Here is a 72,089-nt window from a genome sequence, read left to right on the forward strand (position 1 = left end):
TTTTAGAGATACATTAAAAAATATTAAATCACTATTGCCTCTCAGAGTGAGGGTCGCGAGAATTAAAGTATTTTAGAATTTAGATAAGAAGTTCCCCAAGAAGAACGACTCGGCTAAATTAAACACACGAGGGCATTAGAAAGCCTAGGTGTCAACTACGCATAAAATATATCGTCATACACTAATGCTCCACGATCCATTTACAAATAGACGACCTAGCAAAGTCCAACAGTTCACAATCTCGACCAAGTAAGTAATTTAAATATTGCTACTTAAATACAAATTAGGATGGATACTAGAGGCCCCAGTTATTACGGGAAACCGACCTCGAGATCCCCATCGATAACAAAAACACAAGGCTCAAAACACAAATGTTTAAATATTGTTCAAACTTCAAAGAACCTGCAAACACAAACTCAAACTCAAACCATCGCAACTCCACTTTCGACAGATCTTTTTGGCGTTGTACTTACGATCCAAGCTCCATAAAATCATCTATCGAACGTACTCATCCCCATTCTCCAAAGAAATCAACCCGTCGTTGTACTTTCGGCTGACCTTTTTAGCAACGGCTGCCTTTTCTCGAACTTCACCAGCCCGGAAGTCTCTGCTTTGAAGCATCTAGAGCAGGTCGCCAACAAGGCCACATCCCCAGCCGGATCATGCACCCGAGCCTCCATTGACAACCTCAGCCCTCTCCAACTTTTGCGGAGCCACCCGCCTTGTCATAGGCCTCTTTGGCGGCATCCAAACTCCTTTTAATGGTGGTCGGAGATGGTTGCCATATCCCTCAACTTCCCGTACATGGCCACATTTGAATGGGCAATGGCCTCATAGTCCGACATGACCTCATTTGAATGGGCAATGGCTTGACCAAGGTCTTCATCTCGGTGTCCTTCGGTGAAGCTCCATTTGGACTGGTCAAGTTTTGCTTGCGGGGGTAGTGAACTGGCGCCGGTTCCAAGAACTTCACTTTCCAAGTGCCCGATCGCGGCCTCCTATGTGGGCTTTCTCGAGAGAGCTCGAAGGTTGGAGATAGTATCTTTCATTTTCTTGAAGCCCGATTATCAGATTTCTTCTTTTTAGCCGAGCTGGTCAACCCGGATCTGCAGCTCCGCAGACTCTCTTCTCGGCCAGTTTCTTTTGCCCGCAAAAGCACCGGTAGCCATGGATGTATCGGTGGATGTATGGCGGTGGCCGCAAAGATGGGATCTTTCATGGCCAAAAGTTATTCACTAACCGAAAAAATATAGGATGTGTAAGTAACCAATAAGAGAAAACCGAACATTGAGCGAGAAAGAAAAGTCTTACCTTGGCAAGGTGAACGGCCGATTGACAATAGGGCGGTCCAAGGTCCCAAATTTATGTTGGCTTCAACTTTGTCAATCGTGGGAAGACGCTGCAGACTTCCGTAACTCCAAGCGATATCAACATCTTTAACAGAGTGCTTGTTGGTAACAGGTAGTTTATCAGTTCATCTCCAACGCCGCATCTCCACAATCATCTCCCTCCCAGGGGAATCTGGAGATCTTGGCGAAAAGGGAATGTCGTCACTCACCCCCCTCCTATCACTGGATCGAGGAGGAGGGAGAGCAACGATTCTGCAGTGGTCACAAAGAATACCCCCCCTTGCGATTATCGGGGAGGAATGGTCAACGATTCTGAGGGGACATTCTCACCAGTTTGACCGAGAACGTAGTAGGATCCCGAATCGAAGCGGGTACGACTATGTTCTTACAAGACTTAACGGTGGGGAATAGTAGCGGGAACCTTAAAAGGTGTTTCTTCATACCGCGATAAGAGGAGGAAATCTCATTTTCTTACCGGATGGGGCAATATCGAAGTAGAATCGACTCTCTTCGACTTTATGACGATTGGATGCACGCACCTCCATTTTAAAATTACTAGAAGCCGGCCAGTTCCACGAGGCGGTTCGGGGCCTCTCCCACCGGTGATTACACTATCATCACCGACGGCCGGGCTCCCTGAATTGGGGGCCGCGATGATATCACGAGGCGACCCGCGAAACTCTTCTCCTTGCGGTTTCCTCCTCTTCTAGTAACTAAGGAGGAATCATCCCGAACCGGAGGAGGAAGAAATCCAAAGACCGATCCACGATCCGAGGGGGAAGTATTGTTACGCCCAGAATGCACGCATATTACATCCCAAAAGGGGAAAAGCCAGGAACAAGTTGCAGCAATTCTTCAGTAGACATGTTGAAGTATTCAGAAAGACGGGTGGGATCAGGAACTATCACCCAAGGCATCCGTTGTTCCCTGGGGATCTTCTTGATAAACTTCACCGTAGCATCGTCAGTTGCTTTTAATTGTTTCTAGGAAGAGTCATCTAAGGAATAATAGCAAAGAAGTTCAGGCAAAAGACTCTTCTATCAAGTTATATAGTACCTGAGTAAGAAAACTTACTGGTTGGAGCATGGGTGTGTTTTCTGGGAACAAGAATTCCCACAGGCTCACCATCATCATCAGAAGGACGAACGTCCCACGCATTACCCAACACACGGAGTAGGTGGTCAGTCCAGCCTTTGTCATACTGCTTTCCATCAAAAAAGACGATCGGAGAGTTCTTGTCTCTTGTCTTGAGGTAGTAGAAGGATCGACCTCGAATCTCGCCCGGACCTCATAAAATAACCAAACACCCAACGGTTCGTGGCGAATCCAGTCTCTTGGCAAGAAGGGCGAGAATACATAACAGCTCGGTAAAACAGGGGTGCCTTTGCGACCAAGAGCAAGTGATTAAAGTGAATCGGACACTCGTAGCAATGGATGGGGAAGAGTGAGTCCGACCCTAAGTTGACCAATGGTGATGAGCCACTTCCTTTGTAGGCCAACTCATCGATATAACCTCCCCACTCCGGACCAACATCTTCGTGGATGTGAAATTTTGAGCGGATCAAGTCCGGGGAGGAAAGATCTCCGGAAGTTTACAAGTGACCCGAGAAGGGTTCATGGTCAAGAAAGATGAAAAGTTTCAAGCTTTGGCCAAACCCTAACGGGAGATCAAAAGGTTCAAGATGCAGAAAAAGTAGCGTAGAGATAATGCAAGTTCTCTCACCGGATCTCTTATGTACGGGAGATAAGATTGAATTGCCATCATTACCTTTTTGGGAAATGGCGGATCGCTCGAGCCGCCTTCTCGAGCCTTAATTAGTTGGATACGTCAGCAGTTCCCAACAACAGTTTTGGAAAAACGAGAACATAATCAATCTTTCTAGTTCTTACTATTGATGCTTGTTCTTTAAATAAACAATGTAGTTTGGTTATACGCCAATGTAGTATGGTTATACTGCAGTTAAAAGAGAACATAATCAATTTTTTTATTTGTAGCAGTCCTAATCAAATAGCAGTCATAATGAAATAGCCTAATCAATTGTAGAGGTTTGGTGTTTAGGGGACAACGACCTGATGACTTGGTACGAACTGGTGGAACACGACCTGATGTGTGGACACGTGTACTGAGTGTAGAACGGAGGGTACTTACACAGCCCCCTTTTATCCGTTCTTTGGACAGCTGTTGTGGAAAAAAGGAAGGGTAAAATAAAGTTTTAGAACACTTGTTGGACAACTGGTTTGTTTAATTAGGTTTTGAAAAATGTGCGGCGGTTTGTGGGCGAGTTATCATTGCTGTCATGGGAATGTGAAAGGTTTTGTCAGTTTTCGAGGTTTGTGCAGGTAATGGTTTTTGCAACATTCACTGTTCATAGTCCAACAAGAGTATGAATATTCACTGTTCATAATTCAATTGTATGAACACTGAATGTTCATAGTCAAACAAGAGTATTTACATTCATTTTTCGTAGTCCAATAAGATTATTGATGTAGAGAAGAACTTATAAGTTGCAGATTTTCACAACCTACACTAAAGCCTGTTGATTTCTTGTAAAATACCAGGGATTAATGGCTTCAAGGTTTGTGGATTCACACACAAGGAATACCAAACAATGGAAACAAGAGAAGTAACTCTTAATATTATTAACTCTAACCAAAACGGAAAACCCTAATACGGACTACCAGCTTTTGTATAGGCGGAATACCCTAATTACCACAAAACTCGAAATTTTCCAAAAAAGCACCAGCCAACATGGGAGTACCCCTACATTGTTGACAAAGTCGTTCGAAATGGTGCATATTGGATCAAAACCCCGCTCGGTGATAGGCTTCCCCGACCTTGGAATACAGCTCTCCTCAAACGCTTTTATCAATAAGTTTTTCTCCGAGTACATAAGTCGATATGAATGAAATCTCATCAACATTTTATGTGCAGCTATCATTTCTTTTTTTCTTTACATGAGCACCTTGCATTTCACACTACGCAGCCCGGCTTAAGACATCACAATGTCAGGTCGGATACCAGAGATGGAGTTCAGAAACGACTAAACAACAACAGCCACGCAGTGGTTAAGCTCAATCAATTCAAATCAAGGTCCCCCAAAAGGACCCTAAACCAAACGACATGGCCACACCGTCTGGACTAAATCTGAAACGATGTGTCCAGGTCGTTTGGACTAAGTCCCAAAACGACTTTTCCACACCGTTTGGGACATAGTCCAAACGACCCAGCCACACCGGTTAAGAGCCCAAAAAACATAACTTTATATTTTTTTCAAAGTTCAAATCCCAAACGACATGGCCACACCGTCTGGACTAAATCTCAAACGATGTGGCCATGTGGTTTGGGATTTAGACTTAGTCCAAACGGTGTGGCCATTTTTTTCAAAGTCCAAATCCCAAACGACATGGCCACACTGTCTGGACTGAGTCCAAAACAATGTGGCCATGTCGTTTGGGATTTGGACTTTGAAAAAATATAAAGTTCTGTTTTTTGGGCTCGTTACCGGTGTGGCCGGGTCGTTTGGACTAAGTCCCAAACGGTGTGGCCAAGTCGTTTGGGACTTAGTCCAAACGACCTAGACGGGTCGTTTAAGTTTGGAGCCTTAAGTTTGGGGTTTCGAATTCATTTTTTGGGGACCAATGGCATACTTGTAATAATTGTTTTTTTTAGATTTTTTGGGACCAATGGCACACTTGTAATAATAGTTTTTTTGTGGGAGTCCGCCCAACACAAATTGGGGTCCACAAGAACAAATACCTATATTCTCTCAAGATGTTCTCTCAATGCCTAGAAGTTTTCTGCATTTATTAATTAATATATTTGAGCATGTCTTCTAACTCAACCATTAGTCCAAACGACTTGACGGGTCGTTTGGATAAATCTTTATTCCAAACCGTTTGGGACTTATTCCAAACGACCTGAATTCGTTTAAGTTTGGGTTTTTGAATTCAACTTTTTTTTTACTAATGGCATACTTGTAATAATTGTTTTTTTTAGATTTTTGAGACCAATGGCATACTTGTAATAATAGTTTTTTTCTTTGGGAGTCCGCCCAACACAAATTGGGGTCCACAAGAACAAATACCTTTTATAAACGTAAAAGTATATCATACTTTATGCCAAATATATGCAACTAGAAATGGCATTGTGGAAGCATGCGACATATGCGATGAGATGTCAACGATTGGAGTTTTACCTTGCGAAAAGTATGTCACTTAAAGTAAGTGACATACCGACCCGCCATTTTGTAAGAAGTGACATAACATATAAGTATGACAGTTATAGTGTCATATCTACTCATGAGCTTATATACGACATTATATGGACGACAATCAATAAGCTATGCACAACACTATATAACAAAGAAAGTTTATATACGACAATGTATAAGCTCATCCAACAAGAGTATGAACATTCGTTGTTCATAGTCCGACAAGAGTATGAACATTCATTGTTCATAGTCCAACAAGAGTATGAACATTCACTGTTCATAATTCAATGGTATGAACACTGAATGTTCATAGTCCAAAAGTATGAACATTCAGGTGTTCATAGTCCACTAGAGTATGAACACCTAATGTTCATGGGTCAATTTGAGATACCCCCTGTTTGAGCCACTAGGAGTATGAACACTTAAAGTCCACTATGTAGTATGGAGGACAATAGAGTAGCATTGAAGATAAGATAAGAGAGTGAAGATAAGATAAGGGTATAAAATATATTTCGACCAGTTATAAAATTTTGGCAGACAACAACAAATTCTAAGAACATTCAACTAGTATACTGCATGGCAGTGGGGAGTGAGCGGAGCTGCGGGGAGAGAGAGAGTTGGGTGAAAGAGAAAGGGTATTGGGGGCGAAGAAAAAATGAGAGAGAAGTTGAGGACAGAGACGAAACCAACCAACTTGGTTTTGTCCGCATACCCCTACGCCAAGATCATTAAGCTCCGGCTTCACTCGACAAGCATGAAAAATGTCATAACTAAATCAAAATGAAAGAGAGATGAACCTACTCTAAGCCTACGATGGTTGGCAATGAAATTTCTAGTGGAGGAGTTGTCAACAATGGGAATTGGTGGCACTTCGTTACATTTTCTTTTTCGGGTTTGGGTGCTTAATCCTCCTCGTGTTCGTGGAGGCATGTTTAAAATGACGGTTTAGAACATTGATAGTTAGGGTTTAATGATAATTGTAATCTCCATGAAGTCATTGCTACATATGATGTCCCAAACTTGATAAAAAAATGTTATAAGAGAATGTTTGAAAAACAAAAGTTTGTGCAAAACGTGATTAAGAAACATTTGTCAGAGATTAAGATGTGTATTGGACTCTGGGTTGCTCGTTCCATTGCCAATTCACTAAATTAATGCAAGTTCAAACAAGTGCCAAAATTAGCTACAAAAACAGGATTCAGCTGAGTACACTGCAGAGCATCATAAACATACTCTGACTTGTGTTTACAAGAGAAAAAAAAAATCTCTTTGCATTTACTGTATGACAGGAATATCCTTGCTAGTTCGTCAGTCCTGAATTCTTATCACGAATTAAGATAGCTTGTTCTAGAACCCATCAGTCCCTCGTTCACTTTGTGCTGTAAAGGCAGCTGGTGTTCTTTTGTCACAACACAAGTGATAAAGCTCACCGGCCTGAAGCTCGATACGCCTTTGGTTCCTACCTTAAACCGACAAAGCACTTACCATATTCTTGCATTTTAATGCTATTTACAGAGCACTTAACAAAAACTAGTTAATACCATTTCTGACATATTCTAATACATTCTGCAATTTATGACAGTATATACACATACACAAAATAGATATTAAAGCCAAACGAAAGGTCTAAATCCATAACATTTTTTGGAACCCTTTTATACCACTTCACGATCCTTGGTTCCATTATAGTTGCCCAATCCCAAGCTTCTGTCCATGCAAATGACTCCCACCCTGGAGCAAGTGGCGGAATAGGACTATCATCTTCAAGCACGAGTTTCACAAAATGTGCCTCCTCCAATGTGGCCTATTGCCGCTTATCCGACACGAAGTGGATCAAGAGCAGTCCACAAAGGAAAGTATGACATACATTCTTTCTCTCCAATGACGACAAGGACACACCGAAAAGTATTAGCGGCTAAAAATCCCATTGAAGGAAGTTCAAACCATTCTTTGGGGTTCATCGATATGGAACTGTACATCGTAGATTTGTCTTGATCGCTTTTTTCGTTCTTCTCCACCCATCATTGAAGTATAATCTGCCTCATGGGAAATCAACTCTGTCAACATAAGAGCCCTCCACAAGAATCCATGCATCACTTCCATTAGACCCTAAGCATCGTGCAATCGCGCTAAATCCACAATGTCCATTCGGTTCAACATCTTGCCAATCCACAATGAAGTCTCGTATCAATGGATTTAAGTCACGTAGCCCATCATCCCATTTAGACCCGATTTGAGGTAAATCTACAAACACTTGAATATGAGTTCTTCTTGGTTTTCTTTTGCATGGTACCAACTTCTTGGCTTTACTATTCTTGCTTTCTTGAGTTACAATTTGTTCCTCAACTGTTTGTGCATACTCGAAAGTCAGGCTCTCTCTTTTGTGTCCCTTTTATCTTTACAAGTCTTCACACCAATTTTTATTCCGTGGGGCCTACCCTCACATTGGTGTTGACCGAGGCTCTCCTGAAAGTTGCCTTTGGATCACCTAGTTCTACACACTTTTTCAGCATCAAAACCTTTTGTTCATCCGAGAGCGGTAAAAACTTCTTCCGAATCAGGCAAGCTCGGGCTGAATATCAAAGGACCCATTAGGAAGATCAATCGGAGTGCTACTAAGCTTTGTCTCCACCTAGGGTGTGTCAAAGATAAGGGGATGCTTCCCCTACCAATTAGAACAATTTCACATAACTCATGCGCCGCAAGGAAGCCCATACATACTCTTGTAAACACAACGACAACGAATTTCATCTGTCCCAACTCTAACAGACCTTATTAGCTCTTTTGCTATCAAATCCAATGCATCTCTAGAAATGTACCCTCTAAGTTGCACATATGTGTTTTGTTTGTAACGATGATCCCAGAGATTCAAGCTCCTATTAAAAGAACTTTCAATTTCTGTCACTTGGTTTGTCAGGAGATTATTAATCAAATTAAAGTTTCGGCAGAAGTTACCATTATTGCTAGAACGCAAATGCCTCTTCAAAGAGGAATGCATACTTTCAATTCGGTTACTGCTCGAAGTACCAAAATGCATATGGGGATCTATCCAAGCCGAGACAAACCTTTATTTGTACTTTGAAAGCCACTGGTCTTCTATGTATTCCACAACACCATAATAATCTCCGTACTCAAGTTTAAAACAACGTAGGTGTTCCAAGTACTCAACTTCAAGACGAGTTTGTTATCACTTGTTTGAACATAAACATAAATTGTTCATACTCAAAAAATTTCTCAAATGTTTTTGGCCTTTGTCTCGATGTTCCTCCCGATGTCTTTGCCACCTATATAAGATGCTTCCCAATAGTATGATTATGAGTTCCACACATAACACTTTCGAGATCCATCCACCTTCGTTGTTTCAGTAATTCCCTTTCAACACAAATGGACAGCCACATTTTTTTTGGAATAAACTTGCCGTGTAGAGAGACAATCGGGTGTGACGAAGTATTACTCATAAGTTAATATTTCATAGAGTCACAGAGTACGCGTGACCTACCGGTATTGTATTGTAAAAAACATGGATATATGTTATAAAAAATGTCATATAGGCTATATATATCATACTCAAATGTTATGTCACTATTTATTATATATGCTAATAAGAGTTTTATACTTTTGGTAGTATTATTAGCGCTAGAATCGCTGATAGATATGACACTATATATGTCATACTCGAATGTTATGTCAGTTTTTATAATATATTCGTTTGGTAGTATATCATAAGAATCACAAATAAATATAACACTATATTGGTCATACTAGAATGTTCTGTTAACATATGACATATTCCTCTGCAAGCGCTCCAACCTTCTGTTATGTCCATAGTCCAATTGTGGTATGAACAAAGAATGTTCATAGCTCATGACTATGAACAATCATTGTTCATAGATTGTTAATAGTCAGTTGTGGTATGAACACTCATTGTTCATAGCTCAACACTCATTGTTCATAGCATTGAGTGTTCATAGCTACAGAACTATGAACAATCATTGTTCATAGTCGAATTGTGGTATGAACAAAGAATATTCATAGCTCATGACTATATGAACATTGATTGTTCGTAGTACGTACAGTATGGACTATGAATGTCTTCATCGTGGATGTGAACCCAACAACTTCAAACAATGGCATCTTGAAGACATTCGTCTTGTACGTGCAATCCATGACAATGACCTCGGGAAAACACTTTGCCAAATGAATTGATTGGGGATGTGCAAACAACAAATCTCTACATTCACCTGTTACTGGATTATCCCTATGAAACTCTGTGTACCCAAATTCTTCTAAATTTCTTAGAAATTCTTGCATTTGGTTTCTTCCACTCAACCGAACCAACTGATTCTTGTGACGATAATTGTATAAAGTGCTTTTGTTTGACAAATTATTGTCATCTCTCTGTTTCAAGAGGGGTAAAATTTCACGCGGTTTAACACCACTCAAAGACAAATCCTGAACAATCAATTTTTCTTCAGCTTTTAACCTTCCGACGAATGCACGACCTATAAGATGCTCCCCAATAGTATGATTATGAGTTCCACACATAACACTCAGTATCCATCCACCTTCGTTTCGTAATTCCCCTTTCAACACAAATGGACAACCACATTTCTTCGAACTGGATTCCTATATTCTTTGGTTTTTTTGTTCAATATTTTCGGCTTTACGGATGGTCTAAATTTTCCACTCCTTTCGCAACTCAAGAAAACTCTAGGTCTTCGCCCAAGTCCCGAATTATTAGACCTTGATATCACAACCACAACTCCAACAGTCATACCAACTGTCGAACACCAATGGATCAACGAGTGACGATCTTCGAAGACTTGCGTAAACCCTTGATCTTAGATACTATTGACGAAAATTGTTTTTTGCTAAGTTATTGATAAAATAAATAAAAAATACAAGCTTTCAAATTACATTATTACCTCAATTGTTGTAAATGATTCGATCATATCGGGATAGCTAATTTCAACATTGTTGTAAAGTTCATCATCGGAATAATAATTTGATTGCAGTAGTGTTAAAGCTGACTCCATGTCACTTTTAACACTAATCAAAGTTATCATTTTGATTTTGGCGGGAGAATTTATCTTGAACGTTGCTTCCAGCACATGAGTCCATTCTTAAAGTGAAAATTTGGTGGGAATAACAACAATTTTGTGGGTGACTCAAGACTAACCTAAGAGAACAACAGAGGGAGGGGGAGAAATTTCAGAGAGCATGAGTGGTAGGAGTGTTCGTGGAGTAGTAAGTACGGTGAAGAGCTCGTTTGAATTACAATGGGGTGTGGAGAGAGTTATTTAAGGTTATAATGGTCATATTAACAAAAAAATGGGGTGTGGAGAGAGTTGAGAGTTATTTAAGGTTATAATGGTCATATTAACAAAAAATGGGGTGTGGAGAGAGCAGCACCAGTTTTTTTTGGAATAAATTTGCCGTGTGTAGAGAGACAATCGGGGTGTGACGAGTATTACTTATAAGTTAATATTTCATAGAGTACAGAGTACGTGACCTACTACCCGGTATTGCATTGTAAAAAGCATGGATATATGTTATAAAAAATGTCATATAGGATGTAGTATATCATACTTTATGGTATATCGTACTCATGTTCTATAAACAGAAAGTATATCATACTTTATGGATAGTACAATAAAACAATTGTTTAAGAGGATAGTATGTCAATAAGAGTTTTATACGTTTGGTAGTAGTATGTCAATAAGAGTTTTATACAATCACTGATATATATGACTATATGTCATACTCAAATGTTATGTTACTTTTAATAAGCTGTGTCAATAAGAGTTTTATACGTTGGGTCTCATAAGCGTAGCAATCACAATTAGATATATGTCATACTCGAATATTATGTTACTTTTTATAATATATGCTAGTATGAGTTTTTATAATATATGCTAGTTCTAATATTATGTTACTTTTTATAATATATGCTAGTTCTATAATCACTGATATATATGATACTATATGTCATACTCAAATGTTATGTGAATCGCTGATAGATATGACACTATATATGTCATACTCGAATGTTATGTCAGTTTTATAATATATTAGCTTTGGTAGTATATCATAAGAATCACGAGATAGATATAACACTATATTTGTCATACTAGAATGTTATGTTAACATATAACATATTCCTCTGCAAGCGCTCCAACCTTCTGTTATGTTCATAGTCCAATTGTGGTATGAACAAAGAATGTTCATAGCTCATGACTATGAACAATCATTGTTCATAGTCAATTGTGGTATGAACACTCATTGTTCATAGCTCAACACTCATTGTTCATAGCATTGAGTGTTCATAGCTACCGAACTATGAACAATCACTGTTCATAGCTACCGAACTATGAACAATCATTGTTCATAGTCGAATTGTGGTATGAACAAAGAATATTCATAGCTCATGACTATGAACATTGATTGTTCGTAGTACGTACAGTATACAGAAACATACCGGAAAGTAGAATTGTTCATAGTTCGGTAGCTATGAATAATGAGATGTTCATAGTCCCTTTCTCCCCACGCATTACAATCAAGAATTGGTTTCTTAATCTCATTACTGTAATTAGTACTAATCAGGCAAGTCCTCATCATACGAGGAGGAACCAGCATGTATATTCACAATAATTTTAGATCTTCCGACCTCCTAGGAGTTCTGTCATATAATTTTAGATACTCACTGATAGATATGACACTATATATGTCATACTCGAATGTTATGTCACTTTTTATAGTATATATTACGTTTGGTAGTATACTACAATCACAGATAGATATGACACTATATTTGTCATACCAGAATGTTATGTTACTGTTTATGGCATATTCCTCTGTTCGGCGCTGTAAGAACGAACAGATCCATTTATGAACTGACATATGTCTGCTGATGGTCTTGTCTCATGGTGAGGGACAACCCCAACATCCCAACAATAAGAAACAACATAATATACAAACAATGCTTGTCAATATAGCATATAGAATATTGCTCTATTTCATTGATTAAACCAAAGAAAATAAGAAAATAACACCATAGATACCGCTACAAAATAATTTAGAAGCCAATCTTGAAATCTTCACCATTGTGCGATATTACAAAAATCTTGTTAGAAGATTAGCAACAACTGCTCTAAAGCTTAGCAGCATTGTACTCCTCTTTCCTAACGTCAACCATCCGTAATACGGAAAAAGACTCTCCTGTCGTCACTATAAAACTTTCCAACATTGAATTTCCCTGAAACCTTCCTCCCAACCTCATCCACGGGAAACGCTATAAGTTCAACAGGAGAAAAATAGTCACTCTAATGGTACAATCTAAGTTTTGTTTACTCCCTACTAGAAAAATTACGTCGGTAAAAATTGTGTCATACCTTCCAAATCAGGACACCTACACTTTGTGTGCTCCGTAGATCGACACTTGCTACAATGTTTGGTCTTTCGAGATCCTCCTGCTTCATTACCAACTTCCACTACGCCCACCAAACAAGCAACATTACTTTGAACCCCATGAAAATAACAAACAAGAAACATTTTCTTGCGTTTATAAAAAGAAGATAACGCGCAAAATTATCACTTACATCCAGTATCTCTATTTAACCCGTCATCATCCTCATTCACATCGGCAACTCCTGCAGCACGCTCGACATAGTTGCGCTTAGCACTTGGACCTATAAAACAGTGCACCACAAGAAAGATATTGACGAATACAAATCAGAATCAACAAACTTTTGTAACTATTTAATGTTAACAGACAAGTGAAATATGGCAACGGTATAAGAAACTTACCCCCATCGTTTGGATGCAAAAGTGGACATGTGGGCCTTGTGTGCCCGACGATACCACAAATGGCCACACTTCTTTTTTTGTCTCATTCGACCTTTCAATCTACTACGTTTATGCGGCCTACCCTTCGATTTTATGTGTGGTGGATCATTAACAAATGGACGATGGGCGGTTTTAGGTGGGGTGAAAGGCATCTCTACCTCGGCGGTTTTTAGAAGACGGAATGTCATCCATTGTACCACTTTTCGGTGGAATATAAGGCATTTCAAAGGGAACTTGTGGACTGCCTTGAAGCTCTAGAAAAAGATGATAACATGGATTTAAAAACTTCAATTTTTTTTTTGTCGTTTTGAGAGGCCCACAAACATATCTTCTTGCATTTCCCTATAAGCTCAACCGTGGACGAATAATGGAAGCGACTGCGAAGAAAAACTTGGATCGTTATTTGGAATGACAGATTTAGCAACTTCGTGTCCATCTCCTTAAAAACATCTGGGGTATTTCACGAAGGTCCTCGTGTTTGTAAACTGAAATGATATGTCTACATGGAAATCCAAACGACGGCGAAATAGCCCACATGAACATCTAGCATCCCGCTCTAAAAGGTTGTATTCCACACTCGTCTTTTTGCCTATTCAGATGATGGCGGGCTGATGGTGTATACACGAATATTGTCACCCACATCACGCTTTATCTTCTACGTTGTACATCGATTCCTCCCCAGAATCGCTTCATAAAAGCAAGAAAAGCAGCTTCGAGTATAGATGGATTCTGCGCCGCTTTGCATATTCAATCAAGTGGCTACCAATGAAAGGCTTCGTCGTTGCGATCCTTACCTCTTCTTCGTGCTCGGTGACGGATATTTGCAACTACCAATTCCATTTTCCCAAATAGCTCAAACAGCCGCGATCCCGGGCTTAACATGATGTCTTATAACGAGTTAATAGACTTCATGAACGTTGGTTGCTTCTGCAACCGCCAAAGAACTCACCATGAAGATACGATTCTGCCCGCCACCTCGCCCGTTTTCTTACGTACCTTCATCACCCATTTGTTATGACTAACCCACTTATTTTTCCACTAGCTGTCTCCACCTTTCTTGAACTCTCCCCGAGAACATTTCATAAACATAATAGAAATGAACTCAAGGCAAATCCGTGGATTTTGACATTGGTGATGCAATTTTTCAATACGTGCCAAGAGCACCGGTGGTGTTTTGAATCTGAAGAATAGATTTCAAAGCTTTACGAATCGGCCGCATCACCATCGGTAATGACTGATTTTAGAGTGTTCACCACACATTCGTCAATAAATGATTTCAATACCCACTTATAAGTGTCGCCGCACTCACTTATGATCGAGCAAAACCAAAACTATAGTCCGTAGGTGGTTGTTGATTCCAAAGAAACACAACGATCGGCATCCGGTAATCGATTGCTCTGTGACGTTGAATCAAACAACAACACATCACCAAAGCTACAGAAATCCAGCGGAGGTGGAATCCGCCCAAAACAGTCCGATAACTGCCCACTCGCATTTAACTCATAGTTGTAATGAAATAAAGGATCTAACTTCACCTTGTCCTCTAACTTGGCAAGCGAGTGTGTGTTGGCGTCGCCATCAATCTGATGACTTCTCCTCTCTTTTCCCATTTTGTTATACAAGTCTTTTTGTAAAACCAACATTAAGGAAACCTCCAAATATATGTGCATAGTGACCCATCACTTGGCATTTCACGAACACCGACATCATTTAGGCATCGTAGCAAATTCCAACGCTTCTCGACTCACATTTCTATGTGACCGAAGAAACATTGAACTTCGGATACCGTGCAAAGTGGATGTGTGTGTTCCCCAATAAACTCTTTCACATCAAAACTTTGCTTGAATCAAAACAACAACAATGCAGGCTTTACAATTGAACCTAGTGGCCATGCGGGTGTTCTTTTGGGTGTCATCGATTGGAGTTTATCTCGCATGTTGTTGACCTTGGGATGAACACACAAATCTCCGCTTAATAGCAACTCCATTTGGATGAATTCTATAAACATCCTTACGAACACCGGCTAACCAACCGATTTGGCATACTCATTATAAATAGTGTAGGCCTCGTCCGAGGTCTTGAACTGCATAGATAAAAAAATGTTGCTTTGTCTTCTATATAAGCCCTATATGTATCGGACTCTTCAAAGATCGCTATCACTATCTTGTAAAATATTTTCATTCTCCATCGGGGAAACAGTTGATTCCACATCCGAGAAATCACTTTCATCATACCCAAAACTTTCAAAACATAGACTTCTAAGAAACTCTTCGTCATCATCGAGCCTTATTCGATTTGTCATAGGAGCCTACCTAAATAAAGAAAACTTTTTTTTAGTACAAACGACCTAAATATGAAAAATTCTAATGTACCTTAAAGAGAAGAGGAAAGATTAAATCGACTTCAGTGATTGGATGATAAACTAACCTCAATGTTCGAACGTATTCAAGCCGTGTAGTGTTGTTGGTTGTTGTCACTCTTTTTTGCTCTACTTTCTTGCTGTAAACTTTAGAGAGTGAAAGAAGTAAATGATTGACCATGAATTTAAGAAGAGGTGAAAGGGGTAAAGATTTGGGCGCGCAATCTAATCTAATTGAGAAGAATAGAAAATACGATAAATTGGGGATGAATGAAAATATGTGAAATGCCAACGCTACCCTTAGGTGGGCACTTCGGCTACCGGTTACGGGTTGGAAAATATGTGGTCAGGAATTGTGCGTAGCCATACATCACGCGCACTGAAGACATGCTCTTGTTTTTTTGCCTCTTATAAAAATCATTCTAGTAGAAATGTGTGAGAAGAGACTCCAATTTTATAAGTATCATTGGATATGCTTCAATTCTATAAGTCTTATAACTTATAAAATTACTCAAACACTCCCAAACACTCCGGCCTATATACCCTTTAGCCTCATTTTTCTTTTCTTCCCTTTTCACTATCTTTTTCTCCAAATAACTCCATTGCCCTAGCCGCTGCTACCATCATCACCACCACCACCGTACTATTAAGACCGCCACCACCACCATCATGCTATTAAGACCAATTCTATCACCTCCACTATCATCACCATCACCACCACCGTGTTATTAAGACCACTATCACCACCACCACCACCTTTTCTAAAATTGATATTTTAATTTGACAAAATTGATTTGAAACCAAAAATCAAATTATACGTATGTTTCGAATTAATCTATTCAAATTAAATGGGATGAGATTATCGGAAAAAAATAAAATAAAATAAAATGGGATGTAAAGGGCAGGATTATATTTGTTAAATAACCATCTATAAGATGTTGTATATTTGTTTTTTCTATTTTTACAAGTGCTTACAAGAAGAATTTAAAATGAAAAATAAACTACTTTATAAGACATCTTAGAGCATTCCCAATGCAGGTGAAAAAGAGGGGAATGTGAAAATTTTCACCACCTTTTGGTTCAAAACCAGTGCCCAATGTAGAAGTGAAAAAGATGGTGACTATTTTCCGAAGTCATTCCCAGGGCGAAATTTTCAACCGAGATAGTGGCTGACTTGTGAACTTCAGACGGGATGTTGGATTACGTCTCGTGTGTTTTTTTTTTCCGGACGGAATGAAACATTCCGTCTCGAATGATTTTTCAACTTTTTTTCAGTTTTTTTTTTTAATTATAGACGGGATGTTTAATTTCGTCTGGAGTGTTTTTTCGATTTTTACGTCTAGACGGAATCTAACATCTCGTCTGAGATTAATATTCACCTTTGTATTGGGCAGTTTCACCTTGCTTTTCACCAAAACAGTAATAAGAGGGGGGGAAACTGCCTACGTGGATTTGATAAGAGGGGGGAAAATTGACTTGCATTGGGAATGCTATTATAAGACTCTCTTATAACTTAACCCAAATAAACAAATAGCCCCTTACCCACCCTAGTAAATTTTGTACTATCAGCTCCATATTCCTGCCCGATGTTATGTAACCCAAACTCTTATAAGGCATCTATGAGGCATGAAAAATGACAACTTAGCTGGGATCTAGTCCGTAAACCCTTCTTTGTTTTTTTAAGATAACCTAGTCTGTAAACCCTTCAAACAAGGTGGACTAGCAAAGAGAAAAGTGGACTACGTGCTAGTCTCTGATAACACCTCGACAAATTGATGTCAAGTATTGAACTGCATGGATGATATCTCCAATTTTAAACATATTTTGATTTGATGATCTAATTTGAGACAACATAATTTGGAGTAGTCTAGCAGATTAGCCTCGATAAATTGTTTGAATTATATTTATCTGTTTTTTGATAAAGATCACCGACAAATTGAAATATAGCTCGCTAGCATTACTCTTTCTCCAATCCGTTACGAGGGCACATTACTCATTCTCCAATCCGTTACGAGGGCACTGGAATAGTTGAATCACTCAGCTCAATTTGCCCATTTATTTATGTGCCTAATCTTTAAAGATGTGCCATTCGTAGTGAACAAAACACTTCCGTACCCATAACTAACATAAATTTTTGTCATACCCCAATAACTGTCTAAATTCAATAATATATTCCAAATAAATTTGGAGTATTTTCAATAGGAACATAGGATAAAAAAAAATGAAAACAAAAAATAACACATGCATGTTTTGGTACCCGTTTTTCCATTTTTGTTAGGGAAAGTTTCTTTATGCCTATCTTCTTCCCCCCGGTCTATCTTCTCAGGTGAAAAAAAAAAATAAAAATATATATATATATATATATATATATATATATATATATATATATATATATATATATATATATATATATATATATATATATATATATATATATATTTGGCCTTGCAAACACAGTGGCTATAGCAACAAACTATGCCTTTATGTCGGAAGAACTTCAGTGGCTATAACTCGGAATGAATTGGCTTTGGAGAAAGGTATTCCTGAATCATAAATTACTAGGACTAAATCATATATGTTTATTCACAAACCAAAGGAAATGACTCCGCACAGCCAAGAATGAGTGGTTAGTTTGTTATACTGTTTTAAATTTCTATTGTACATAGTTAATTCAAAGCAAATGAATCAATATCTCCTCTTCTTTATTTCTTCCTGCTGCCCATGGTTTCAACACTTGGATTCGATTTATTCAAATCTTTTCTGCCGTTTGTTCATATGAATTAATCATTGCTCAATTTCAGGTTATCTTTAAGTTTTGCGATATCAGACAAAGCTTTTTAGGTGTTATTGAGGATACTTGTTTAGATGAAAAATGTGCACATCTTTTGCAAGATGGTCCAGAAAGGTAGAGTTTTAACAATGACATGGAAAATCCAAGTACAGAGTACATTGTAAGTTGTGACGAGCCTGCTTTCATGGCGTAGGTTTTTAGGATATACCCTCTTGCAACTTGAATATGTATTTTCTTATATAGACCGCGTTGGAAAAAGAGCTGGTGACATTGAGAAACTCTATTGATAGACATCAAAGCAAGATACCGGTGGTATGAATTGATTCTTGAACAATCTCTGTTTTCAGTTTTATTTACTATGAGAAATCAACACTGTTGACTTGCTACTAATAAAAAGAGTGAGGGACTTTGTATGTGAATCATTGTATCACCTCACTGATCGACTCCTCATTTTCAAGCTAGATCAACTTGAGGTTAAATGGATCAAGTTGTAGCACCACTAACTAGATTGTAAATTTTCTTGTCAGGGAACATCGTTTGTATATTATGGTAGAAAATGAATTCATAGGCTTGATGTCTTCTTCAGTCTTCAGTATGATTATGGATTTTCTTGTCGAAAAGCAGCCATAGCATCATGCGTATAAATTGGTCATTTGGTCCCTCACTCAACATCATGCATGATGAGGTTTATATATCATAACGATCTTTTACATCTCCTATAGTCTTGGCTTAATTGTCTTTTGCCTGCCTTGCCCTCGCAGTTAGGTAGTATTAATAGCGCTTAAAAATATCATGTCGCCTGTATATACTAGAAATCCTTCTGGAGGGGATGTTTGAGTTACTTTTGTTTTTCAGGTGCATAAGTGCATTATAGACCTGACAAATTGAGCAAGTCGTCAGGTGTTGGAGAACTCAGTGAGGCATTACAGTCTTTAGGGAAGCAGTCTCTAGGCATTGCAGTGCCATCTTTACACTGCCCCACCTCTCAACCAAAGGGGACGTTCATGAAAGGCCATAGATCATACACAAACATTCATACAATGATAAAAGTTGTCCTCCCATAATCGACTATATAATAATATCATAGAGCCCAGAGCAAGCAAAACCCAGCGAGACATCTTAGTTTCTTTTGCAGTTTTTATTTATTCTTTCCATTTTGATGGTCTCTCTGGGTTCAAAACATTTATACTCTCCAGCCATTCTCCTTCAGTTTTGTTTATCTTGTCCATAGATTGGGCTCATTATTGTATACCACCTTTCTCATTGAGAAGATGTACAATTATAATGGCTGCAGTTGTGTGTCTGTATTTACGAGAGATAGAGGATAGATGGCTGGTAGAAGAGATTGTAAATATAAGATATATACACCAAATATTGAAGTCGTGAGGTGGTTGGTATGGGGGTACCGCATTGGTTGGGTTAGTCAGGGGAGGATGACCATATTAATATTGTTGCTTCATCTTTACAGTTCCATTAATAAAATTCTCAGTTTTTCCCACTTGGTAATGTGCTCCCTTGTGCATTTATTTAAAGTTCAATATGTTGAGTTTTCATCTGCCTTAAAAAGCTCTGGGATTTCCAGTTTTTGTTGTAATAAGGAGTTTGCAGTGGTGTCAAAATGTTGGAGGTTTTTAGGCAAGTGATGTATAAGTTTGTGGAGATGATATTCTGATATCTTACTAAGTGTTTGGAAGTATTTGATTGTTTTTAGGGTATCGCTTTTGCCAAGTATTGTTGGTTGAAGCACTGATTGCCACCTTTAAAAATAGACAATTGGACATGGAGGCCTATGGAAAGATCGATTTTTTTTTTTTATGGTTACCGACTTTAGGTCTTAAAGTGAAAGAACATTTAGGGAGTTTCCGAGGAACGAAAGCTCCGCACGGCCACAAGCTGACGAGCCACAACACAAGTAAGAAATTTAAGCAGCACTTATACTGTACTTAATTTCTGATTAGAGTTTAGAGTATCAGAAAAGGGTGTAGCCGTGTAGGCATGCGTTTTCCCGTAGTGAGGAGACAGAGAGTCTTAATGAGGCACTAAATTACAAAAGGCAGTCACATGCAAGTATTTAAGTGATCAAGATCCATGAAAGTTGCTGATAAAAATTTAAAAGAGATCTTTGAAACTCTAAAATTCAATGACCCTTATTTCAAACAAACAGTAATAAGGCCTATCCAGTTAGCTCAGGCTCTCAAGTCTGAAGTCTCAACTACGTACATATGTGTGACTGGTGTGAGCCGTCGAGTTGTTCATTCAGTAATCTGCGTCGATCTTCAATCTTCAGCATCGTTCATTAAGAATTTGGGCATGAATGTCGCAGTCTGAAGCTAAAGCCCAACTAAATTCTCTGCCAATTTTTTTTTATGTAAGCCTACTTCTTAAATCCTTGACATGGATTTGAATCATTTGATGACGAAGATGATTGTAGAAGATGAAGAACAATATTTAGCACTATACTGTTCTTATGTTTTCCTTTTGCTTTCATATATTTGGTTTGGTGTAATATTATGTTTTTACTCGTCAATATATAGTGGTAAATTGTTTGGTCAATAAGTATTTTGGGTACGCCCAATGAAAAAGAAGGGTAATTTAGGAAGCTAAATGTGTCTAAAGTCATTTTATTTATTTATTTTAAATTTGGGGTACGGGAGTGTTTTGTTGGGTATGTCCAAGATCACCCAAAAAATAAGCTTTTATAGTTCGGCCAACCTTTATTTGAACCATGTCCTTAATAGCTTCTCCGTGTATTTTAAAAAAGTAAGGCATATTGCAAAATATATATCTAATGCATTTGTCCAACAAGGTGAACTATGCATCTGAACATCCAGGCAGCGAAATGAGTGCAGGTCTTTGAAGGGTTGTTTATGCATAGCTCTGTTATGATTTAGTCTATTTTTATTAGAAGGTCTACATCACAAAGTGCATTTTGTAATTTACTTTAAGCAATATACTTCGAGACGAAACACTCATTTTTTGTAAACTCTTGATTTGAAACCTGGGATGGTGCAGTGGAGTTCCGAAAGCAATGCATTCTGTGACTACTTTGTCTTAAGCAACAGAGCCACCCAAAGAAGATAATAAATTGCTAATTCAATTCCAACTAATCAGAAGATTTCAGTATATAAAATCCAAAAGTAACACAGCATGGAGCTAAAAGGCAAAAAAGATGAAACATGGAAAAGGAAACATATAAACAGAGAAAAGAAAAGTCCTAGCTAGACAACAATTGCAGGTGTTTGAATCTAATTTTTCTTGCTCCTTCTTGATGCTATTTCTAAAGCCCAAGCTTTGCCCACATCAGTCTGGAATTTCCCTGCAGTCATAACACAATAGCAGATCAGCGCAACTCCTGCTTCAAAAACTGCTAAATTTTCATCAAACACTTAATTTTACAAATCTGGGACTGTGAGCTGAAAGGAAAAAGAATGGTTCTTCCTATCATATAATAACTTAAGAAATCTGAAGTATATCTGCCAACTATGTTTCAAACGAACATTGACACGTTATAAATAGAAATGTGGAAGGTGTGTGCATGTCTACTCTGCTTTTGATCCGATTACATGGTGTATCGGTAAGCATGTTTGGAATGATTACATCCACCACAAGACCGCAGCCAACGCCTGGAAGTTATGCAATAACAATGCTACAACTGACTCAAGTGCTCAAACCAAAGAAGTGAGGTTGGGATCAAGAAGGAGACTTGGTGTCAAGTGTCAACAACAACAACAACACTTAGTGTCAAGTGTCAACACCAACTACTATGCAGAATGTTGTTGTATGTATGCACAACAACAACAACCACAACAACCACAACAACAAGTGTCAAGTGTCAATACCAACTACTATGCAGAATGTTGTTGTATGTATGCACAACAACAACCACAACAACAACCACAACAACAACAACAACAACCACAACAACAACAACAACAACATAATAATAATAATAATAATAATAATAAAGTTCAGTCCAAATCCTCTGTCTTATTCATTGTCTCTCTGCCTTCCAGGTCTAGGTACAGATCCACATGTCCATAAGGCAATCGGAAACAATAAGATAACGAGGTTCTTAAAGAATTATTATTATTAATAACAGGGTAAATTATAAGTTATAAATTATTAAAATTATTATTGTACTAGTAGTATTAATTATTATTATTATTATTATGGTTGTTATTATTATGCCCTATAAAGAACCATAGTAGCATATAACGAACTGTGAAAGAAAGGTAGACGTTAGGAGGGTGTTTCTAAACTTTTCCACTTGAAGGAACGTTCGAACAGAAAACCCGATTAAGAATGTAATATCCATGGAAAGAAAATAGTGTAAACAGTAGAGTAATACTACTGTAGCTTTCGTCCCCTTTTACGGTTATAAATATTCAAGGAAACACATGTCTTTCCTTTTATGGTGCTTGGTAAATACTAAATAGAGATAAATTGAAATAACAAATGTAGGTTGAAGTAAATGCAAGGAAATAAGAAAAGCATTACAATTGTAACACAGTCAACCAAGCATACACAATAACAAAATGTCAAAACCCAAAGTGCTCTCATCTACCCACACAATAACAAAATGCAATTTTTCTTGGCATTAGTCTAGCAAATTGAGTTATCTGCTTGTCAACTCAGTTTTCGCATATGCCGATATAACAAGTTCTTTCTTTCGCATGTCTAATGCACAACTTGATTGGTGTTCTTCTGTTTTATATATCCCAGAGCACAGCAAAGTATTAAAGTAACTAGCTACAGATACAATCTGTACGAACATCAGAATGTGTGAATTCTTTACAATCAGAAACGGGGCTTGTCAAACTAGAATTGAAAGAAATGAAAAAGTCTTTCGGACCGATGCTTTGTGAACTAGTGTTATGTCGAAAGGCTGATTAGGTTATTTGGTAAACTGGAGATAGACACAATAAGAAAGTTGGAGGAGGATGGCATAGAGATAATTGATATGTCCACCTACAAGAAAAATGTCTTCAAGACACCTCCTTCTTTTAAAAGAGGCAAATTGTCCCCTTCACCGAACACCCGTATGAAATAAACAATAAGAAGATAGCAATGGAAGAGGTCAAAAAGGGTAACTTCAATTAGCATATAACAACTTACTCTTCTTATAAGAATGACTTGAGATTATAATTTTCTTTTCTTGTAAGAACACCTCAGGATTACAGACTTATAGTTTCTTTGCTTTGTAGGTTCTGCCTGAGTGTGAGATTGAAGAAAATCCTTTAAGGATATAAAGGAAGAATGGCTACAACCACACCCATTGTTGACGCGTGAAGAAGTCGTTCCAATATTTTTACCTCTTGGAAAAGTGGGTAAACGGTCTTGTCTTTGTCTTTTGTTTTTTTTTTTTGGAGTTACCTCAGCCACTAATTCAGATTTGTGTTTGACAGGTATTACTAGATCAAATACAACTCCTGACTTTTCATCACAACTCTACAAAATGTGGGAAATCCCCATTGCACTCATGATATTAAACTATTCTACAGAAGTCCCTCCACTTTTTATTTTTTGTTATATTTATTTTTTCAGGGAAACTATCACCTTTTCACTTTTTGTCATATTTCCTTTTTCAGGGAAACTATGCATCTTTAATGCATCTCTTAGTATTTGAATACCTATTTGCTTCTTTAAAGGAATATGCATGCCAACTTGATGAAAATACTCGTCTTTAGGTGTATCAATAAATATTTCACCAAGTATACCAAAGAGAGAGTCACACAAGTACACAACAGTCACCATTTATTTTAGCTACAATACACTTCTGACAATATGGAGTAACCATAATAGCAATAGCAGTGAAGACGAAAGAATGCATACCAGCAGTTGACTGGAAAAATTCGTCCAAATCCTTTCCTTGCTCTGCACAAAGAAAGAAAGAAAAAATGCAACGCTCATAGAGATCCCCATTCAAAAATAATAATAGAATGAATAAAACCTTCAAGACTTTGATATGATTCTTGCCATAGACGCCATAAATATTTTTCTTTTTCCATTTGTCAGTATAAATGGCATATTAGAAAGAGACGTTGAAGACAACAACAACAACCTCGGAAATAGGAAGTTGAGACTTGAGACCAAAGGGAATTCAAAGAGGTTAGTGACTAATTGTGCTGATGCAACTTAGTGACTACTTAAATGATGGGACTTTTTGGTCATTTCACAATTTTCTCTCTCACATAGTAATTAAATCTACCAAGGAATGCAAAAATTGGGATTCTCTATAACCCTAGCCTACAAATGATTGAGGACCAACAAAGAAGACAGCTCTAGAATGAGAAAAAGTATACCGTCCTTATAATATTAAATAGAATAATGAAATCCAACTTATTCCCTGACCCTTTCTCTTAGTTGCTGCTAAAGCGCCATTGGAAGAGCAAGAAGGATACACTTTCAATGGAATAAAGGCTAATTATAACCTTGAGCAACTGGTTAAATAAGAATTTATTCAATATAATTGTGACCTCAAATCATTAGTCATTAAAGTTGCAGTCAAACTTTCCACCATTAAGATATCAGAAATTGAACACACATTATATGAATGTTTACATAATTACATCCAAACTTTAATCTCCTTCGTCTCCATTATAAGTAGTATTCTATATGAGTTGCTTACCACGGTCATGAGTACTTCGAAGATAGGGCCGGCCCTGAATTTCAAAAGGCCCAATGCAAACTCCCCAATTGGACCTTTTTTGTTTCTTTTATCTGTTTAATTATATGGGCTTTTGTACTGGATCTGTTTAATATAGTGGGTTTTTTAAGGCTGAATGGGGGCCTTGATCTTGATTTTTCTTTGGAAGGCCAATGCAAGGGCTTAGACTGCATAGGCCTAAGGCCGGTCCTGTTTGAAGAGTGACCTTAAAAACTGATGCAAAGCATGAAGACGTTGAAGTTGTTGCAGCCAAGACATGGGCGTGCGCCCTTGTTTTCTTCTAATATTATGGGCTTGCGCCCAGTTTGAGTCCAAGCCCAATGGGTCGAGAGTTCACTAGTTTAATTGTTTGAAGTTATTATTTGTGACACATGTCGTGTTACTATTGGTTTATTGTTTTTAGGGTTAGTATAAATAAGGGCTTATGGTTAGGGTTTGAGAGAGTTGTGTTTTTAGAGTGTTGATGTTTATGAGTTGTGAGATTCAATAAAAGAGTTGTCTTTTGTTTGTTTAATTCAAGTGTAGATTGTTAAACTGAAGCTTCCGCCAATAAAATCTACATAAAAAACAGTTAACAATTTCTTTTTCTTCGCATTTAATATGACGATTTACTTGCCATGATTTCTCTGATTTGGAGTTAGTTCTTGGAAAACCAATTTCTGGGTGCAACAAAATTTTGGAATTTAGTTTTACTTGTATCAGTAGTGACAATCTCTACTCAGTAGCAGTCGTAATGGGTACCCAATGTATATCTAATCCATAAATTTAATGCAGCTCGATTTAAAATCCAATCAATGAATCTCTGTAATCAGTTTTTATACTAGTCCCAAATTCGATGCAGTCACTTTAGACAAGGAGAAACGAGGGGTCGATGTGTCTTTTTACGTAAAAGTGTTATTCCCTTTAGTGCCCCCCTCAATGTCTTCAGTGGCTTTAGTTGTTGGTTGTAGATTAAGTCACATTCATCGCAGAGGGAAGAATCTACAGCTTAGATCGAGAGTGGATAAAATGTGAGTTGCTCTATCGCTCCCCATGTGTGGCACTGTGGGCATTTGACGGACATGCCAAAGGCACAAGGCCACTCAAGGAAAAAGATTCAAATATATGTCCGAGGCACACATCATGTGCCGATATTTCTCTCCACTGTCGGGTTTGATGGATAGTGTCTTAAGCATGGAAACCACCACTATACACTTAGTAATAAATATAAACTTCGTATCATGTTAAATACCGTAACTTCCCAAATGTAAAACAATTTTCAGGTTTTTGTCATATTTGTGGCTAAGAATATTTTACTCTGGTACTAGAAACATGGTAACCGATTAGCTTGTAAAACTAACACATTATGTAGAATAAACTAATAAAGGAGCGTGACCAGCTATTATTCTCCCTCAATGGAAACAGAAGAGGTGTTTATTTCCTTCCATAGTTCTAAGGAAAATATTTAAAGAAAAATAAGACAGGTCATAGCCAGTACATCCATAAAAATTAATAATAATAATAATAAAATAAAAAATCATCCATATATCAATAGGAAAACAATAAGAATATAGAAGTCATACCATTCTCGTATTCTAAAGCTTGAAGTATCATTTCCACCTGAATGGAGCAAAAAAAGTCATTGTCAGTCTATAAATACAGAGAGCTACAATTGCAGCCACCAAACATAGTCCACTTCAGATATAAACTCGTTTAGATACAAGACTCTCAATATCAATATTGTACAATTTATCAGGACAAGTGCTAGTATTTCAACCGGAATAAAATTTACAAGTGCAAAAATAAGGCTAAATTTTTTGTCAGCTCTTCTTGATCTATAGACATCACTCTAATATCAGAATATCAGATGCTACAACAGAATCCAACGTTCACCTTTAATTTATTTATAATAGCCAACAATAGAAAAGGAAAGCATCTATATATTGTAAAAAGCATGAAGAATCTTCAACTACAGTAACTCGTTGATTTTTCATTTACTTGTTTGATAAGTTTAACTTAACCCACTGAGTAGGTAAAGAAAACAATACCTTGTCAAAATCCTTAACAACCTTAGCTTCTGGAGAAGAATTCTCCTCATACTCCATCCATAGCTCACTAATTTCTTTTGCTACACAGTTAGATCAAGAAATAAGAATCTAAAGAAACTTCAACTATCAATCAATAATTGACACAGGACTGAAAAGTTTGAAATCTACAAAGATACGGGATTCCGAATATAATTCCACTCTCTAGGAGTACGCTTGATTTGCATATAGATTATTTACAAAATCAAACTAGCGGTCGAAGTTCTGATTAGGATAATTACAAGGGATGCAGACGTCAATGTATAAGATCTTTGAACTTTTTTGCAATCAGTTAGAAGTCACAAACTTAAAAATATATGAATGTAAAATTGTAAAGAGAGTTCCACTTGAACAAGCAAAATACAAGCTTAGTCAAACTTATTTTTCTTCTTTTATTCAAAACAAAAGTTCTGCTTAACCACAAAGAAAAGAAAGAAAAGAAAAACAACACATTGCACCTGAGCTCCATGTCCACCTACGCTAGGTTGTAGGTAAATATATAACAACTAGAAGCCAGTACTGTCTAATCCACTTAATCACATCCAGAATGATTATTATGTATGACCCACATAGTATCTATTCAAACCTACCAACCAAGCCCCATATGCAAACCTTATGGTGATTAAAATTTCATGCAAATTAATCACATCGGTGCAAAATATATTGATAACACTCTACTGTTCATTAAATGATGTGTTTCCTTCCTCCAAGCAGTAGAAATAAGCTGGGGACTATTCTTCTACACTCTCCCGTCAACTTGACAGTGATTTTTTTTTCTAAAGAGTCATTCCATTTGTGGTCGGCGTGTTTTGAATATCCAATGTCATGTATGTGTTGCTTTTCAACCTACTCTTCAAATCTTAAAAATCAGTCTTACGACTCAAGACACAAACTAAGTTACATTGATATGGATAGGTGTGTGTGTATCCCATTATCCATACAAATGTGTCCGAAATAATGATATAAAAAATGGAGGTATATCAGTATATCACATACAATGTGTGTCCGACTTACACCACTCGTGGATACTTACCCAACACGTTTCCATTATTTTTTCTTTCGAAATATGGCGAGTAATAACAAAGCAATACCTCTTACACCACCACCAAGTAGTTTGCACATATGTTCTAATGCTTCCCTTTCCATTCATGAACTCTTTTAATCCTCTTTTCGGTACTCCATCCTCAAGGAGTAATATCACCAACAATAGCTATACAATTAACAAAAACGAACTAATTAACAAAGCCTCAAAAAAAACAAAACAAAACAAAAAAACTACTAACCTTCAGCAATGTCATGAACAATAGCCATTTTAATACACCTACATTACAACAACAACATATAAATAAACTAGTACGCAATAAACTTAAAATAAAAGAAAAGAAAAAAACTAAAATGCAGGTGAACGTACTTTTATAAACTGTGACGGTCAAACCCTAAACCTTAAGACACTAAACCGGCAAACAATAAACTCTAAACCAACCCGTTTCATTTAATAGTAGTTAATCAAACCCACAAAATAAATATGTCAGCAAAAAATTTTAAAATATATAGGTTTATAACGCAAGCATCTGCATTTTAAAATATATAAGTTTATAACGTGGTGCATCCTCCATGAGAAAACGTGATTTTACAATCCATTCAAAATGAAAACATTCGATACATGTGGTCAGCTATTGATTTCAATCTTTATTCTGGGTTCTTGATTTCTTTACGTACCCAACCGGTTCTTTTAGTTACCTATACTCAAAGCATACAATAAATAAATTACTTAAATTTAAAGAGTGGAATATATTATATTATATATTTTACCTTTAGACTATGGCAAAGAGTGAGGAAATCAATAGCGGAGGAAGTAGATTGGGTAGATGATGACATTTTGAGGATGAGTTTTAGGAGAGGTGTTGTTGAAAATGAGGAGGATTTCTTCTTCTTCTTCTTGCTCAAGCCAACATTTTGTTTGTGTCCCTCGGCTTATATATAATATATAAGTCATGGGCTCAAATACCCATTTTAGAGGACCCGAAGTCCAAGCATTGGCCCCTTTCATATTGATCGGTTGACTATTAGCACCTGTAAGTTGTCAATTTATCCAATTTATATTAATTAACAATGCTGTTGGTGAGTCACACAAAATCATCGATAACAAAGTTTTCATGTCAATAGAGTGGTGCATATTAATGGGTGACTGTCTTAACTTGTTAGAGCACATTTTACTTTCTCTTTCAAGTAGTGATGCAATTTGTCTCAGGTATGAATTTAAAATTAGAAGAATTATTCACAAGCAACTTGCCTTATCTTCCAATACTTTTTTGTACACACATCATTCTTCCAAATATAACAGATCGTTTCTTCTTCTTAGAGCTGAGGACATGTAAAATCAAATTGCAGTCCTCTCTGTAAACTGGTAGGTCACTTCACGTACAAAGACAACTAAAGACTAAACAAGTGGGTCTTAGCCAGTAAGGATATTTTGAGTTCCAAGGTGAAAATAAAATATATTAGAAATTAGTCCCAGCTTAGCTCTTTAATGCCAAACACAATTAGGGATCGAAATATGGTTTCTGAGATAACATGGATGTTATATGGTAACCTGGGGAGTTTCCACTTTTCACACCAACTGTTCCTTGTATATAACAGTTGGTGTCCCCCCTATCTCTCAAAATTAATTTTTATTTTGCTACGCTTTTCACTAAGTGCTTTTGTTGATCGTAATCTTAAGATTGACTTGTTTTTATATACGATATCTTATACCATCTCACACTTGATTCTATTGTTTTGGAAAAGAAGTATATAATACTAATTTTCTCTACTTTATAGATTCTTTTTGGATACATATGGTTGACTTAGGTATGTGCATATTGACTTGCCGGATTTTGTTTGATATGGGTTGACAAGGACTCTGTCCTGACTGAGTCTTGCCAGGATACTGAGTATTACCTCTTACCCCTTTTTTCTGCTCAGAGCAGTTAGTAGTATGCCTATAACTTAAGACATCGTGCTTTTCCTTCCAAGTTGGCGTGAAAAAGTCTCTTCCATCTAAAATCCAGTTGAGCTGTTGTTTGTGTAGAACCCTCAGAATTTGATTTACATTCCACGTAAGCGCAACTTTTGCAATGTGGAGGAGACAATAAATCACTGCATTGTGATGTCTCCTTTAGTAGATTTAGAGGCCTACCGCATCCTGTTGGGGCTGGAATAGATTGTCCAGTGCAAATAGTGACAAGTTCTACAATCGCGTGTGCCAAGATATGACCCTTCCCTATTCTCTTGGTGCACGGAAGAGATGAAGACTCATCCATGCTATGGTTTTATATGCAGTATTTTAAAGTTTGTGGGGAACTGGGGATCAGATAATGGTGGTATTTTGAATGGTAAGCCAGCTTATATTAAGACTTATCCAAATCATTTGTCGCATCTTCAATCTGGTGCTATTAAAGAGGTGGATAGAGTTCTGTTTATATATTTACTCTTGGTGTATTTGGATACATCACACATGTAGCCAAAGGTTCTTTGGAATTTGCTTGTAGTCAGATTTTTCCTTTTCTTTTCTCTTTACCTTGAATAATTTTGGATTTTTAATGATGTTTCAATTAGATTAAATTTGTGGCTGGTAACAAGGAATAATGTCTGCATTTAAAACTTGTTTTAGGATTCTTTGTAGTATATCTAGATTCACTCAAGTCCTTTTACTTATTTTGAGGCATGCAATTTATTCAGGAAATCAGGAGCACGTATTTGCACCTCTAGACTAGTTCATTTCTGAACTGTGTTAGTTCTCTTCAAGGCCTGAGATCTTCTAAAGACACTGATCTCTAGAGGACAGATTCCATCAGCTTTTCAGGGCCGTTCTGTGCAAACACCAGTATGTTGCGCCATGGTCCACAGCCTCCAGAACACATGGAGAACAAGATAGCTGCGCAGGTTGCAGAGATGGATAGACTCACAAGGGAAAACCAAAAATTGGGTGCCACTCAAGTGAATCTGCGCAAGGAGCTTCTTGCCACTCAACAGGAAGTGCAGCGAATTCAGGCACATATAGGGAGCATCCAAACGGAGAGTGATATCCAAATTAGATTGTTGTTAGAAAAAATTAGGAAAATGGAGGTGGACATTCAGGCTGGTGAGAGTATGAAGAAAGATGTGCAACAGGCACACAAGGAAGCACAGAGCTTAATTACTACCCGACAAGGGCTTGCTACTGAAATTCAACAGGCCACTCAGGAATTGCAGAAAGCTCATGAGGAGGTTGAACAATTACCTGAATTGCATTCCGAGGTTAACAAGTTGAGACAAGAGTACCATAGGTTACGGTGAGTAAGTGATGATCCTGTCTTGATTGTTAAATTTTATTTACAGGTCATGAATTAAAAAATCTTAAACCGTTTCTGTACACAGTTGTGAAGTAACTCATTGATCACGTCATCCTTACAATCATGTAGTAAATGGCATGAGCAATCAAATCGCATCATTGTGTGCCTATTACTCGATTTTGTAGATCCTCTGATATTTTACTTTTGTTATTCTCATACTGCGAAAACTGGTCCTCCCCGATATGAAGTCTCTAATTTCTTTCTACTGGAAAAGGGCTGCTTTTGAATATGAAAAAGGTTTGAATGTGGAGAAAGTGGAGCAATTGCGTGGAATGGAGAAGAACTTGGTATCGATGGCTAGGGAGGTGTCAAAGCTTCGTGCTGATGTGTTGAATGCAGAGAACAGAGCACACGGTACTTCTCTCCCTATAAACATGTATAACTACTTATTGGGGAAAAAAGGATAGTTACTGGCTTTATTTAGTGAAATCATCTTTCTATTCCTCTGTAAAATGTGTGTTTTACAATTTTATTTACAGCACCGCAACCATATGGGGCCCCATATACAATACCAGATTCTTCATATCCACCTTCAGTTCAAGGTGGTGGCACGTACATGGATGGTTATGGGAGGCCCCAGATTCAGATGGATGGTGGGGTAGCAGGAAGTGGAGATATTCCATATGAAAGTGCTGCTACTTCTAGTAATGGTGATGGTGATATTGGTGCAGCTGTTGGGAGTAGTAGTGCGCTGTAGCTAGTAGCGGTGGCAGTGGCACATGGGTAGGACAAGACGATACTAAGATCAGACACTTTGTCAGTTAACTCAGAGGTAAAAAAATATGAAAACTGTTGAGCAGTATTGTTTAAGCTGATTAATGGAAAAGTTGGAGAACTCCACTGGTTTTAGAGCAGATTGGATTTTATAAGGGGGAGTGGGGTACGTATATCTCAGTTCCAGTGTTGTGATTATGAGGCATGGCTTTTCAGTTTATACCATTTTTCCCTCGGAGAACTATAATAGAAGACTAGCAAAGGGATGATCCATGTAGAGCTGATGATGATGAGAGTTGTTCACTACTTCAGTCACTGACTGTTCCATTCAATAGGATCATGGGCCTCCCCAATTTTCTCTTGCGAGATATATGTACGAGGATCCAGCCAGGCTATCCCTACCAGGTTTTAAAATCCTACTGGTTCCTTCGCTTGAAATGACACAATGACTGTCTGTGTATGTTTTATTGTATGGTGCATTTCTCAATTTGGCTGAAGTGAACCTTTTTGCATTGTTTTTATTTTTAATTTTATTTTACTTAATTCATCCAGGAGAACAAGATTAAAGACTTAAAGTCATGTAAGGACCAAGATCTTCATGCTGTCAGAAGCTGCATTTTGCTATATATCACATTAGAATCAAGAGTCTTTACTCCTTAAGTCTTTAGGCATGCCCCCACATGTTTGGCCAACTAGACATGAACCCCAGTTCTTTGCGCTCATAATATATGATTTTCAGTGAAGGTACACTCATTTTAGTCTTTTATATCCAAATTCCTAGAGTACTCAGTTGGGGAATGAGGATTGCATTCCGTAATTTCTTGTTTTTAGATTATATTGTCGTTTGACCTTGTAAAGCTTATGGATGTGGGTATCTTCCCATCTTGACGTTGCATTTCGTAAGGAAGCTGAAATATTATACCTAAGCGTAACAAGATATATTAAAGGATTATTAAAGAAAGGTTCAAAAAGTGACGATATATTCCATTTAGCTGAACCATGGACCAAAATATCGCTGATATATCCGATATATCGCCGATATATATCGGTATTTTGGTACACCGATATCGATATTTTTGATATATATCCACCGAATATAGAACTCTTTTTTTTTCGATATATATCGGAATTTTCGATATGAAACTTTATATTGCCGATATAATTGATATATATCAGTTGATTTTTTGACTATTTTAAAATATAAATCCGATATTTCCGATATATATCCGATATATCCGATATTATATTTCTGATATTTTTGATATTTTAAATAGTTTGGACTGGTTACCAAAAAAATGGATATATCCGAAATATCCGATATATATCGGTTTTTAGGTACACCGATATATTCATCGATATCGATATTTTGGGCCTTGAGCTGAACAACCTGTCCCGGTCACCATATATCTCCTTTAGAAAAAGTGTCTGCTTTCTGGACATTCTATTAAGTTTTAGACACCTTCCCAACACTGTTTTGCTTTTTCTTTGTTGGTGGGACTGGGATCTCACAGTGAAGGCCATCTTGCAGTGTGCACGAATGCATGATTTACAAACTTGAAGTTATTTATTGCCTCTCTTTTTCAAATGGGAAATTGTAGTGTAACACAAGGTGTGACACTCAAAGTGTAGCACATGCCAATGGAACCAGCCCAAGTAGAGTACAACCTAATGAACTTAATAAATTGGTAAACCAATAAAAAGTGCCTCCTTCACCACGAGATCATGACCACCAGCTACCACTAATAGCAACCAAAAAAATTTGCCAAAACCGTGCCATATAGCTCACGCGGTTTTGCCAAAACCGCTCTATAGAAACCCATCTTACAGGTCCAAGCCCACGCGGTTTTGTCACATCAAAAAAACACTAAGTAACTATGCGGTTTTGCCAAAACCGTGCCATATAGCTCACGCGGTTTTGCCAAAACCGCTCTATAGAAACCCATCTTACAGGTCCAAGCCCACGCGGTTTTCCAGAAACCGCGTGCTATAACCATTTAACTCTCGGTTTTGCGATGTTCTCTTCATTTTTCATGTTCCCTCTCATCTAAACTCATCTCCTTGAGCAAAAAAAAAAAACACTACCAAAACTTTTGAAGATTTTTTCAATGGATCATTCATCTTATTCTGATTCATCTTCTTCTGATTCTTCATCGAGCTCGAGCTCTTCAAATGATAACACTGCAGTTAAAATTCGCAAATTAGTGGCTATTGCTCTATCTTTTGTTCAACATCGTCTGAGTTTATTGCGTCAGCAAGAAGCGGAGTCTTTTTATAGACCACATGGTGGTTCGAAGAAAGGAAGAAAATATAAGCCTCGTCAGTACGAGGCAACACTGGCTCGTGTAAATGCTAACTACTTCGGCGCAAATCTTATATTTCGTGACCACGACTTTTGACGCCGATTTCGTATGGGTCAGTCATTATTTACTCGTATTTTCAATCATCTTAATCATAATATACCATATTTTCAACAAAAAGTTAATTGTGCGGGTAAGTTTGGGATTAACCCAAAAATAAAAGTAATTGCTGCTATACGAATGCTTGCTTATGAGACTGCCACTGATCTAGTAGATGATATGTTACATGTTGCTGAGCCAATTGTTCATGAATGCATGCGCTATTTTTGTGATGGAATTATTAGAATTTTTGGAGGTAAATACTTGCGTAAACCAAATGCTGCAGATATTCAACGTTTGCTTAAAGAGTCTGAGAAACGCGGATGGCCTGGAATGCTAGGAAGCATTGATTGCATGCACTGGCAATGGAAGAATTGCCCATCCGCGTGACAAGAGTCTCACACTGGCCATAAGCATAAACCAATAGTGATTTTGGAGGCAGTTGCCGATCGTGACGCATGGATTTGACATATTTTTTTTGGAATGGCGGGTTCTCACAATGATCTTAATGTGCTTGACCGCTCACCAATATTTGATGATATAGTCAATGATGAAGCTATTCCTTGTAACTACACTGTGAATGACCATCATTATGATATGGGCTATTACTTAGCTGACGGTATTTATCCTAATTATACCACCTTGATTCAAACGATTGCTAAACCGACTATTGCGCAAGACAAACATTTTGCAAAGAAGCAAGAAGCTGCTAGAAAAGACATAGAGCGGGCGTTTGGTATATTACAGTCGCGTTGGGCTATTTTAGCGAATCCGTGCAGGTTATGGTATTTGGAGAACATGGCTACTGTTATGAGGGATTGCATTATTTTACACAATATGATTGTGGAAGATGAACGCGAAACGGATATCCCGCAGTATATTCCTGATTTGGAAATACCAAGTAGAGAAGGTGCTCCTGAAGATGAACGCCACTTTGTTCTATCTCGTTGGGCATCTGGCGTCAAGAGGGTTCGTTCAAAAGTTATTCATGATAGATTGAAGAATGACTTGGTCGAGCATTTGTGGAGTAGGCGTGGGCGGACTTGATTTCTATTTTTATTTACACTTCATTTAGACTTTGTGTTTATTTATCGTTTCAATTTCTATGTATTTGTGTTCCAAGTTTATTTCTATGTATTTGTGGTTTTATGAAAAGATTTCTGTATATGAGAATTTTGAAAATACAAATTTTTTTTAGAATGATAAAAAGTATCAATTTTAAATTAAAAGAAAATATTCAATTAAAGTACATTCTAATTAAAATTAAAATACAAACTTAAATTAAAGTACGTCATTAATTAAAAGACATAAATTAAAAGACAAATTAAAATACTCAAATTAAAAAACATACAAACTCAAATTAAAAGACATATAAACTCAAATTTAGATTATGCACTACTTTGACTACTACCAGTGATATTGCCAAGTCGATTATTCATTTTTTGTAAAATTTCTGCCATTTTGAGTTACCAAATTTCGTGCTCATCTTCGGGTAATCCTTATAATTTCATTCCTAATATTTTCGCATCATTTTCATCTTCTCAAACTCGGAGCACATCTTTCTTCAATTGAAGTTTTTCTTTTTGGATTTGAAGCTTCCAATCCATCGAACTTTTCTTCAATTGAAGTTTTTCGAATTCTATCTCATCTTTCTTCAACTGTCTTTGAGCTTCTAATTCATAGCCTTCTTTGGTGGTTTTAGAAAGTTCCATCAGAAAAGCATCAAGTTTCTTAGCGGATTCCTCCACTTAGAATCACCTTCTTCTTTCTCTTTTTGCCTTCTTTTTTTGTCTTCTTTCTTTCCAAGAGGTCTATCCTCAAGCCCATGAACTTGGTGTGGATCATAATCCATTGATTGAGTTGTCGCAGTTGATATTAGAATTGATGAACCTCCTTCCCCACTGTTTGACTTTGACTTTTTGGTGGGATGCAAATCATTTTTCAATTGTAGCTTCTTCCATTTGGGTGAGTCTTTCACCATATTATAGCATTGCATCCACTTCCAAACCTCATTATGCATCGCATATGCACTTATTGCTTCCTCAACCTACCAATTAAGCAAAACTAAATTAGAATTGAAAAATGTATTTGTTAATCAAAATAACAAATAAAAAGTAAATACTTATCATCATATTGTCATTATAGCCACTTGGAGGAGATGCTTGAATTTTAGAAAGAATAGCACGAAACTTGTTGATATTAGCTTGAATAATAGACCAACGGTGTTTCATACCAGTCAAGTTGCGTCCGGTCATTCTTCCTAAATTTGCATGAAATGCATTTAGAATTCTAGCCCAAAAATCGTTCGACTTTTGCTCATTTCCTACTACACCATCTTGACTAACTTGTAGCCAACTATTGGTAAGAGCAATATCTTCTTCTTGTATCCATGAAGCCCCTATTGATTTTGATTTTGGTTCTTGACTCATTGTTGTTTTAAGAATAGAGAGTAAAGAGTAGAGAATAAAGAGTAGAGAGTAGAGAAAAGAAGTGAGTGTAAAAATATGGGGTGAGTGTTTCAATTTATAGGGTTAGAAAGATATAGCCGTTTTTTTGCCGTTGTTGTAATTGAGAGCACACGGTTTTGGCAAAACCGTGTCATAGAAGCCCAAGCCCACGCGGTTTTGCCAAAACCGCGCGGTGTTCCTACAATTGCGTAAGTGATTTGATACAGCACCAAACCTTGAACCAAATATTGGTCGATTTGGTGTTTGGTTTGGTGTTTTCATCAACATGTAGCTCTCCTGAAGTTGAAAAAACACCAAATTAAGAATTTGGTGTTTTGATGCTAGGTTGATATCACTGCTAAAGATGCTCTAAGACACCAATTAGCTGTTCCGCTGCCACAATCGTTTTCCTTTCCTTCATCCTCTTGTTCTCTTGTTTATTTTCTTTTTTATTTTCTTCTTCTTTCCCATCACTTTTTACTCTCTAACCCACCACCATTATGAAATTTTGTGATCTTAGAACAAAGATTTGGGTATTTAATGTGAGAATTTCAAATCAATTGGGTTTTAGATCAAAATATTTAAAATAATTCGTTTAATTCCAAATAAAATTGCTAAGTTCTAAATTGAAACTAGAAAATATATTAAATTAATAAATTGGGGTGTAAACTTGTTGCATTTTGTTCCAATTAAATGTTATTGTCTGATAGAATAATGAAGAAAAAAAGAGAGATTGCCACTATAACAAAAATAATGATAGAGAGAAGTACAATAAGAGAGAAGAGAGAATGTGGAGAAGATAGTGCTCAATCTGGTAGTGGCAGATGTTACTTTCATGCAATTTCTATTTTTTTGTTTGTTAGAGCATCATCAACGCGTTGATATATTCCATTTATAATGTGACATGTAGCAATTTTTTTTGGCAATTTCGTTCACCAACGTGCTACCAAACAGCTGTTTTTATCTCAGCAATTGTTAAATTATTGACTAAAATACTCAGAAATTTAGCAGCCACTCGCACGGGACAACTTTAGCCGTCCAGATGTTGGACGGGTAAACTTTTGCAGTCTATAAATTTTTCAATTTTTTTTTAATAAAAAATTAAAACGGATGTTATAAAAAATTTCATCATCATTTTTTGAATTTTTTAAACCGGTCAAGTTTTGCCGTTTTAATGTTTTGATTTTTTTTTAGTAAAAAAATTAGGGACAGACGGGACAACTATTCCCGTTTGAATGTTTGTTTTTTTTTAATGAAAAAAAAATGGAAATGCACGGGACAAGTTTTGATGTCCGAAATAGAAACTTAAAATATCGAAAAAAATGCATTGGTATATAAATTGGTTTTAACAATTTTGACCGAGCTAAAATGATGATGTATTGTAATTTTTTTTAGTAGCGTGTTGACGATGCTTTTATGGTGGTTTCAACTTTTGCAGTCTAGATTTTTTTCAATTTTTTTAATAAAAAATTAAAACGGCTGTAATAAAAAAATTCATCATTATTTTTTGAACGGATCAAGTTTTGCCGTTTTAATGTTTTGATTTTTTTTTTAGTAAAAAAATTAAGAACAGATGGGACAACTATTCCCAATTGAATGTTTGTTTTTTTTTTAATAAAAAAAATTGAAATGCACAGGTCAAATTCTGCTGTCCGAAACAGAAATTGAAAATATCAAAAAAATGCATTGGTGCATAAACTAGTTTTAACAATTTTAACCCAATTAAAATGCTAATGTATCACAATTTTTTTTAATAGCGTATTGATGATGCTCTCAAAGCGGTATCAAATTAAATTTTCCATGTGCCAGTGTGCCAGTATGGTATTTGCTTGTGTTATTGGCTAGTAGGGGTGAAAGTGGATATCCAAATATTCGAATCGGATTCGAATTCGTATTCGAAAAATCGGATATTATCCGAAAATTTCGGATTTGGATTCGGATTCGGATATTTTTTTTATGTCCGAACTGGTTTCGGATACGGATTCGGATACTGCCATATCTGCATCCGATAATATCCGATCCGATTTAAAAAATATTATAAAATTAATAGTTATTATATATAATTAATTTATTCATTTTTTATTGTATAAAATATTATATAAAATTATAAACTAATAATATAAAATTATAATAATAAATGACAAATATATATATCTATACTAGTTTTTATAGTGGTAAAATGAATTATTCAAAACAAATAAGATTTTAATTAATTTTAATTTTCGATCGGATATTATCCGATATCCAGTTCGATCCTAAATCGGATTCGGATAATTTTTTTAATATCCGCTTGTGTTATTGGCTAATTTTCGTGGCTATATAGTATCCAGTCCGAACCTATCCGACCCTGTGTTAAGACCCTGTGTTATTAGGGGACTCTGAGTCTCTTAAGATAGAAAAGATAGATGCTGGATAAATCATAATTGATAAATAGAAATTTTATTGAGGAATGAGATTTGAAAAGTTATCTTTATCAAAAGAAAAAGGAATGATGATTTGATGACTCAAAGGTCATTGCAGCGACAACTACAGAAGTATATAGAGCCATAGAGGTTATGATTAGGAGGCCTAATGAAATGCCATTGACTTGGAATTATTTGAAGCAAGTCAGCAACCCACTGCTACCGTGCTACGAGCCGACGGAAGTTTATTTTAGACCTCAGACAAGAAGTAAAAAAACTCTTGTTAAGTTGTCAGTTGCCCATGAGACGAGATATTAGCAATTAGCATAACTAGTCTTTACCAAAAATATTTAAAATAGAGCCTATGGATCGTGTTCGCCGGTGTAAATTGCAAATTGCAATCGTGCAATTCTATAGAGGGGGGTGGGGGTGGGGGTGGGGTGTCATTGTTAACGATGTCAATAGGCTGTCATAATAATCATTATGTTCTTCGTAATAGAAGTCAAAATTCTTACTCATTAATGCAATAAGCCAATAATGCATGCTTTAATCCCCACTATGAGCAGAAGCAAACATCAGTAGAAGTTCACCTGCGTTCATCAATTGTCCCAAAGTCCCAACGACGAAGGTGTTAGCAAAATACGACAAATAGAAAGGTTTTCCGCGTATGCATAGTGCTTCTTCTCCAGTTCAAACTTACCTAACGGCAGGAAAAAGTCCAGTTAACACACAGACGGACACACCTATACTGTATCAAAGTCCCAAAGTCACGTTTACTTCAACCCAGACAACAACTTATTACCGAGTTAATCAACATAAAAAACCTGAAGTAAGTAATCCATGACCATCTTTATCATTTTGTTACGTAAATGGAGTCTGCTTTCTCCAACTTTTGATTATACGAAAAACGATTAAAAAGGATATTGAATTTTATAAGTTTTGACAATATTGAGACTAAAATTTTTTTTCCAGCAATTTGGGAATCAAATTTTTTAATTTTTGCGATGTGGAGACTAATTACACATGTAGTCTAAAATTCTCACATGGTATTTCATAATTCACAAGTTACATACATTGTTATATACATACTAACATTCTTTAATTTGAATTGTAAAGCACCATGTGAGAAATTTGGATGTCATGTTACACATGTCTCCACATTGTAAAAATTAAAAAATTTGGTCTTCAAATTAATAAAAAAAAATATATATATATATATATAGTCTCTATATTGTCAAAACTTGTAAAATTCAATACATTTTTTAATCGTTTTTCATTCGTTGATTATACAAATAAATTTATGTTGGAAAACTATATATAACATCCAACGTTATTTGACACAAAAATGTCCAACTTTGTATTATTACAAACTAACCCAGAGATACTGGAATTGTTATCTTTTCAGAGGATGATCTTCAGCTTATGGATATAGACATAATATTATACAAAACTTTCATGACTTTCTACCGAGATGACAAAAAAACATGCGCAAAGTCTTCAAGTCGATTATATCGACAGACGACATGGACATTTAATCAGGAAGTGGCGAATTAGATAGGCATCCAAACTTTTCAAAGGCAAAACTTTAATACTTGATAAGATTATTTTTAAGAGAGCTACTAAAAAAACACTAAAATTTTGAACCAAAAAAACACTAAACTAAAAAAATACTAAGCAATTTTAGGAGCAACATCAAATTTTCGACATCAAACTATACGGTTTTGGATAAACCGCGCCATATAATCCACGCGATTTTTCCAAAACTGCGCCACTAAAGCCCAGCTGATAGGCCCAAGCCCATGTGGTTTTGAGAAAACCGCGCCATGTATCGCACATAAACTTTTTCTTTTTTTTCTTTCTCAATCTCTGGCGCGGTTTTCACAAAATTGCGCCATATAAGCCCAATTAGAACCCCAAGCCCACGCGGTTTTGCAACAAAACTACGTGAGTGATTTGATACAACACCAAACCTAGAACCAAATATTGTCCAATTTAGTGTTTGGTTTGGCGTTTTCATCAACATGTGACTCTCCTGAAGTTGAAAAAATACCAAATTATTAGAAATTTGGTGTTTGATGTTAGGTTGATATCACTCCTAAAGATGCTCTAACAATTGATAACAAAATAGGTTAAAAAGCGGACACACATTGTAATTTTAGATTATATTGAACTCTTCAAAATTTGCTTATATTACAAAGTTTCACACTGTCTCTATATATTGATTTGAAAGTTCCATTTATTTTTATCATGCATTGGTACGATGATCAACATGATTAATCACATTTTTCTTCGCCAGATATAGCCTGTTAATTGGACGGCCTTTGTAGGAAATTCGTCAAAACATGTGTCTCAACTCTCAACTTCCAAATATGGTAATAGATCTCGATCAACCATAGTACAAAATATCCCGATATATCGTGATATTTGGGGATATCTATCCAGATTCCAGAGAAAGATATATAAATATCACGATATGTTCAGAGATATATACTACTGCAAATACCGGTGATATTTCAACGATATTTATGATATTTGGGGATATTTTGTGAGATTTGGCGATAATTTGTGTATATAATAATTTTATTTAATATTTACTATTATATTTCAAATAAATATAAATAATGTATCATTATATATCAAAAAATATCAATAATATCTACGATATTTTAGATATTTTAGATATATCCACGATATTTGCATGTGAAACAATGTCAAATATCCTCAGAGGGAGATATATCCACGATACATATCTAGAAATTGAATTCTGATATTTTGTACTATGCGATCAACTATCTGATATCAGATTATCAGTATGATGATCTCCCATATCACCCTCATACGGATTTAAATCATTGTTAGCTTAAGATGGTAAAAGGTAAGACCGTAAATAAATCGGTAAATGGCATAGCAGCCATAGCTGCTCTTGGGGCAGTGACATCATTGTGATACCCGCGTCATCGGCACTACCCGCGTCATTTTTTTTTTTGTTAAACCACGTCGCACACTGGGCCCCACTGGAACACTCATTCAAATATGTCTCGCCCCCATTCCCCAAAATTCAAAACCAAGTAAAAAACGAGTAATAGTAAAAAATAGCCAAAAAAATTAATAACGAAAAATAAGAAAAACGAGTAACAGTAAAATACGTGGAACCTTCACAGTACCGCCCTAACAAGTAACCACCCACTCTAAAAAACAAAAACACATTTCAGCCGTTCATTCCCATAAGAAGTCCAGATTTTGGGTTTAATCTCCCTAGTTGATACATAACCAGCATAAAAACCCCCTCATTACGTACTAACCCATAAAAACCTCCTATTTTTTAAAAATACCCAAACAGACCAAAATACCCCTGTAAAAATCGGGCTGACGTCATCAATCTTTATTTATAATTTCGGCTTAAGGACAAACCGGGCTGACGTCATCCTATGTAAATTTGTATTTACATATGACAATATAAAATTACACAGTCTTCTTAACCTATTTAAATTTAAATTTTCATATAAAATTTTTTTTCATAAGAAAATTTAAATTTATATTTACATATAAAAATTCATATTTACATAACCTGTGTTACCTGTCAGTTATCAGAAAAAATGTCTATGAAATTTCATATTTGCATATGTAAATTTGTATGCACATATGTAACTTCATATTTGCATATGTAAATTCATATTTCCATAACCCGCGTCACACCGTTTAAACTCAAATGTCAAAAAAAACGCCTATAAAAATTCAGGTGGATCAGTAAATATAATTTTACAAAATGTGTCTATATAACATCAAAATGAGTAATCAATGGAGCAAATACCAAGGCCACCGGACGTTTCCAGAAAGAGGAGCTTGAAATGGTTCTACATCGTAGAATTTCGGGGTTCCTATTTAAACCAGAATCGCGCAATTTCCCAATTAAAACAGACTCTTTTTTCTTTTGTTTATCCTAAATTTCCAGCACTTCAGGCTCCTTGACCACATCCTGACTACTAGAGCCTTTATCAATGTTCACACTGGCATCGGGAACATGTAAGTTACGAGAATCTTTTTCTTCCGATTCAGCTACATCTGAAGTATCAGGCTATCCATTTTTAATTTCTCTCTCTGTCTCTTCATCAGCAGAAAAAGAGATAGCATTGGTTACATTTTCTATTTCTGGAGTCTGAATCTCTTCCTTAACAAAGGTATCCACATGAGTAGCAGTCTGTCTCAGTTCATAACTCTGGTCACTTTCAAAGTTCTTCTCTCTAGACTCAATCCCTTTGAAAGAGAAAATATCATCAGAACTGCTAAATAATGGACATATTATTACAAAGAAAAGTAAAACAGATTAACGATCTGTGAATAAGAAATTTGCCATGGCATGTCAGAAGTGGAAGAGTCACTAAGAGCAGATTGGACCCTAAGTATCTCCTATTTAAAAAACAAAATCTACCTTAGACATCCCAAATCAGTTTCTTTCTTGCCCATAGTAAAATCATGCATCAAAATTTTTGAGCATCACACAGGGTACAGGACAAATCACTTATCTAAGATAGAGGTTTACAAATCTTGCAATCAGAAAATTTTAATCCAAAGAACCAATTCTCAAATACATACCTTAGTATGAACTGCCAAGCTACTAACTGCCAATATTGGAGATCCATCAGCATCACATGCAAAGTCAACAATCGATCCCGACGGATAACCCTGATATTTCTGCAAGTAAAAAAGGATGGAGGAACAATTCTATAATTAATACGTTTAAGCATATGGACAATATATCAACTGATTACCCTTCAACAAAGCCCACAATAAATGCTTACAAAACATTCACACATAAAATTAGATTCTCTACTGTAGCTTTTGTCTTTATAATTACAAATTCGAATACCATCATAACCAACCTCACAACCTTACCAAAGTTTCTCACTCACTCAACAATCGCCTTCACAATCACCACCTACTCTATCTGCTATATGCGATGACAGTATGTAAAAATGAGTTGCCCAGCCCCCTAACACTACAATACATAATCCTCTTCTGATTTCCAAAAAAATGAAAATTGCAATATGAATGATTAACAAAGTCGGCAGACATATAAACATACATCTTTTACATATATAAAAGTATAGGATACCTTAGAAAACGTAGAGAGTGTGCCACGAACACTACAGTCAAGTACAGTTTAAATTTCTTCAATTGGAGGAAGTCGAGCAGCAATTGGAGGAACTTCTTCTTGGTCAAAATTACGATTAATATGGAAAAAGGGTAAAACGGGTAATAAAATAAAATAGGAAATAGAAATTGGACTGGAATTTCGCTGTTATCGGAAAGCAGGGAGTTTTTGTGATATAGGCCGATAAATAGGGAGGTTATGTGATATAGGCAGATAGGAAGGGGTTTACAGTTATCCCGATTCAAACCAATGGGCTGAGACCCATTTCTTGGAAGAAGTCACTTCGAAACCGTTTCTCTCTCTCTCTATAAATAAAACCAAAACTACCCTTCCACTCTCTCTCTCTTATCTTCTTGAAATTATTATTAGTTCTTTTTTGACTCATCCTCAACAATGGCATTCAAACTTCATTAGGAGTATTCCTCCTCCTATCCATCGCAATCCTATCAACTGGAATATGGTTAACAGCCCGTGCCTCAACTGACTGTGAAAAGTTCCTAGATAAGCCTTTAATAGTATTAGGAGTATTCCTCCTAGTAGTTTCTCTAGCAGGATTTATAGGTGCTTGTTGTCGTGTTTCATGGATACTCTGGGTTTACTTGTTGGTTATGTTTTTGTTGATTGTTTTACTGTTTTGTTTCACTATATTTGCTTTTGTTGTTACTAATAAAGGGGCTGGTGAAGTTGTTAGTGAAAGAGGGTATAAGGAATATAGGTTGGGTGATTATAGTAATTGGTTACAGAAGAGAGTTGGGAATGGGAAGAATTGGAGGAGGATTAGAAGTTGTTTGGAAGATAGTAAAGTTTGTAAGTCTCTTTCTGATGATGCTAATGTAGATTTTCAGGCTTATATCAAGAAATCACTCAGCCCTCTTCAGGTACTATTTTATTTTTATTGGATCTGTTTTATTATGTTTCTTTTTTTATGGATTTGAAACTGCTTTTTTAATTGTTTAATTGATAGATCTGATATTTGATGTGGGTATTTATTATTATTTTTTATTAGGGTTTGACAAGAAATGTGGTTTGGGGTATGTTTGATATGGACTGTGTTCTTCTTGGTTTGTGGTATTTAATTTAGTTATGATGTAGGACTGGGGTTTTTATGGTTTGAATCATGAATTTGGAATACAATTTGGCATTTAATTTGGTTTAATTTGAGTTTTGGTGTTCTGTTTTAATAGCTGTGCTGCAGTGAATTGAGAAAATTTGTAATTAGAGAAGAAATTAAATAGAAAGTTAAAATTTCAAGAAAACTTGATAAATGGGGTTTTGTAAATTTGGTTGTTTCTGTTTTGATTAGTTTCTTTTGTTTTATGTTGAATAAGTTGAGGGCAATAAAGGAAAAATAAATGTTGAATGAGTTGCATTATGGTTGTTAGAGTAATGAGGATTTTGTGAAATGTCATATATCTAAATTTTGGGTTTGTTTTGTGATGAATGCAGTCTGGGTGCTGCAAGCCACCAACAGAATGTAACTTCACTTATGTGAATGCGACTGTTTGGAATACACCAGCTACAGGGACGAACTCTACAAATCCCGACTGTGCTACTTGGACGAATCAGAATCTGTGTTTTGGTTGCCAGTCTTGCAAGGCAGGGGTACTGGATAACCTCAAGAAGGATTGGAAGAAGGTGGCCATTCTCAACATCATCTTTCTCATCTTCCTCATTGTCGTCTACTCCATTGGATGCTGTGCTTTTAGGAACAACAGAGAAGACAATGCTTATCCTAGATGGAAGGGGCATCCTTGAAAGAAGAATCAGTTGATCACTGTGGATTAGGTTTTAGAGAACATATAATTTGGTCTATTTTGGTTTTATCATATCGCTTCTAGTGGACGGATCGATCGTATACTTCTATTATTACTAAGTGCTACTACTAATACTTTGATTCATTATCTTGTATAGAGAGCTCTTCATGACTAGTTTACTGATTGGTTGTATATGAATCTATTCTTAGTTTGTTCTATTTCTTAGTTGTTTCCGTATTCTGATGTTGATCCTTCTTTCCTAGTGATTGGTTGGTTGGATATGAATCTATTCTTTGTTCATTTTGTTTTTACCTTTACCCTGTATTTGGATGTTGATGGTACTTTTGGATGCAAACTTGCCTTTTATGCCTCTCAACCCCCCTTTCCTTGCAGATGTAATTTTTCTGCACCATTGTGCCGAGATATCCAATGCAAAGTTGGATTACTGTTTGTGCAGAATTAATAATCTGTTTTTGCATATTCTTAAGTGTGTTGCCGCCGAGTATTGCATTCTGTATGAACAGGGTTAATGGGCATGATCAATATGGAACTGTGTAGAGATTATATGTGAAAAGTTTGTTTTGATGTACGCTTCCTTTGGCCCTTGTGGTGTTACACCATTGCCGTTATTACTGAACTGAATTCCTTCTGGCTTCTGCCATGAGGCATGCTTGTTTGCTTACTAAATCCACTGGAAATGTGCTTTTTCAAGACCATTTTGATATGCTTAGTAGTTTAAACATACAAATGAGATTTTGTTCCTGCTCTTTCGATTATTGTGTTTTAGATAATATGATGTGGAGTTGGTTGGTCTAGATCATGGATGTAGGAGCTACTTTGAAATTGAACAAGTAATGTACATGACCAGCATTACCTGATTGCACCAAAAGCAACTGCATTTATTTGGTAGATAACCTGATTGCACCAAAAGCAACTGCATTTATTTGGTAGATAGGCGATTCAGCGACCCCAGCAAGTTGGGCTTGAATCGGAGAAAAGTTGGAAGAGTGGAGTTGCATGTAGGACCTCTGATTATTTTCACAGCCTCCAATCTCAACAAACTTTTCCGACCCAACTTTTCCCCCTTCCTTGCGGACAGTGTTGGAAACTACATATTATATTTTATTTTCATTGAACTGAAACTTCATCTATTGTTAGGATTCTTGGAGGATTATCGTTGTATCTTTATTTGGTACAATATGGAGATTTGGTAGTTACACACTTACACATTGTGATGATAGCTGAAACAGGTATATTTTTAGTCGTCTGGTGGTGCGTTTGTAAAACTTTGACTTGAGCAAGTGCACAGGGCAGAAATGTTGGTTTTAGAGTATCTTACAGGTAAGGGGAAACGACAGTAGAAGAGGACTAACGCTTGAGCAGTTGTTGGCAAGTATGGGTTGTTCAAATAATTTCATGAATTCTAAACCATCAGAAGAATGTCTCTAGTTAACCTAACTTACTTATGTGCCGGCCAACACAGCCTGGAAATGTTGGTCTAGCATTTTGGCTAATTTGTCATGTCCTTATAACAATCACTGTACTAACTGATAACTTTATATATGTGAATTGTGGGCTTGTGGCTGATATATTTGTAATCCCTTTTGTCACCTTCTTCACATGCCTGAAGTAATCCATGCGCTGTGGCGCAAATGGATATAGTACATACATTTCTGAAAGACTGCTTTGGATTTTTGTTCTTCTTGAGATGAGTACATACATTTCTGAAAGACTGCTTTGGATTTTTGTTCTTCTTGAGATGCTTGTCGGGGTGCCGTGCTCATTAGATCCTTTTTTAAGTTTTAAGCACACGCCTGCCAACCTAATGCTGTACATGACAAACACACATACAGCCACAAGGATTTGAGGGGCTTTCTTCGTTATTACAAAGCTTCAGTGAGTGTGAATTTTGGACTGAAATGTCTGACATATACAACGCTGACTTGAGCACTTCTCTGTTTCTCTTTTCCATTTATTTCGAAATTTTCATGTTTTCAAGTTTCGATGCTTTTCCATATTTTTATCTTTTCAATCTATTTTCAATATTTTATTGCCACCATCTGTTAGTCACATTATTTACCAATGAACTTTTAGATTTTAAGCAACGCACAACTTTATCAGCGACATTCGAACGAACTAATTTTCATTTTTGGATACACCCAATTTGTCTTAAGATTATTTAAGAATCATGCATTAGACCATTAGTCAACGACTTTTACATCGAAAACGTACTACAGTCTTTTTGTGTTTTTTTTGGTAATCATTTTCGATTTTATTGATATAAACATGGTGTTATATTGATATCTGCATGCTCCAGGCTATGTTGCAACCATATTGGAGCTATATTAGACCTTCTACTAGTTAATACATATTGGTAATCCACCTCCAGAATATTAACAAGCCAAGATGGAGGGTGAGGCGTGCCACATGGCTCCTTGCCACAAAGTATAATTTAGCAACAATAAGAAGTTTGCATAACTACACACATTACTGAATCAACAATACATATGAGCACAGTAACTTTTCATGCTAAGTTCACCAGAATAAGCTTGGAATATGGGAGGGTCCAGAAATGCACATTCAAGCTATTGGTATTTTATTATAAGGTCAAAAGTAAAAGCAGTCATCCACAGCTGACCTTGCAAATGCAGTGTTTAAAGATAACTTCAAGTTCTTCATGACATGAACATCTTCATAACCCTTTCTTCTCATCTTCACATAATTAACATCATCACCAACAAAACTCTCACTACTCAGCTCGTCTTCAGAACTTTATTTTCACTGTCCAATCTAAAGATTTTTAAAAATGCATCCAAGTAATAACACAAAAACAGTACTCCATTAAATAAAAAATTGTTATGTGAAGCCCCAACAACCAGCACAAATATAACTTGAATGTATGTGGGTCACTCCTCTTAATGTTCCCTTGGCATATGCGGGATGTGCTGCACTCATTACATATTTACCTACAGCTGTTGAGGATGTGTGCATTCCATAGCCTTCAAAGTCTCTTGGCGAGTCATAATCAAAGTCCTTGGATATGTTTATACCCCCAGTTGGGTCCTTTGCTAAAGGACCGAGCCCCTAAGAGCTTGAAGTTGCAATTGGAAGGGCTGAATGTTGTTCCAGTTTCACAGTTACCTTTCCATCTCTCTGGCACTGGTGTCATTGCTCTGTCATTGAAAATACTGCTCCCTTACCAAATGCCAGTGTCAAGTAATCTGATAATGACATCTTTACCATATGAAGCTGCAGGCCATAAACCAGAACTGTGTTTTACAGTGTTCGTATCCCTTCCTCTGCGACACCATTGACTCTATTGGCCTCTTCAGAGTCACAATCGATTGTTAATGTAACAAAAGTCAGACGTGATGACTTGTATATCTTCAACAAATTGCGCAAGTTTAAAAGAAAGAGGTAAGCACGTGATAATATCAGGAAAACTGGTAAGATGATGGGGCAATAGAACTATACTCACTTGAATTTCAAAAGAGGTCCGTTGACAGATAGTAGGGAAAATGCATAAATGAAATCCAAAAACAAAATAGACTTGTACAGATTTAAATTCTTAAATCCTAATCTTATATACCGCTGAACCCGACGATTCTTCATCCGTATACTCTTGCTGATACCTATTTCCAACTCCCCCTCCTTGTCCATTTCTCTCATTACCATTCCCTATTGTCTCCCTCTACGAGCTAAAATATGAATAAACAACGCCACTAACATAATGTGGCTTTTTCGATATTGAATTCATATTCTTCTTAGCTAAACCATTAGTAGTTATACGTAGTGTATCATTCTGCGGCGAAGAATCCAAAGAATACCGACCACCATAAACTTCCTCCTCTGAGTCTGTAGTCTCATCTACATCACTCCCAAACTCACTATCATCTAAATCCTCAGGTACAACACGAGTTATAGGAATAAACTCCGGGGGCAAATGCCCACTTCTAAACTTTGCAGGGGGTGGTAAATTTGAAGTTGCTATTCTAAAATGGAAGGCCTGCCATATAATAAATTGATAATTATATGCAATCAAAGATAATAGGTAATAACAACATAAAAAGTATATTGCAATTGTATTATCAACCAAGTTTTAAATATAATGTTATTCCATTAACTATACAATCCACCATCTATCATTACTACTCCTCAATTAATATTTTTGGCAAAAAACTCACTTCAGTCATCATGCCATGAATCCTTTTCACTTTGCAATCTCTGTCACGTTCAACATACCATAGACTTGTGCTCATCAACTTACAACTATGCAGTGTATATCAAAGTCGTCAGATATTAACGACATTTGACGAAGATAATAATATTTACTACATAATAAGCAATAAATGCAAATATCATTCTGCATAGATATGGTACAATTTATAGTAGAAATCAAATGCTGGAAATAAATTTATGTAACATACTCTATCAACATTTTTATAAACTACAAAATTTTTCCAAAAATGAATATTGTTATTATTTGAAAAGCCTATGTATTTCGTAGTACGCTGGACTCAACTAAGAGTATGTTCATAAGGTGATATATATGTTGTTAATACATAGCATGACGACATTTTGTTTTTCCATAACATTCAAAATCTGTTGAAATTTTAAAGGTCATGTGTGCCGTAGTGGAAGAGTGTAAAGGAGGTAAAAGAAACTTGCAAAGATGTGCATATAATAATGCTTTATACACCTAAAAAATTTTCTGTGTTTTTATCAATTCAAGTAGAATCTTGTTTCGTCCACAGTTAACGTTGTTAAGTCATGTTGAAGGTGATTGCACTAATTGCTATACTTCCCTTTTTGTAAGGGTGTGTCTTGATGTTAGCAGTATTAAACTTGTGCATGAATCATTCTGTGGCGGCAACTTTGATATCATGAAATGGTTACTTAGGGATTGGGGCTGGGTCTACTTGGAGGGCATTTTGCAATTTTTTCCTTTCTGTATCTGTTGAGTTTCTGAGGGAAAAAAACCCAAAATTTTCCACAATGGAAGTGTCACTGGTGAATGTTCTCGTGTGTTGTCGCCATTTGGCAGTGTGTATCCCTACCCGCACGACCTTGCTGCATGAATAACTCAAGCAGTGTGTATGCCTGGAGTTGTTGAGGATGCTTGGCCTGACGGAATGAGCGCCATCCTAAAATTTAGTAGTCCTTTAAGTTTATGTATGTCAGATGAAACACTTCTATGGACGTGACTGATACATTCCTAAATCAGTTGTTAGTGGTCACTTGCACGTCAAACTAACTAAGTCAACAGCTGTGACATCTCTTAAGCTGACTCGACAGTTGTGATCTCTGTTGGTGACCACTGATTAAACAGGTCCTAAATGATTCATAAGATGTCCATGTGAATTTATAGTGAGAACAGAAAAATTGCTTTGCCCTTCAAAAATGCAATATACTGCAAGTTGACTTCTCAGTTTAGGGATGTAGCCTTTCGAACATACTTCGCTGCTTCATAAGGTTCATAATTTGACATTGGTGGATCACCTTCAAGCATCTACAGAGAGGTTTAGGAAAGCCATAAAATTAACGGAAAACCTATGCTGCTTTTTCCCAGAAGGCAAACTAAATGTGGAAAACATCAACCTTCTTGTCATACTTTTGATGTTTGAAGACCTCAGGAGCCATGAAAAAGAAATATGATAAGATTTCAAACATGCAAAAAAAACTATTTCCTTCACGAGAATGTTATAGATATTACTCACAGCTTCCAATTTCTCCAGTCAGTTTGTAGACATCATCACAATTTTGAACCCTGATGAGCTTCCTTAATCCAAGTCAAAGCAGAAATAAACGTTCAAAACACCATACAAAAGTCGAAAATATGATTGTTGAGGAAATCAGGTCTTGGCATTATATATAAGATAAAATAAATATTTAGTAAACTAAATGAGAACCATATCTATGCATTTACAATCAATCATTCATTCAGGGTAAGGTCAAGAATGGAGAAGACAAACCTTTTCTTTTTCTCTCTCCAATTAGGATAATCCTAAAGTGGTGAATAAAAGACAAAAGAGGGATAATGGTGAAGTCTTAATCTGGATAACCATAGCAACCGAAGAAAATGACAGAGATTGAGTTTTAGAGTTCGTACGGTTGTAACTTGAAAGACACGCACTATTTCGATTAAACGGTTGCACAATAATTTGGTACGTACAATGACCAACATACCCCTTTGTTTAAAGCTCTCCAAAAATTTAATGGGTGAAACGTTTGGGAGAATTGCTAGCGTCCTGACCCATTAAAGGGGTAGTACGGTCCTGACCTGGTAAATGACATAAAATCTTAACTGTTAACCTTTTAAGCAAGTTTCTATTTACATAATGAGTTGACTCAGTCATCTCTTCAGATCCAAATAACAGCCACAGTTCCAACTCCACCAACAATTCTCCACCACCGGCAATTGCACAGATCTAATCTTCGGTAAGTAGTAACTTCACCGGCGCCATCCATGAAACGAATAACTTCGGTAACTCTATCGATTTTCGGATCGGCCATGGCACACCATCTTCCATATGCTATTAATTTCAAAAGGAAAAGATGGGTGAGAGATGAAAATGTATAAGATCATCAAACCAAGTCTTGCATCAAGAAAACAAGTTATTTTTGGAATCAACTTAGTTAAAAATATCAACCTAATCTTAGTATATTTTGTTTGGGTTCAAATAAATATTCAAGATTATTCTTTTTAACATGTATGTATTGATGCTAAAGTTGATAGACTTATATATTGGGTTTGCACGGCTTTTTTCTTTATTTGGGGATGGTGAGCATATATATATTTCCGATGAATTAAGTCCGGTTGAGATATAATTAAGTGGGGGGTAATACTCATCTAGTGGCTCATTTAGTAGGGGGTAATACTCGTTAACCCAATAAAAAATACATAACATAGCAAATGGAAAATATATAACGTACCAAAGTAACTTGGACACAACAACTTCAGGACGGTCAGAACTTATCCTCTACATTCAACACCTTGAGGATTCACCTGAAAATTTTATGAACACCATTGGTCATCTACTCATCTATAAAACTCAATTCTGGAAGAAAGATACAGTACATCCGGCACAGATAATCACCGCAGATATTGATTTTGGTTGTATAGAAAGCCACACTAATCCAGTAAGAACATTAGTAACCGCTAGTCCAAGTGTCAACAAATCTGCTCTGGACTGAGAACTGCGAGACATAGAAATAAACAAAGTGTGTTACAAAAATGAGAAATCTGGTTTAACATGTGATTATGTGGCCATAATGTAGTAATAAGATTTTGTAAGCAAGAGACATTGACATTTTTATAACTAATCGCCCATGGTCTTTGATTGTTCAAGTATATGCTTATGCTACTTATTACTACCTGACCATTTACTCATGGCTAGTCAGCGAGTCCTCAACACGGTGCACCGAAGCCCAACTTATGCGATCAAATGTCAATATTATTAGTATATTCCTATTGCACAACAATGACATTATTGTTTGAAATGGTTTACCAAATGTGATCAAATGCAGTATTACTAATCTAGACAATGAAATGAAGCTAAAATGAAAGATTTAGTTATCTACTGGCGTCAGTGACAGGGGCAATGCCGGAAACAGTGCGGTTAAAAAGAACAGCTAAAAGTGAGAAACCACCAACGTATATAGGCAAGCTACGAACAGTGTCATCGTTTTTAGTAACCCAGTCATCTATCCATTCTTTCTTGGGCTTTGGGTCTCTGTAACTCTTCTAGAAATCTGCTATGATAAAACCCCTGAGTACTTAAAATTTGCTAACGTGGACACCCTCAGAGATGAGGAAAAAGTACTGTTATTATATATATATATATATATATATATATATATATAAAGATTTGGAGAGGTACAGTGGCCGAGTACCCGAGAAAGTTTCTGTTTCTAGATTTAAAGTACAAAACTCCAAGTCAAAATTGAACTCTAATATATAATGCTATTCCATGTTTTTAATTCAATCATTTTTTATTCAATTGGCTTTTCGCTATTTCATTTGTAAACCCTAACAATTTATTGGAACAAAACTAAAGCGGTAATGACCAAACGACAAAATCTACAACTAATCATTTGAAAAGAAAGAGAATAAGGGGATGCATACATGATATGAGTGCATAACATGGACGTCAACACATGTTTTGGAATACCCAATCCAATAACAAAATCTTAATAAAATACCCAATCAAGCATACCCCCCAACCAAGCATACCCATTTTTATGCAATTAACAATCCCACAGTAAGATAAATAATATCTCAGATAATATGATACACTATCTTGTGTTGTAAATTAGGGATCATTATACTAAGCAAGTTCAGTCACATATATATGAACTTAGATCGATTTGGTAATTTGTAAGATGTCGCACCTATTGCCCAAGAGTGCATGGAGCTTAATGATTAGGTCTTCTTCATCTTCAGCGAAAGTTTCCGCGTTTAAGGTCCGGCCTTAAATAATTTATCTATCTCAACCTACAACTTTTATGGCATCGACGTAACCCTGACCAAGACAATATATGAACAACAAATTAAATTAAGACTAAATGAGCAAATGTACTACTATCCCTAAATAATTAAACTATATAATTTTAATCACAGAGGCAAATAGTTAAGAGCGAGCAATGCGTGCAATGGCTGTGTTTTTTTTCGATCTGTTTAAATTGATACTCGATAAGCGTATGGTCTTCTTGCTCAAACCAAGCTCCTTCTTCCTCCATCTCCAAACAACATCTCATGAAAAACTCATTTTCTTTGTGGAACTTCTGATCCTTCCGAATGGGGAAAAATAAACAAAACAAAAACAAAAACTCTATTAGAGTTTCTCTTACCAGGTTCGAAGAGCGGTTGAGGATCAGTCCCGACACTGGCAGATCCATCTTTATAAATGATTATGAAGAGAATCTCTAGGGTTATTGTTTTTAATTTTAGTCGCGGGGGGTTTTTTCTTTTCTTTTTCTTTTTTCTTTGGGAATAATCGTGGGTTTTTAGGCGGGTTTACATCTATCACAATTTTTGGCCTGTATTTTCGTAAGTCGTAATTAGCTTTGGTTTCCTATTTTATCGTAATTACTTATGGACACGTGGACACTCTCAAAACTCTCCCTCAATTGATGAGGGGAGAGTTATGCAGCCATCTTATACCTGCAACCAGAACTATTTGCTGAAGTCATCATTCTCCTTTTTTCTTTCTAGGAAAAATGGTGTCATTCTTTTTGTTAATAAGTTTATTTGAATATCCTAATTGTCCAGCTAGGAAGCACGGATGCCGATATGTGACACGGATACGCGGACACGACATTTTTCAAAAATATAGGACACGGATATGTCATGGACACGTTTGAATAATATATATATAAATATTATATAATTGAGCATTTTTCACCAAATTCAAATTAAAATGACAATTCTACTTCATAAAATGACCAATTCAAATACATTAAGCAGCAACTTACATGTATAACTTGGATTCACTTCATCTTTCTCCTCTTGCATCTCTTCTTAATTTGGATTTTTTTTCACTTGTTTTTTTTTGTTGAAGTTCCAAAAAAATTTCTTGTATGTGTGGGATTACTGTCCCCCGCGTGTCGGAAATTAAAAAATTAATTATAAAATCAGATACTCCAAATCGCGTATCCAACACGTATCGGACACGTATCGGGGCGTATTCGTGTCGGATACATATCGGACACGGATACTTCACCCTTAGGGATGTATCGGTGCTCCATAGTTGTCCAGGATTTCATATATGTACTTACTTTTTGTAGATAGCTGAGGGCATGCATTTAGATATCTAAGTTTCATTTTTTTGCAACATGTAATGATTACCGTATTACATAGTCAAGGATTACCTTTTAGAGTTGTCTTTTTGGTTACGCTGAGTGAGTAGTTTGAAGTCTCTCGATAATTTGCAATATATTTTAAGAATCCAAGAGGTCAAACTGGATTTGTGGGGATGTAAGATTCAGTCATAAAATTTGCACATTTGGTGATATGTCGTTATGTTTTGAACTCGTCCATATCTCAAAACCCCCTACAATATCTGACCTCAATTGTCTCGATTGTTCAAAACTTCACCGAGATCTTAATGTTTACAGATCAAGAAGCTCGAAATTTCAACTGTGGAATCATAAAAATCACCTAAGAATTTTGATTTTTTTGGTGTTCAGGACGATAGAAGTCTGTGTGAGATGTTTTGGAGGTTTTGGACTACTAGAATGTAAATATGAGCAATTTGCAGCTCAAATATATGCTTGATGGCATGGAAGGTGGTCTTAGATGCCAGTGTCGTTTTTGTCGAGTTCATGAAAACGGTAACTTTTGTGTCAAAATTTTCAGAATAATTTAATGGTCGGTGTGTTTCTTGCTTTGCCGGTCGCGATTTAGTGCATTTCCAAAAGTCTCTATCATTCCCAATGTGTATATGCATATCATTGCCTCCATGTATACATTTGTTATGGTTTTGGGTTAAGTATCTGGTTTAGCGAAAGCATATGCATGCAAGTTTTAGCTTATTTGTGTTGTATAGTTTGCATTTTTTGTGCACGATCTTTCTTCGAGTAGATTTGTTTTCTTACTGATATTACTTTCTTCCGTAGCATAAGATTTTGAACAGTAAATTCATTTCCCTCTTTGGCAATTTTGAACCAGGTTGTTGGGACTCTCTTCACGCACCATCAGAAATGTGTGCTAGTAGATTCACAAGCGTCTGGAAATTACCGAAAGATAACTGCTTTTGTTGGAGGTCTTGATCTCTGTGATGGCCGTTATGATACACCTGAGCATCGATTATTTCGTGATCTTGATACTGTGTTCACGGACGATTATCCCGAAATATTATGAAATTTCAAACTTAGAATTTCGATTTGTTTTAACTCCAAATTGAACGAATGAGATATCAAAACGATCGGTATTAAAAATGACATCCACTGGAATATGACATAATCACATTCAAACATTTTTTATTTTATTTTATTTGGGGGGTTTGAATCTTGTAAAAACAGAACACAAACCCTTTTTTTTTTTTTTTTTAGGAAGTTTATTTATTTACAAATTATATATACAAATGTATAAGGGGAGATGAACGTGTTAACAACACCGGATTTCAAGAAGAAAATCATTACTGTAATATGAGGCAACTGTCATGTCGGCTCTGGGGCGAACCCAATCTAGCCAGACTGTGGCTTAACCTTTATGTTTTGGGGGCCTAGGGTTCAGGACGGTACCATCCCTGACCAATGTGCAACGGTCTAATAATAATATTACCCTTAGTACATATGGTATAGCCTCAAACCGCCCCGAACTGTCACCAAAATAGAAAACTATTCGGGGTTGGCCTGGTGAAATCCATTGCCCGTACGAACGAGGGACTATCCGATGTTACATATCACGACTCTCTTTGTGCACAACACTTAGTGCAAAGGTGAAAATAAAAGACATGAGTATAAACAAGTTGAGTCTTTTAATGTCAGATCCTCAAAACGAATGTGAGTCTTTTAACGTCAGATCCTCAAGACGAATCCCAACCTGTGGGAGCAACGGGACGACGACGAATTTTATCCTGCTGAGCTGGTGTCAGACAATAATATACCTTATACCGGCTCATATCGGATAGTAGATCAAGACCTGGACATAAAGGTGTTTGACAATTCATACACCACCCCATCCTTTTCGCCCGTCGCTTTCGAGCAAAAGTACTACGACCATTACCTATTCGAGATGGGTGAGATTTACACCAAATGATGAGCTCAAGTTCACGAGGAAGAGAATAGAAAAGGGAAGAGAATGAAGGAGTTGAAATTTTTGGTACTCATTGTTACCAGAAGGCACGTTTGCTCGATTAACAGAAGACATTTATACTCAGTTCTGAAGTAGAGTTTTTGTGGACTAAGGTTCCGGTGCTTGCAACCACACACTCTAGGGATTTTTAGAAAAGAAAATAGAAGAGGGCCCGACTACCCTAATGGCATACTTTCCCTGTTTATATCACATGGAAAGAAGTACACCAGTGAATCTATTAGTCTGTGCAGACTTGGTCTTTGAGAAGAGTCTCTTCAACATCTGGAAAGTGCAACTCATGATAATGTTTTACGCGTTGGACATTTACTTGAAATTCGCTTTCATCATTTACGTTTTTCAAAGATATAGCCCCATAAGGGGTGACAGCAGAGACAATGAAAGGACCAGACCATCGAGTTTTTTATTTTCTTGGAAAAATGTGTAATCTTGAGTTGTACAACAAAACTTTTTGACCAACTTTGAAATTTTTTCTCAATATGTGCTTGTCATGCACTCTTTTCATGTTGGCTTTATAAGATTTCGAGAGATCATAGGCATCACTCCGAATTTCCTCGAGCTCATTTAACTGCAATTTTCACTTTGCGCCTGCCGCATTAGTATTATAATTGAGGCTTTTGATGGCCCATAGAGTACGATGCTCAAGTTCAATTGGCAGGTGACAAGGTTTTCCAAAAATGAGGCGATAAGAAGACATCCCTATAGGTGTCTTAAAAGCTGTTATGTATGCCCACAAGGAATCAGATAATCATAGAGACCAGTATTTTCTAGATGGATTAACAATTTTTTCCAAAATGGATTTGATCTCTCTATTAGAGACTTCTACTTGGCCACTAGTTTGAGGATGATACGGAGTTGCCACTTTGTGCGTGACTCCATATTTCTTTACTAATGATTCAAAAAATTTATTACAGAAATGTTTTCCCCCATCACTAATAATAGCTTTTGGAACGCCAAATCGAGAAAAAATATTTTCTTTTTACGAAAAAACAGCTTTATGATCATTAGCACGACGACCAATGCCTCAATCCATTTTGACATGTAGTCAACTGCTACCAGTATGTAAAGGAAACCATGAGAATTTGGAAAGGGACCCATGAAGTTGATGCCCCATACATCAAAGATTTCCACAATTAAAATGGGATTTAAGGGCATCATATTATGTTGAGTAATGCGTCCTAACTGCTGGTAGTGGTTGCATGCTTTGCAATGCTCATGTGCATCTCTAAATAGTGTTAGCCAATAAAATCCACATTGTAGAACCTTGGCCGCTGTTTTTTTACCACTAAAATGACCACCACAAGATTGTTCATGGCGGAAGGATAACACGCCATTCGCGTTCCCGATCACGGAATGCAATGACGGATTAGTTGGTCGGAATAATACTTGAAGAGGTAGGGATCATCCCAGAAATAAAATTTCACAGTGGATAAGAACTTTTTTCGGTCATTACGAGACCAAGATGAAGGGACTTCCTCGGTAACTAAGTAATTTACTATGTCGTACGCACTGGGGACGAAAAAATGAATATAAGTGTTCATCCGGAAAGGAATCACAGATAGGTTCGGTATCAGTATCCATATCACTGACAAGTCTTGATAAATGGTCTGCAACCACATTTTCGCAACCTTTTTTATCTTTAATTTCTAGAGTAAATTCTTGCAAGAGGAGAATCCAATAGATCAACCTCTGTTTTGCATCTTTTTTCACTAATAGGTAACGAAGCGCCGCATGGTCAGTGTAGACAATTGTGGAAGAACCCACTAGGTAAGAACGAAACTTATCCAAGGCATATACAACGGTGAGAAACTCTTTCTAAGTGGTAGTATAGTTACGTTGAGCTTCATTAAGAGTTTTACTCACGTAGTAAATGACAATTGACTTATCTTCTCGGCGTTGCCCTAGTATAACTCTAATAGCATAGTCACTCGCGTCACACATTAATTCAAAAGGTTTAGACCAATCAGGTGGTTGAATTATGAGAGCGGTAGTTAAGGCGGATTTTAAAGTCTCAAAAGCTTGTTTGCAATTGAAACTAAAGTAAAAAACGGCATCTTTAAGCAAGAGATTGGTTAAAGGTCGAGCAACCTTTGAGAAATCTTGAATAAATCTCCTATAGAAACCTGCGTGTCCTAAAAATGCACGAATGTCGCGAACTGTTTTTGGTATAGAAAGTGAAGCAATTTTTTCTATCTTAGCTTCGTCGACTTTGATTCCATCTTTTGAAACGATATGTCCTAAAAATATTCCTTTTTTAACCATGAAATGACATTTTACCCAATTAAGAACAAGGTTTTTCTCTTCACAACGTATAAAGACCTTTTCAAGATTTGATAGACAGCTATCGAAGAATCTCCATATATTGAGAAGTCATCCATGAATACTTCCATAAAACGTTCAACCATATCACTGAAAATGTGAAGCATGCAGCATTGGGAAGTACCAGGTGCATTGCAAAGGCCGAAAGGCATTCGTTTATTTGCAAATGTACCAAAATGACAGGTGAACGTAGTCTTTTCTTGATCAGCAGGCTCTATGACTATCTGAAAATATCCTGAATAACCATCAAGAAAACAGTAATACGCATGACCGGCTAACCGTTCAAGCATTTGATCAATGAAGGGCAGTGGAAAGTGATCCTTATGAGTTACTACATTAAGTTTGTGATAGTCAATGCATATTCGCCATTTCATTGGAATACGAGCGGAGATGCATTCATCTTTATCATTACGCACAACTGTAATGCCATATTTCTTTGGAACAACGTGTACTAGACTCACCCAAATACTATCGGATATAGGGTAAATAATACCTACATCGAGTAATCTTAAAACTTCCTCCTATACCACATCTTTCATGGTTGGGTTTAGACGACGCTGCGGTTCACGCGACGTCTTAGCATTTTCTTCAAGATGTATGCGATGGGTGCATACATTAGGGTCAATGCCCTTAATGTCATCGAGGGACCATCCAATAGTAGAACGGTGTTGTTGAATGACATCTATTAAACGGGATTCTTGATCATCAGTCAAGTGAGATGATATAATAATTGGATGACTACCATCTGGATCAAGATGTACGTATTTTAATTCCGAAGGAAGAGGTTTTAAGTCAGGGGCGGGTGGAATGGGTATTAAAGATTCTTGAGGAAAATCATTTTCCATAGAGTCAACAGATTGATGTTCCTCCATATCGCTGGACATCACGGTCGTAGGGTCAAATAATGGTATTGACTCTAATAATTCGTTTACTTCTTGTCTATAATCATCGTCCTCAAATTCAGAATCACTAAAGGAAAGAAATTGGTATACTTCATCTTCAGGAAAAGTGTTTGTTAAATACTCTTGCATAATGATAAGAGCCCAAAACTGTAGTTTTAACCCTGTAACAGTCATACTTTCAGACCAATTATGTGAGTAATAATTAAGAGTTAATACTGATTACGTGTTTTTATGCATTTCAAGCTTCAAAGTCTATTATGTGCAGAAATGTACCACTTTAGCGAGATAATGGAGCAAAGGTCGGTTGCTAAGGAGTTCTGTGATTAAAGGCCAAGATTCAAGAAGACAAAGCCTTTCTAAAGCCCGGTCAAAAGCTGAAAAGTCGACGCGGGCAAAAACAGCACTCAAAGTCAGCAGAACTTCCGAAGGCCGTATCTTTGGCCTCAGACCTCGGAATTGGGCCTACCTTATGTCAAAATGACCGGCTCGGAAAGATCTTTCCAATGGTCTAATCCTTGACCCAATCAGAGGAACAGAAGTGGATGAAAAGTCTGTTGAAGCCAACTGCAGCTGAAGAGGCCTTTTTGGACTGAAAGAATGGGGTTTTGGGCCTGATTCTCTGGCCCAAAACATGGCTCCAAGCCCATGAACGATTTTTGGATCTTAAAACATATAAAAACAAAAGCTTAGCTCTTTGTTAAGGGTAGCTAGTTAGACCTAAAACAATAGATAATTCTAGATCTAGTTTTCATTAATTAAATTAAGGTTAGTTTAAATTCAATTCTTGTTTTAGATTAAACTCTTAGAATCATTGTTCTTAATTAGTTTGATAAATTAAATAGCTATTTGTCAATTTTGATTTTGTCATTTCAAATTATAGATCTAGTTTTAATTCTTGTTGATTATCATTTCTGAGTTGTTAAATTAGATTGAAGTATTGTTAGTTAAATTAGTCAAGTTAGAATTTTGATATGATGTTTAGTTATAATAATATGGGAAATGATGGTTTGATGAATCAAGGCTAAACCTCCATTAGAGGGGTTAATGAAGCCTTGATGAAAGCTTAGTTGTATAAGTGTATAATCGTTGTAGAGTCTATTCCATTCTAGAAGGTCGTGTTTCGCCATGAGAATGGGTAAACGACCTCACATGCTAGTTATAATTGGTAGAAATGCCATGTTAATTAGGGATTAGAACGAGCAATCCATACAGTAAGAACGTAAGGATTGGATTACAACAGTCTATGCTAGGTGATTAAGTTGGATTCGAGGTGGAATCAATTCCCCTCTAATTCTTTATCTAGATTCACATTCAGTATTCAGTATCATTTCGTTATTCGTAACTTGTTAATTTCATTCACCTCGTAGTATGGAATTCCCTTCGTAAACCTCTCATTAGACTTAAGACCGATTAGTTAACTATGAAATCATTCCATGCTAGAGAACTAGGAGTGGAACGAATTTGTTACTCCACTCTATTTCGATAGAATTGAGAGTAGAAAACTTGATAAATATACACTCGTAATAAGTTTTAGTTTACTTACGTTTTGAGTTTCATCGTTCAATTTCGTAGGTAAATTATCTTTTATCTTTTATCAAATGGCGCCGCTGCCATCTTAGTTTCACTTTAGCATTGTTTTCATAGTATAATTAGTCATTTTTAAGTCCCATTAAACCCACCCACCCTTGTTTGATTCATACTGTGGTTGTCCGTTTCAGCATTGAAAAGTTCCGCAAAATTACACTTGCGCACTACGCTTCAAACGGAGCTACTTCGCTACCAAACGCTTGAAACCTTGAGGCCGACCAGCCTCTAAGCTAAATTTTTCCTCGTTTCTACAGGTTTGTTTCAACTTTGATTTTTAAGTTTTTCAGTGTTCTAACTTGTTATATATACCTAACACACGCGTAAACAAGATGCTATTCATAAAAGCGAAGCAAGGACGCTTGTCGGTATTCCTTTCTTCCATACCCTCGCATCTCGGTTAGAGGTTTATACTAATATATCAAGATTGTTTGGAGGTTGTCGTGTTTAGACTTAGACTTGCATGAGATTAAGGTCTGGTTGGAGAAAAACACCGAACGTAATTAACCGTCAACGTCAACAAACAAATCTATCGAGTATACCAATAACTACACCTCTAGCTACTATCCCACCAACCACACCTGACATAATGGCTGAAGAAAGAGAGACTCCTCTCTCCGACTTTTACAAAGCCTTGAGCGATAGCCCTAAATCTTGCATCATTCTAGCGGACCGGTTGGGGGGATTTGAATTCCCCAAACATATTTAATTTGTTACCCGTTTTCCATGGTTTAGACCATGAAAAACCTTACCAACACATGCGTAGGATTGAACAAGTCCTTACAACATTCCATCATCCTACGGTTGGTGTGGAACAAATTAAACTGAGGGTATTTCCCTTCACCTTAGCCGATAAGGCAGCGTCTTGGTTAACTGCCCAAGCGCCTAACTCTATGGACTCGTGGGCTAAACTTGTTCAGCTGTTTATGGAACATTTTTACCCACCCCTAAAGATGGATGAGATGCTTTCCAAGATTCATTTTTTCTGACGGAATCCTCATGAATCATTTTCTGAGGCTTGGAATCATTTCACCGATCTGCTTATAGAGTGTCCACACCATAACCTAGCAAAAGACACATTAGTTCGTGCCTTTTTCAAAGGACTTCTACATCACCATAAAGAAGTCCTTGACATAATGAATGGGGTAGTTTCCTAAGTAAAGGAGCCTCGAGGCTTACAAATTTTTAGAAGAGCAAACTAAACGCTTGATAACAATTGGGGGTAGTGATGATATCCCCACTCGCTAGTTCTTCTTCAACAGTTAAGGCCGCCGGTATGTTTGAGATGAAATCCGATCCAGAACTTAAAAATTTAATTGAATCTCTAACTAAAAAGGTTAAGGCTATTTCTGTTCAACAAAAGCCTATCCCCGTCATGAATGTAAATTCCAACCCATGTAATTTCTGTTTGAGTCCTGAGCACCCTTACTCCTATTCTCCTCTCGCCTATGAACAACAACAATTAGAGCAAGATAATGTTTGCTCCATTAATAGCTATCCTATTCCTAATGCCCCATGGAGACAACATCCAAACTTTAGTTGGCGAAACAATCAACAAGTTACACCTCCAGGGTTTAATAACCAAAATGTTAGGCAAGCAAACAACTATAACCAAGCTCCACCTAGGCAAGGACAAGGAGAAGGTCAGGGAAATTATAATAATTATAACAACCAAGCGCAACCACGACAAGGTCTAGCACAAGGTCAATGTAATTATAATAGTTATAATACCAATAGAGGTATCATTCCGGTTAACAATAGTAACTATCACAACCCACCCATAAATAATCAACGTGAGATAGTTCCAGTCGCACCACCTGTGACTACTACACCTACACGACCGGATCGTATCGACGCCTTTATACAGGTTACCCAACAACTTTTCCAAACAATGACTAAATCAAGCCAACAGATCTTACAATACATAAATCAGGGCATACAACAATTAGCCCAAGAGAGAACCCAACCAAAAGGCGTGTTTCCAGGACAAGCGATAACAAACCCTAAAATATCAAACACAGCCTTTGAGGTAAATGGTAATACTAGTACGGAAACTACAATCGTAGGTGACCTTAATGCCATCACCACTCTCCGCTCTAGAAGAGTGGTTGATAACAAAGTAACTATGCCTATAGTTACCCCATCAGTACTCCCTACACCGGATATCGAACTAGATACCGAAATAGAAACTGAAGAGCCTACCACTGTAGAGGTACCAGTTCAACAACAAACTAAGAAACAGAAAGCCAAGGTTACACATCAAGTCGAGCCATACGCTAAATATAGAGCGAAACCACCGTTCCCTCATAAATTAGCCATGCTAACCAGGGATACAAACTTTGAGGAGATTAGGAACGTTTTCAAAAATCTAACGATGAACCTTCCTTTTCTCGAAGCTATTAAAAAGCTACATAACCATGCTAAGTTTCTTAAGGAGTTGTGCACTACTAGGCGTAAGACAAACATACCTAAAGACGCCTTTCTAACTGAACAGTTCCCAACTTTATCCGAAAATAATGGAATTGTTAAGTACAAGGACCCTGGTCGTCTTACAATAAAATGCACCTTAGGAGATTCCCACACGACGACCGCTTTATTAGACACGGGGCGAGTGTTAACTTACTCCCCGTATTATTTGTATAAACAAATAGGTTCACAGAAATGCAACCTACAAAAATAACGCAATTAGCGGACGGTCAATTAAGTATCCTAAGGGTGTAGTGGAAAACGCGTGCTTGTTAAGGTTCAGGATTTCTACTATCCTGCGGATTTTGTTATCCTCGATACGTAAGTCGCTAACGACTCTGTCTGCCGATCATCTTAGGGCACCCTTCTTGGCAACCGCCAACGCCTTATAAATTGTCGCGATGGTAAGATGTCCTTATCTTTATGCCATCTTCTTGTTGAGGTAAATGTTTTTAAAATGATGAAACAGCAGTTACGATTAAATATAGATGGGGAGGTTAGCATGATTGAGAGCTTAGCTCAAGATTGTTTTAACAACACGTTTCCCGAAAACAATATGTATAAATTCCTTTCTTTTGGAACTTCAGATTTTGTAAATGACTCCTACTTAGAGGAAGTCAACACCATCCTTGAGTCCACACCAATTGTAGACCGCCCGGTTGCTCCATATCTCGAGTATGAAGACTTGCTACCTAAGCAAGTATTCATTATGCAAAATGAGGACCCCGACGAAACATCTATTGATTTTCCTTCCACCCGGTCTTAAACCTCTTCCCCCGGAGTTAAAATATATTCAACTTGATCCGGATGGTAGTCATCCGGTAATTATATCTTCTCTGTTATCTAAGAATGAAGAGACACGTTTAATCCGGGTGATTAGGGAACATCGGTCTGCGATTGGTTGGTCCCTAGCCGACATTAAGGGAATTGACCCTAATGTTTGTACTCATCGTATCCATTTGGAGGATAACGCGAAGACTTCTCGCGAACCTCAGTACCGCTTGAACCCTGCCATGAAAGAGGTGGTTAGGGAAGAAGTCTTATGATTACTTTCGATCGCGGGTTTCATATACCCAATCTCGATAGCGAATGGGTAAGCCCCATTCATGTAGTTCCTAAGAAATCGGGAGTTACCATGGTACATAAACGAAAGGGTGACTATGTTGTCACCAAGGTCCTATGAAATGGAGGATCTGTATTGATTCTGACGTTTAAATGCTATGACACGAAAGGATCACTTTCCTTTACCTTTTATAGATCAAATGCTTTCGAGCGCCCACCGGGTCATGCTTTTTATTGTTTTATGGATGGCTACTTAGGCTATTTTCAGATTATTATTGATATTGATGACCAAGAAAAGACTACCTTCACATGTCCCTTTGGAACGTATGCCTATAAACGAATGCCTTTTGGCCTTTGTAATGCTCCTGGTACCTTCTAGCGGTGTATGCTTCATATATTTAGTGACATGGTAGAGCGCTTTATGGAAGTTTTCATGGATGATTTTTCTATCTATGGAGATTCCTTCACGCATCGCTTTGTCTAAACTTTGTCTAAGGTTTTGACACGGTGTGAAGAAAAGAGCCTCGTTTTAAACTGGGAAAAGTGTCATTTCATGGTGAAATAGGGCATAGTACTAGGTCACATTGTATCTAGTGATGGCATTGAAGTAGATAAGGCCAAACTAGATAAGATAGCGACTCTACCTAAACCACGGACTGTCCGTGATATTAGAGCCTTTCTAGGCCATGCAGGTTTTTATAGGCGTTTTATTAAAGATTTCTCGAAAATAGCTAGGCCTTTAACTAATCTGCTTTTAAAAGATGCAATCTTTGATTTTAATTTTAACTGGAAGCAGGCTTTTGAAACTTTAAAAGCCGCCCTAACCTCTGCACCAATTATACAGCCTCTCGATTGGTCTAAACCTTTCGAACTCATGTGTGATGCTAGTGACTATGTAGTTGGTGCAGTCTTGGGACAAAAACTAGATAATAAGTCCACTATTATTTATTATGCTAGTAAAACCCTAAACGATGCTCAACGGAATTATTCAACTACCGAAAAAGAATTCTTAGCCGTCATTTATGCTTTAGATAAGTTTCGTCCTTATTTGGTTGGTTCTAAAACTTTAGTTTACACGGACCATGCAGCCCTTAAGTACCTTCTTGCAAAGAAGGATGCTAAGCAGAGATTAATCCGATGGATCCTTCTCCTGTAAGAGTTCACATTAGAAATAAATGACAAAAGAGGGGTCGAAAATGTAGTTGCCGACCACTTATCTAGACTTACAAACGACGATAATAGTGATTCTGAGTCCATACCGGACTCTTTTCCTGATGAGCATCTGTATGCTATTTTTTTAGCACCATGGTATGCTAACATTGTAAATTATTTAGCGGCTGATGCTATGCCTTATAATTGGTTAATAAATGAACGTAAGAAGTTCTTGGCGCGAGTTAAGTTATACTCTCTTGGGATGAGCCCTACCTTTTTAAGTATTGTGCGGATCAGATTATTCGTCGTTGCATTCCCCAGTGGGAATATAATGAAGTTCTATCGTTCTGCCATGACAAAGAGTGTGGTGGCCATTTTAGTGGGATGAAAACAGCCGTTAAAGTTCTTCAATGTGGATTTTATTGGCCTACCCTTTTTAAGGATGCCCAAGTGCATTGCAAGACGTGTATTCATTGCCAACAACTTGGGCGAATCACAAAACATAATATGATGCCATTAAATCCAATCTTGATAGTAGAAATTTTTGACGTTTGGGGCATTGATTTCATGGGTCCCTTCCCTGTTTCCCACGGTTTCATTTATATTATAGTTGTAAAATGGACTACGGTCTAAATGGATAGAGGCCCTAGCTTGCCGTAGCAATGACCATAAGACCGTTGTATTTTTTATTAAAGAATATATTTTTTGTCGGTTTGGCATTCCTAAAGCCATCATTAGTGATGGTGGAACACATTTTTGCAATAGAGTTGCATCACTAGTGAAAAAGTATGGAGTTACACACAAAGTAGCAACTCCTTATCATCCACAAACTAGCAGACAAGTAGAAGTTTCTAATAGGAAGATCAAAAAGATTTTAGAAACAACTGTAAACCCTGATAGGAAAGACTGGTTGAAGCGTCTATCGGATGCCTTATGGGCGTATAGAATTGCTTTCAAAACTCCTATAGGTATGTCTCCCTTTAGACTTGTGTTTGGGAAACCATGTCATTTGCCCGTTGAATTAGAGCACCGTGCTCTGTGGGCTATAAAAAGGCTTAACTTCAATATTGATGAGGCAGGTGTCAAACGCAAGTTGCAATTGAATGAGCTTGAAGAAATCCGTAGCGATTCTTACGATCTCGCGAAGGATTATAAAGCTAACATGAAACATGTTCATGATAAGCAAATCTTGCGCAAAGAGTTTGAGGTCGGTCAAAAGGTCTTGCTTTACAACTCCCGTCTACATATTTTCCCAGGGAAACTAAAAACCCGTTGGTCTGGTCCTTTTCTGGTTACTGAAGTCACCCCTTACGGGGCAATCACCTTGGTAAATCCCAATGACAACAGTACCTTTCAAGTTAATGGTCAACTGTTAAAACATTTTCACGAACTTCTGTCCCCTGATGTAGAGGAAGTCCTTTTACAGGACCTTGTCTATGAGGATTGACCTTTGTCATTTGGTGTACTTCCTTTCACTTCCATATAGTGGTAAGTGCACCATTCAGGTAACCGGGCTCTCCTTATGGAGTGTGTGGCTGTAAGTACCGGATCCTAAGTCCACGGTTAACATAATTCACGTTTTCCACTTTTGCATGTTTTCTCGGTTTTTGAGTCATGTTCCTCTATGGGGTGAATTATGTATTTATTGTTTTTTGTTTTTCTTATAATAAACTAATAAAAAATAAAAAAATTCTAAATCGTAGAAATAGCAATCCAACAAGTCTAGGGAATCTGACTTTAAACGACCCACGTTAGAACAAATTTTGTGTTTAGAAATTTATTTGGGGGTGGGCAGTCGGTCTTTCCATCCGGATTGCTCGAACTTTCCATTTGTGTTGCTTAGGCCCAATAGTTGTAGTTCAATTGGGTTGACGTAATCTTAAACTTAGATTTCCTTCGTTCGCTTAACTTACGTCACACACGCACTTCGAGGTATTTTTCCCCCTTCTTATACGTCACCCATAGTTGGAATTGAGTGTTTTATGGATCATTGGATTGAAAATTCTCTACTGATCATTTCCATAACTCATTCGCCAAAATCGGGCCAGTAATGAAGCGGCAAATTGAATTTGAAATTGCGCGAAAAATCGGTATATTTCGGAATTCAAATTGGGCTTGGGCCCAAACCCGCGCACACTGGCAGCGCACCTGCGCCCCCCTCTGTTTCCACGAACAGTATCGTGCTCTAACCCACCACCGCCATTAACAAGGTTTTCAACCTTAAACACCAAAAATAAAAAATAAAAAGAAAAGAAGAGAAAAGAAAACCTAACTACACCCACGCCAACCATTTTAATCAAACCGAAATCTTCTCCAAACCATTACCACCACCAACCCCAACAATTTTAAAACTCCGAAAACAGCCACCAATTCAAGCTTCAACTGCCCACATTACCCACCATCGCCACCACAGTGTCTTTGGTTGTTTTACATCAAACTCGCCTCCCCCACCGTCTACAAACCATTGGTTGTTTCAAAAACTTCAATGGCGCTACGATGAAGAATTTTGCTGGAGCACGAGTTTGCTGCCGACAGCTTCGCGCCATTTTACGATGCGGAGATGATTAGGAGGGATTGGAACGGACTGTGGTACTCGACTGAGGAGTTCTATCACTATGATTTGGTAGAACAGTTTTATAAGAAGCGAGAATTGGAAGATGATAAGATTTTCATTAAGGTAGCAGGAACGAGGAGAGAAGTAACGAGACAGTTGTTGGCTGAGCTGTTAGGAATTACGCCTGAAAGCAACCTAGAAACGACCATTCAGGAATCCCAGTATACTGGAGTTCCTGCTTTGATGAAAGATACTGTCGTGGAGGGTGAATACAATCCGAAATCTCATTGAGTCCGCCAATCAACCCTGAGAACCAATCAACTGGTTGTAGCTCAGTGGATTGGTAGGAACGTCCTCGGGAAAGACAAAGCCAGCGATATCGGTCTGCAATGTCTGCACGTTCTCTTGATTTTGCAAACGAATAAGTATAATTTCTGCATCCTCGATTTAATTTTTAATGTGATTAGAGGAGTGGGAAAGAGCTTGGTGCCTCTTCCCGTATTGATCACTAAGATCATGCTTTCCTTTAGAGCTATCGCAAAATCTGCTCCTATTAAGATCAAATTGCATTCTAATGCAAGTATCTATACGGATTGCATCCTTGGCCGTTGTCTGATGGAAAGGTGGTTGAGTCGGAGGATGAAAGGGAGGATATGACATGTCAGGATGACGATGCATTAGATAGTTGTAGTTCTAATTTAGAACGCATGCAAGTGTTGCAAACTGGCTTGCGTTGCGTTTATGGTATTTGTGAAGATATCCGAGATAGACAGATTGTAGTTCGAAATAAGCAAACGAACCTTCAGACGAGACTTGAAATGCTCGAAAGGGTTCAGGACGATATCTTGTCTAACATGGAGACTATTTACCAGCATCACCAAGCCGCGGTATGCGACTTTCGGGGTGAGATGGAAGCCTGGCGCTTGTTCCGAATAGAGATGCTACGACGCATGCCACCCGTGGAGGATTCTGTTTCAACCGAGTCTGAGAGGCATGAGCGTCGTCGCCGAAGGACAGATGGCTCAAGCTATTCTCCATCCCAGGACCAATCTCCATCTCAGGGTCCATCTTCATCATATAACTAGGTGTTCACCATCAGTTTGTGTTCGCTGTTATTTCATGGTTTTTTTTTATTAGTTGGATTTTAATTCAGTTGTTAAATTTAAATATTAATGTGTTTGTTTTATGTTGTTTGGATTTAAATTTTAGTTTTAATATAATTGGTTATTTTCGAGTTCTGCTTGTTTTTATCATTAATCCCACCTTCCGGACTTGTTTGGGGGTGGTAATATTTATACCGAGCATAATTCGTTATATGATCATCTGCTGTAAAGTTGTCTTGGAGGAAAGGTTGAGAATTTGGCCGATATCGGCATATCTATGATTATGTGTGGTGGTAGCATGAAATCTAGGAGAGTTTAGAAGTTACTATTCTAAATCCAGTATAAAAGATACCAGGATTTTTAGAAAATCAAGAAAATGGTTTGTTTCCGTTTTGGTTTGGAATTTTTCTATTTCGAAATTGCCTTAAAACAATTTGGCAACTTGCCGATTCGTTTTGGAAGCTTCGAACCTATTTAAACTCCCTTCATTCTACACTAACAAACCACACTACACCCCACCATCATCCCTCACCTTTCACTCCAAGCTTTTCCTTCTTTTTCCTCTAAACTTCGCTTTCAAGACTTACGGCGCTTTTGTGCCTGTACACA

The 72,089-nt window shown here is 37.0% G+C and overlaps 3 protein-coding genes and 2 long non-coding RNA genes across 9 annotated transcripts; 2 read left to right on the plus strand and 3 right to left on the minus strand.

Moving 5' to 3' along the window:
• Positions 1-21,217: 21,217 nt before the first annotated feature.
• LOC147493954 (uncharacterized) lies at positions 21,218-28,445 on the minus strand. Of its 2 annotated transcripts, XM_086565869.1 has the most exons (6): positions 28,377-28,445; positions 27,250-27,329; positions 26,785-26,821; positions 24,388-24,429; positions 21,800-21,871; positions 21,218-21,446 (listed from the first exon to the last, which is right to left on the minus strand). In XM_086565869.1, the coding sequence occupies exons 1-5, from the start codon at positions 28,429-28,431 to the stop codon at positions 21,801-21,803; spliced, it is 285 nt and encodes a 94-aa protein (XP_086421995.1). In that variant the 5' UTR covers positions 28,432-28,445; the 3' UTR covers positions 21,218-21,446; position 21,800. The 2 variants fall into 2 exon arrangements, with proteins under 2 accessions (XP_086421995.1, XP_086421994.1); XM_086565868.1 differs by lacking the exon at positions 21,218-21,446 and having other exon boundaries at positions 21,632-21,871.
• Positions 28,446-28,973: 528 nt separating this feature from the next.
• On the minus strand, positions 28,974-29,716 carry LOC147493955 (uncharacterized). Its single transcript, XR_015198534.1, has 3 exons — positions 29,579-29,716; positions 29,098-29,358; positions 28,974-29,025 (listed from the first exon to the last, which is right to left on the minus strand). It is a non-coding gene; the product is annotated as an uncharacterized LOC147493955 (long non-coding RNA).
• Positions 29,385-33,015, plus strand: LOC147493956 (protein FLX-like 2). Of its 4 annotated transcripts, XM_086565865.1 has the most exons (5): positions 29,445-29,536; positions 30,607-30,659; positions 31,006-31,598; positions 31,873-32,012; positions 32,138-33,015. In XM_086565865.1, exons 3-5 carry the CDS (start codon positions 31,153-31,155, stop codon positions 32,353-32,355), a joined length of 804 nt encoding a protein of 267 aa, XP_086421991.1. In that variant the 5' UTR covers positions 29,445-29,536; positions 30,607-30,659; positions 31,006-31,152; the 3' UTR covers positions 32,356-33,015. The 4 variants fall into 4 exon arrangements, with proteins under 4 accessions (XP_086421989.1, XP_086421991.1, XP_086421993.1 ...); XM_086565863.1 differs by lacking the exon at positions 30,607-30,659 and having other exon boundaries at positions 29,385-29,536; XM_086565867.1 differs by lacking the exons at positions 29,445-29,536; positions 30,607-30,659 and adding an exon at positions 29,568-29,692.
• Positions 33,016-43,856: 10,841 nt separating this feature from the next.
• Positions 43,857-47,453, minus strand: LOC147493957 (uncharacterized). Its single transcript, XR_015198766.1, has 4 exons — positions 47,439-47,453; positions 44,731-47,397; positions 44,211-44,309; positions 43,857-43,871 (listed from the first exon to the last, which is right to left on the minus strand). It is a non-coding gene; the product is annotated as an uncharacterized LOC147493957 (long non-coding RNA).
• On the plus strand, positions 45,378-46,741 carry LOC147493958 (tetraspanin-8-like). The gene is made up of 2 exons (XM_086566120.1): positions 45,378-45,647; positions 46,216-46,741. The coding sequence occupies exons 1-2, from the start codon at positions 45,378-45,380 to the stop codon at positions 46,522-46,524; spliced, it is 579 nt and encodes a 192-aa protein (XP_086422246.1). The 3' UTR covers positions 46,525-46,741.
• Positions 47,454-72,089: the final 24,636 nt, after the last annotated feature.

The sequence above is a fragment of the Coptis chinensis genome, chromosome 6 (assembly GCF_015680905.1).
Source record: "Coptis chinensis isolate HL-2020 chromosome 6, ASM1568090v1, whole genome shotgun sequence".
In the NCBI taxonomy this organism is placed as follows: Eukaryota; Viridiplantae; Streptophyta; class Magnoliopsida; order Ranunculales; family Ranunculaceae; genus Coptis; species Coptis chinensis.

Coding starts and splice junctions, on each gene's coding strand:
- LOC147493956 (XM_086565863.1), top strand. CDS start 31,153: ATGTTGCGCCATGGTCCACAGCCTCCAGAACACATGGAGAACAAGATA. Junction 31,599..31,872: donor CAAGAGTACCATAGGTTACG/GTGAGTAAGTGA, acceptor CTACTGGAAAAG/GGCTGCTTTTGAATATGAAA. Junction 32,013..32,137: donor TGCAGAGAACAGAGCACACG/GTACTTCTCTCC, acceptor TTTTATTTACAG/CACCGCAACCATATGGGGCC.
- LOC147493954 (XM_086565869.1), bottom strand. CDS start 28,431: ATGGAAAGGGAAGCATTAGAACATATGTGCAAACTACTTGGTGGTGGT. Junction 26,822..27,249: donor TTGTTAAGGATTTTGACAAG/GTATTGTTTTCT, acceptor TGCTCCATTCAG/GTGGAAATGATACTTCAAGC. Junction 24,430..26,784: donor AGCTTTAGAATACGAGAATG/GTATGACTTCTA, acceptor TTCTTTGTGCAG/AGCAAGGAAAGGATTTGGAC.
- LOC147493958 (XM_086566120.1), top strand. CDS start 45,378: ATGTTTTTGTTGATTGTTTTACTGTTTTGTTTCACTATATTTGCTTTT. Junction 45,648..46,215: donor AATCACTCAGCCCTCTTCAG/GTACTATTTTAT, acceptor TGATGAATGCAG/TCTGGGTGCTGCAAGCCACC.